Raw genomic sequence first — 72,089 nt, 5'->3', positions numbered from 1 at the left:
TTTGAGTCCTGAGCATATGTCCCAGATTTCTGGGACAGTCCCAATTGTGAATATTCAGACCTGTGGTCAGACCAAGAGAAAATATGAACCCTGCCAGGGAAATTAGCAGGTGGTTCATTATAGATAGCCTTGCATTTTACAGTTTGCTTGTATGTATAGAGTAGATCTTGGGCAGCCCTCCAAATCACCAGTATCTGACTTACCTGTTTAAAATTGTGAAATATGCCGAGTCATTCCATGTCAGGTCTGTTTCCAGTTTCTTGTCACTGGATTCAACCTGAGCCTAAACTTTATTTAATAAACCACCTTTGTCTACCTGGCCAGCCCTAAAGATGAACACCTGTGATTAATCCAGGAAAAATTCAATGCAACACGTCTTCACTGCCTGCTGGGAATGCCCCCAGTCCTGGGCACACAGATATGCCTAACACAGTCTCTGAAGTATGATGTTACAGTGAAAGACTTTCCCTTTCAAAACCAGAAAGGATAATAATAATCTTTTGCTAATGGTTCCTCCCACACACTGTGGACTTATATTTTGGAGGAAGATCAAAACGAGTTACCATATGAGAAGCACAGCCAGAGGGCACAGGTTCAAGATTTGGTTGTGAGAACAAAACTTTTAATTAGGACTTTTGATTTCTTCTCATGAGATATGCAGGATAGTCCAAGTTATCAACACTTGGGAAAACCCAGTGGTTGGTTTGTTGTTTTTTTTTTAATAACCCCATGTTCTTGGCTAACAGGAAACAGAAAAAGATTGATTTAAAAAAAATTGGAACTGGGTCTGCTGGGAATGAGAATGACACCACTGGTGCATTTCACATGGGCTACTAAATAGCTCTCAGATATAAATTACTTTCAGTGCTCTCCCCCCACCCGCCCTTGGCCTGAAGAGGAGCTTCTGCTACTTAAAACTGATTAAAGAAAAAAAAAGCCACTGTATTTACCAACATTGGTGATCCGGCCAATCCCTCTGGCCTCTGTGTTCTGAACTAGTGTGGGGTTTGCTTGAGTCTGAGGTAGGCTTAGAAGCAGAGGTTCAGACCACCCACTTTTAGGATCTAGAAGGTGGTGCTGGCGTGAGGCTGAACTGCGGCACTTAATGCAAGCTGGTGGGTTTGAGCAGAGGCAGTCTTGACTCCATCAGAAAGTATTTTCCAAGTGTCTTCCTGTGAGTGTCCTCCAGTGGATGGGGCTGAGCCTGGGGCCCCTGACTGCCCTCACCTGCACGTGGGAAGGGCCTTTTTTCAGTTTCCTGGCTTATCAGCAGACACAAAATGTATTTAGGCATTTTCATTAAAAAAAAAAAAAATGAGGGCTTCCCTGGTGGTGCAGTGGTTGAGAGTCCACCTGCCGATGCAGGGGACGCGGGTTCGTGCCCCGGTCTGGGAGGAACCCACATGCCGCGGTGCGGCTGGGCCCGTGAGCCATGGCCGCTGAGCCTGCACGTCCGGAGCCTGTGCTCCGCAACAGGAGAGGCCACAACAGTGAGAGGCCCGCGTACCGCACAAAAAAAAAAAAAAAATGAGATCAGGATGCCCATCATTCTCCCATTAATTGCCTATTTTATCGCTCTACTAGGAAAACTGTTAAATCAGCGATGCTCAACATTTTCTGGTGAGGAACTAGTTTTGAGTTTGCAAAGTCATAGAATCCTAGATTATTCAACCTGGATCCTGGTTTGAATTCTTTCATTTTATTGGTAGGGCAGCCACGGTCCGGAGAGGTGGGAGAACTTGTCTAAAGTAACAGGGCTTCCGTTCACTTTATTTACTCATTTATTCATGTATCAAGTAATTTTTGCGCATCTGCTCTGTGTTGGATATTGTGCTGAGCACTGCGTACACCATTGTGAATAAGACAGAAAGACCTCGTCCTTAAGAAGGTTGTAGTCTGGACAGGAAGATGACTGACAGGAAAATAAACCTTACAAATGGTGATGTGTTTCATGAATTAAATGAACAGGTGAGGAGTGTGGAGATCCTCTTGGCATAGAATCTTCGAGGAAGTTGAAGGGAGGTGATGTTTCAGGCACTGGGGAGAGGAGCTGGGGGGTGTTACAGGTGCATCACTGATAGAGGGAAGTTATGGTAAAGAACTGAAGACAACTGCAGCACATTCCTGGTTATCGGGTGGGAATTTTCTTCAGATCCCATGTGGGTATCAGCGGCGTATCAATGTTGTACTGGCGGATCTTTAACGACCAGTGGGATTTATTATTAGATATTATTCTAAACTATTTCAGAGGTCCTTGACCTCTCTTTCTTCATCTGTTGTAGTGGGTGAAAGACTAAAGCAGGTGAGATTTTATGTAAAACACATATTCCACTGCATCCCGATATGGAGAAGGGATGGGTTAGGGACAGCAACAGGCTCGCTGAGTTATAATGGCAGAGTTTATCCACTGTCACCCCTGAGTATAACATACATACAAGGATAACTCAAAGCAGTCCAACACCTGATTTCTCCTCCTCAGCTAGAAATAACCTTCCCTTCCACCGAGCTCCGGATCTCTGTGATGGCACTTAGGACTTGAGTTGTATGTGCACGACTGTCCCCTGAAAAGTCTTGTAAGTTCCTTGAGGCTAAGATGGTGTGGAATTCATCATTCTCCAGCAAAACCAACACCCAGCCTATTGTCATGCTCATAAGAACTGCTTAATGAATATTTGTTGAATGAATCATATAGAAGGACTTAAAAATAACCTTTAGGGAGAAGAGCTGTTAGAAAGGCAGTGCTGTTTTTTTTTCTTTTTGGTTTTTGCCCAGTGGTCGGTATAGGGAACCCGTAATTATTACTATTACTACCAGTCACAAAAAATGACTATCCTAGGATCATTGCTTAATTCCTCTGATGAAGCCATTGGCTTGGTGACAAGAATATCACTGAGGACAGAGAACCACATTCTGAGCTGTTTAACAGAACCCACAGCAGGGCATCACTGCATCACCTGGCTGGGATGTGAAGTCGTGTCTGAGCGTTCGCTTCCCAGCGCTTGGCCGGCTCAGTCTCTGTCCCAGTTCAGACAATGACATAGACCCTACCAACATCCTGTCTCCTGACCCTTGCTCTCCAGGCTCCAGGCCAGACCCACTGGAGGCAACTGGATGGCCAGGACCATCAGGAAGTACACACAGTCCCAGGAGGTTCTCACAAGTATGGGTCAACACTGCACCTGCTCTGGAAAGTCTGGGGCAAGGACCATCCCCACGAGCACAAGCCTTTCCTCTCACTCTGCTCCCACCCTTCTCACAAGCAAAGGACAAGAACGGCACAAGGAAATTCCAAACTCTGTTGTTCTAGGGCCATGTACCCACCTGAAAACCAATACGAATCACAGGGCAGATTCCTGCTCCTGCCAAAGCAAGGAACTTCCGCTGAAATGATGGCAGCGGGGGGCGGTACAAAAGATAAGGGGGCTGGGAGTAGAGCCCGAGGCAGTGTGTCCCTGCCTGGTGGGGACCCGGGTAGGTCCTTCCTGCTGTATGACCACTCCACCGTCATACTCCTTGCACTCCTTTGAGAAACATTCATTTTTAGTGGCAAGGGAAGGGTTCAAAAACTCCAGGATCTGAAGTTACAGTGTGAAGTTGTTGCAGGTCAGAGGTGGGAGATGAAAATACAGATAATGAAAAGGGTCAGTGTCAGCAATTTGCTGATTGACTCTCTGCCTCAGGTCAGCACGCAGCCAACAACCAGGGAAACCAGGCCACAGTTAACTGGGCATTTGGGCCAGAGGCACTGAGAGGTGTCTGTTATTTAATGGAGGCCTCCTGTGCTCTTGCTGAAGACTTCAGGAATGGCAAGCTTCCCTCCTGATTGGTTCTTCCTGAAGACATTGTACGGCCTGCTTTACTCGGCATGACACCCTGTAATTACCGTCAGATGAAGAGAGAAAGACCCATTACGTTTCTTACTACTTTCTTTCTCCTTTCTCCTTCCCTAAAACATTAGCTGAAAAGAAGAAAAAGAAAAAAGAAATCCAGGTAAGAAGGGCCCAGCACTGTGGACTAGTGGTGAGGGCCAAACCTCTGTGGTTGAAAAGAAACGCTACAGGTTATCGCGCCGCGGAGCATTGGAATCACCAGGGAACCAATTAACTCCTTGTTTGGAGGATTAGCCATCATGGTATTTGCAGATAGTTTCTTAAACAGTGGCATTTGGAGTCCACACTAGTAGTAACTGAAGTGTTGATAAAAGGGCTTCCAGAACAAATCAAGAACCCTAATGTAAATGCAGGAGGCGGTGTGTGGTGCTCCAGTCTTTGGATGAACAACTTGGCACTACATTCATGGCTGGAGGAATCTAAGACTCACAAAAGACAGCTTCTAAAGGAAAACTCTTTCCTTAGAAGCACTCGTGAACAGTCTGTTTGTTCTCCGAAGGTTGTTTTGTTAGGGCCCCTGTTGCCACCAACCATACAGTTCTCCCAGGGGCCTGCATCTCCCATGATTTGTAGCTTGTGTGTGCCAGTTGGCTTTGGGCTGCATCTGAGACATTGTAGCTTGGGAATCAAATCTTTTCTCTCGTTCTTGGTTGCCGCCCGCTTTTATTTTAAATTGCCTTGTGCAATTGCCAAGGTTATTTCCAATGAGAGGAGCTCTACTGAATTTTCTTTACCCACCCTTTGCTGTATTAGTTTGGTAAGTTGCTTCTTAGGGAATAAGTTTTGCAACTGGGAGGGTGGAGATCTGATTCTGAGGAGCAATTTGGTGTAGCTTCCTGAATGTGCTCACAGCCCTAATGCTAATGACACAGTCCCCAAACAGAAACTCTCCTGGGTGTTTTGCTATGCTGCACATTCCCATGGTCATCTAGGGAAACAGAGGGCGGCGGGGGGCGGGGGGAGGCTCTTCTATCAAAGAATGTATAAAAATGTAATTAGTTATAGGCCACACTCCCATCACTTGAACTCATAGAGCCAAACAACAGTCAAGTTGGCAGGGATTAATCCTATCTTATTTTATAGATGAGAAATTAGGTCCAGAGAAGAAAAGTCATCTCCATCCCCCCAGTGCTGGTCTCAAAACTAGTCAACAATCAAAGAGCTTGGTGTTATCAAAATTAAAAACAGATTTATCAAAAAAAAAAAAAAAAAGCTAGTTACCAGCAGGCTGGGATAGAAACCAGGTCTTTTGATTTCTAGACTAGTATTTAACTCATTAATTAGAATTGTTGCAGTTCCAACCTAGATCTCTCCAAGAATGGTGGCTCAATTTTTATGTTTGGTGTTGATTCCCTCAGGGATGTCTAGCTAATTTAATTTTACTCAACCAATGTTTTAGAAATTATGGTCTTTCTACCACCTGTATCAGAATTATCTGTTAAAAATGCAGACCCCCCCCAGACTTTCCCAAGCTTCAGAATCAGAATCTCTGAGAGCTGTATCCAGCATCTGGATCTTAATAAGCTTCCCTAAAAGAGTCCTATGCACTTGAGAACCACTTTACCTGGTCCAAAGTCAACTTAATGTATTGTATTGATTTAAAATGCTCGCTTAGGGATTCCCTGGTGGCACAGTGGTTAAGAATCTGCCTGCCAATGCAGGGGACAGGGGTTCGAGCCCTGGTCTGGGAAGATCCCACATGCCGCTAAGCCCGTGGGCCACAACTACTGAGCCTGCGCTCTAGAGCCCATGAGCCACAACTACTGAAGCCTGCGTGCCTAGAGCCCATGCTCTGCAACAAGAGAAGACACCGCAATGAGAAGCCCGCGCACCACAATGAAGAGTAGCCCCCGCTCGCCGCAAGTAGAGAAAGCCCACGCGCAGCAATGAAGGCACGGTGCTGCCAAAAATAAACAAATAAAAATAAATAAATAAATTTGTATTTAAAAAAATGCTTGCTTGAACAACAAAAGAAAAAAATCATGGGACTACATCAAACTTAGAAGCTTATGTACAGAAAAAAAAATCAACAAAATGAAAAGGCAAACTACAGAATAGGAGAAAAATTTTGCAAACCATGTATTGGATAAGGGGTTAATGTTCAAAATATATAAAAAACTCATATAATTCAATAACAAAAACACAAATTAAGAAATGCACAGAGGGGCTAAAGACATTTTTCCAAAGACATCCAAATGGCCAACAGGTACATGAAAATGTGATTAACATCACTAATCATCAGGGAAATGCAAATCAAAACCATGATGTGATATTATCTCACACCTGTAAGAAAGGCCATAATTAAGAAGAGATAACAAGTGTTGGCAAAGATGTGGAGTAAAGGGAACCCTTGCGCACTGTTGGTTGGATTGTAAAATGGTTCAGCCACTATGGAGAACAGTATGGATTTCCTTCAAAAAGTTAAAATAGAATTGCCTTATGATCCAGCAATCTCACTTCTGGGTATATATCCAAAGGAAATGAGAACAGATTATCAAAGAGATACATGCACTCCTATGTTTATTGCAGGACTCACAAAGAAAAGATATGGAAACAGCCTAAGTGTCCATCAATGAATGAATGGATAAAGAAGATGTGGTGTGTGTATATATATATATATATATATATACTATTCAGCCATGAGAAAAAAGGAAATTCTGCTATTTGCAACAATATGGCTGAAACTTGAGGATATTATGCTAAGTGAGATAAGTCAGATGGAGAAAGGTAAATAATGTATGATATCTCTTATATGTCAAATCTAAAAAGAAAACAAACTCATAAAAGCAGAGAGTAAAATGGTGGTTATCAGTGGCTGGAAGGTAGGGGGATGGGAGAGATGTTGTTTAAGGGTATATACTTGCAACTAGCAGATAAATAAGTCCTAGAGGTCTAACACACAGTACAGTGATTATAGACAACAAAACTGTATTATAAACATTAATCTTGCTAAGAGAATAGATCTTAATTGTTCCCAACACTAGAAGAAATGAAAATTATGTGATGTTAGCTAATGCTACAATGGCAATCAAATTGCAATATAAATGTATCAATACATGTGTACACCTTAAACTTACACAGTGTTCTATGTCAAATACATCTCAATAAAAATAAATAAACGAATAAAAATGCTTACTTCGAGTTTTTCAGATGCTAAAAACTACCACCAAAATGGAAGAAATTAACTCCTTGATGATCATGAACACGTAGCCCACAGACCTTCTGTGATAATGTTAACCGCCCCGTTACTTCACCATCGACCAGTCAGAGAATTTTGCATTAGCTGATCACATACCCTGCGACTCCCGTACCTCAACTGGCTTGTAAAAATGTTTTGCTGAAACCCTTCGGGGAGTTTGGGGGGTTTTTTGGGCACAAGCCACCCATCCTCATTGCTCGGCCCTGTAATAAACCTTTCTCTGCTCCGAACTCCGACGTTTTGGTTTGTTTGGCCTCAGTGTGTGTGGGGCCCAGGAGCTTGCGCTGGGTAAATGTTTAAGCAAAGAGCCTGGATCCAAGCTCCAACCATCTAAGGCACCTTTGCTGCCCTGTACCGTGGAGGAGTTGTCTTGCCTGTTTCGGCGCCTCTAGAGCCCACCAGACTCACAGCTTTAGTAACTTACTGTAGTTTTCTGTTCAATTTCTAGTGCACAGATTTTTTTTTTCTTTATGTGTGTGTATATAGGCTCATGCTTTACTTTCCCCCTTACTATCTTTTAAATTTAGTCTTTTAAAATATGTTACCTATAATTTCTAAGCGTTTAGAGGAAATGACTTCAAAACATAAGCTTAAAATGCCATCTTGAGACCAGTCCTCGGCCTCTGGGGATGAGAACAGCAACAGTTCTCCTGATGCTATCTTTGGAACATGTACCATTCCTGCTACTGCTAGATTGATGTTGTCCTTTGTTTCCCATATAACCTGAGTTACTCTCCTAATATGGCTCAGTGCCTGACAAAGTCCACTCAATATGGATGAATTCTCTCTTACATGACTTTATTAAGCCCATCAGTGATTCACTTAGCGAGCACTTTTGTAATAACTTTGCAATATCCTCTAAAGAAATGGATCTGGAGGAGAGCCAGGCTAATTTAGGAGGAACATGGTTTAAAAATGAGTGAATCATTCTCAAAAGCACACAAGATGGCTATAGAAATATATTAGTATGTTTCTACAGATTAAACTGAGATCCTTTGCAGATAATGAAACAAACAGAAAATTCCTGCAGATTAAGACTCCCAGCCAAGCTTTCAGTGAGTTTATTTGCTTTAGCTTGGAGAGAAGAGTCATGATAGGGTGCTGAATTATATCAGTGGGGAACCAGAGGTGAGACTGGACTTGGTTCTAGAATCCCCTTAGCAGTGCAGTATGCAAATAATGGGACAGCATCGAGACACATGAATTTTGCAAGAATGTCTTAGGGATTCCCAGAGAAACCTCCATTTCCTTCATTAAACATGGCTTAATAAAGCAGTCCAAAAAATCATATTTGGCAGGTCACTTTTTTTTTTTTTTTTTTTCTTTTTTGCAGTACGCGGGCCTCTCACTGTCGTGGCCTCTCCCGTTGCGGAGCACAGGCTCCGGACACGCAGGCTCAGTGGCCATGGCTCACGGGCCCAGCTGCTCCGCGGCATGTGGGATCTTCCCGGACTGGGGCACGAGCCCGCGTCCCCTGCATCGGCAGGCGGACTCTCAACCACTGCGCCACCAGGGAAGCCCACAGGTCACTAATTTTAAGTTTGAAACTCATCCACATTTTTTTTTTTTGCAGCACTGCGCTGGGTGGTTTGGATCCCTTGTCAGTTCACAAGGAGCCATTTAGCCCATAATTGTGGAAGAGGACTAAGAAACGATTTCAGTTTGGTATAAGAACTGTGATAATGATATGCAGATAAGGGGCCCCTAACATTGACTCTGAGGGTCAAAGACTTCCTGGAGGAGATAATGGCAGGGCTAAGCCTACAAAGAAAAGTAAGAATCCATCAGGCAGAATGGGGGTGGTAGAAGTGGGTGGGTAGTGTGAGACAGTGTTTCAAGTGTGAAGAAAAACAGGGTTAGGAGGTATATACGCGTTACTTTTCAGTGACCAGCATCTGCACCCTTTCCCTTATATCACACTGATTTCCTTTGGAAACTTACCTCTCCCCATACCTCTTCCCCCCTGTGGTGCTATTGGCAGGAGGAATACACAGGTCCCTTCTTCCTACTAGAGAGCTGAATGAGCCGCATCCTCCCTTATCCGACCTCAGTACAGCCATGGCACTGAGCGAAGCTTGTGCCATTCAGATGCTTTCTTCTAGAACTTTGCCCTTGCTCCAGGGCTGGACAGAAGTCTTGGAGGTAATTCATTGCAGTCGTGGCATGCCTACTAGATTGTTCCCATTAGAACACTCTTGCTGTGCTTTCTGTTTCCTTCTGAGTCTTCATGGTTCCTACCACTTCCCAAGCCTCAACCCCCATATCCTTTCAGTAAATTCTCTTTTGTTTTAACTGAGTAAACAAATCCATTTTGGGAGGTAGCAAGGAGTTTATCATGGGTAAGGCACAGTGTATGCTGGGTAGTAGTTGACAAGCTAGATCAGAAAGTGTCATAGATGATATACAGAGTTATTTCAACTTTGTTCCCTAGGCACTGGGAATTCTCTGAATGATTTTCTTTTTTAAATAAATTTATTTATTTATCTATGGCTGTATTGTGTGTTCATTGCTGCATGCGGGCTCTCTCTAGTTGTGGAGAGCGGGGGCTACTCTCCGTTGTGATGCACAGGCTTCTCATTGCGGTGGCTTTTCTTGTTGTGGAGCATGAGCTCTAGGCACACGGGCTTCAGTAGTTGTGGCACGCAGGCTCAGTAGTTGTGGCTCATGGGCTGTAGAGTGCAGGCTCAATAGTTGTGGTGCACAGGCTTAGTTGCTCTGCGGCATGTGGCATCTTCCTGGACCAGGGCTCGAACCCGTGTACCCTGCATTGGCAGGCAGATTCTTAACCACTGCGCCACCAGAGAAGTCCCTCTCTGAATGATTTTAAGTATGAGCAGCTTCACATTATTTTTGTGGCTGCTCTGTGGTGAATTATTTGGAAAAGGGTGGGTGGAGGGACAAGACTGGAAGCAGAGAGAGAACACTTAGGATGATTGTGGTAATCTAGGCAAGAAGTGATGATGGCTTGAGTCTCTAGGACTTGGACAATTCAGATGAGGGAGGTAAGGGAGAGATTTGAGGTCTTACTATCAGGTGTGGGGGCTTGGAGGGTGGTGGAGTGTATACGTCAGGGCTCTCCAGAGGAAAAAAATCAGTAGGAGGAATTGGCTCAGATAATTATGGAGACTGAGAAGTCCCATAATCTGTAGACCTAGGGCAGTTGGGGATATAATCTGGTCAGATTCCAAAGTGCTAAGAACCAGAGGAGTCAATGGTATAAACCCCAGTCTGAGGGCTGGAGAAGATGAGATGTCCCAGCTCAATCAGTGAGGCAGAAAAATAAAGGAAACAAATCCCTCCTTCCTCTGTCCTTTGTTCTATTTAGTCCCCCAGAAGATTGGTTGATGTCCAATGTCGTGGTCCATTTGGGATGCTATACCATAGACTGGGTGACTTACAACAACAGAAGCTCATTTCTCACAGTTTTGGAGGCTGGAAGTTGAAGATCAGGGTGCCAGTATGGTCTGGTTCTGGTGAGAGCCCTCTTTTGGGGTTTAGACCGCCAGCTTCTAGCTGTGTCCTCGCGTGGTGGAAAGGTGCTAAGGAGCTCTGTGGGGCCTCTTCTATAAGGGCACTAATCCCATTCATGAGGATTCCACCCTCATGACCTTATCATCTCCCCCAAACCCCACCTCCTAATATCACCTTGGGGGTTAGGATATGAATTTTGGGGGATACAAATATTCAGACCATAGCACCCACCGACATTGGGGAGGGCAATCGCCTTTATAGAGTCCGCTGATTTGAGTACTAATCTCATCTGGAAATACCCATACAGACACACCCAGAAATAGCATTTAATCTGGGCATCCTCTGGTCAGTCAAGTTGACACAAAATTTACCATCACAGTGGAGCCATCCTAAAGATAAGGAGTACAGGAAGGAGAGAGAGAGAGAGAGAGAGAGAGAGGGAGAGGGAGGGGGAGGGGGAGGGGGAGGGGGAGGGGGAGGGGGAGGGGGAGGGATAATTGAGAGAGAGAGAGAGAGATAATTGGAGAGCTCAGTTGTGGTCCTCAGTGCTAACTTTGAGTTAGAAACTCTTCTCCTACTGCAGCAGCAGTGAGGAAACATCCATCTACCAGCTGTGGTGTCCACAAACCTGGCCCAGGTTGAGGATTCCAGATGGGCAGGCCTGGTGCAGGTCTGAAAGGTGGGCATGGAGCCCAGGAGAGAGAAGTGAGTGTGGTGGTATGTGGGTTGGTGGGAATTCCAGGAAGTTGAGGTGTGAAAAGCTGTGCCTTCTGCCCATAACAATGGAGTTTTCTGGGATCCCTTTCCTTTCCCCTCTGGGGGACCCCAGGGTTGGCCTGTCTTGTTCCCTTTCCTTACCCACACCTGTTGTCACCCAAGGTTTCAGTCTCTCCGTGACTCGCTGAGAGGTTCCTGTGATGGTGGGGAGAACAGTTTTGGTTTAGAATTGGACTGGGGCCCATGCAAGAAGGCTGTAGCTTCCTTGGTGAGAGAAGTAGGGCCAGGAAGGAGAGCTTGGAAGTAACATCCTGTGTGCCCGTAGTTTTCCGACCTTTATGGCACTCACACCCTGAGATTTCCTTACTCTCTGGGAAAGTAGTTTCTGTGTCACAAATTTCTAAGTTTTGCAGAACAAGGTATTCTGGAAGCAAAAGGAAAGATTACAGTGCAAGGGCTCAATCCATGGGAAAAAAACAACTCTCTTTTTCTTCTTCCTTGCAAGTGGGAAGAAATTACTTTCCCTATAACCAAAATGCTCAGGGGGGCTCATCTCTGGACTTTACCATGAAATGCTTTGATCCCAGGAAATTTTGTCAGGTCAACTTTGGCTTATGGGTCTAAGAGGAGCATGGGATGGTTGTAGTCAGGAAAAGGCAGATCCAAGAGATAGCTGTGTTTTTAAAAAATTTATTTATTTATTTATTTATGGCTGAGTTGGGTCTTCATTGCTGTGCACGGTCTTTTTCTAGTTGCGGCGAGCGGGGGCTACTCTTTGTTGTGGTGTGCGGGCTTCTCATTGAGGTGGCTTCTCTCATTGCGGAGCACGGGCTCTAGGCACATGGGCTTCAGTAGTTGTGGCACGTGGGCTCAGCAGTTGTGGCTCGCAGGCTCTAGAGCACAGGCTCAGTAGTTGTGGCGCACGGGCTTAGTTGCTCCGTGGCATGTGGGATCTTCCTGGACCAGAGCTCGAACCCGTGTCCCCTGCATTGGCAGGTGGATTCTTAACCACTGTGCCACCAGGGAAGCCCCCCAGAGATAGTTTTATAAAAAGTAGGGTAGAATGATCTTCAGTGTGGGATGCATTTCCTCCAATCTTAACTCCTCTTCTGACTCCCTGTTACACAATTAATAACATATTTATCACTGGGAATGATATTTGTTTATTGCTTATATCTTTCCTTAGATTAAGAACTTCTTGAAGACATGACCTCGATCTTACTCATTTTCCTACTTTCTAGAGCCTAGTCCGGAGACTGGCAGTCAATAAGGGCTCAGTCAGTGTTTGTGGATTGAATGTGAATGATTTTCAGAAACTCTCCTATTTTTCACGCTTCCTTCTCCTTTTAGGAACGCCCTCATGCATTCAGACAATGACAGAGGAAGGGAAGGAGAGCGTATCCAGAGCTCTAATAGACCTGATATCTTTGTATTACTTAATCACCTCTGATCCCTCCCCCAGAAAAAGAATCTGTTATTCAGAAAAGCCTCTGAAACTCATGAACATTACATTCTTAATAACTGATAACGGTGCACTTGCTTATTAAAAGAAATTCTTTTGTTGATACTTTAGGGCTCTAATGTGATTTTTCTTTACCTTTTCTGGTTCTCCCCAAATTCTCTTTCTTTCTAATCTCCTCTGCATGTCTTCCCAGTCATCTAGTCATCGAGAGATTGGATAATTCCCAGCCCCTTTTGATTCTTAGTAAACTCTCCTTTGGGAATTATGTTAAGAAAGAAGCAATGGTCTGTATGTATATGAACAAATCCAAGCAGATGGCAAATTCTCTAAATGAATTCTACTTCTAAATAAAAGAAAACAGTGAATCTTCCAAGGGACAAAGGAGAGGAGCTGGGAAGGAAGGGATCTGGGCCCACACACCTGCAAGCTTGCGCAGCCAGTGAGACTGTACTGTCGTCGTAACTGTGCTTTTGATGTTCACCTTTTTTTTTTTTTGTATATGCTCTATTTCCCTTTCAATTTCTCCTTAGCTTCCTAGTAAAATTCTTTTGAAAAGCCCAGCATGTGTTGGCTAAACCAAAAGAGGAAGAAGAAAGGGAGTTTTGTGTACATTTAGATTTGAAAACGAGACTCAGAATAAGAGTTTGCTATACCCCAGGGCAGTGATTCCTAATTTTGGGGAGGTGCCAGACTCCTTTGAGAATCTTATAAACACTATGGACTCCTTTTTTAGGAGACTGTACATATGCAAATATTTTTCTTTCAGCTTCAGGGAGTCTGAAGGTGCTGTAGACTGCAGGTTGAGAATCCTGCTTTAGTGGGTGGGGGACAAACTAAGGGAGAAAGCTTCTACTGGTGGGTGTTCTCATCTGGCCAACCTGAAATCACTTCCTTTGTAAGCTCATTTTTCTTTTTTTGGTCCCTTGAATTATTTTGTTTCATCAAGATCATTATGATTAATAGCTTACATTTATTAAATATTTCTTAGCACACGATCTCACTTAATCCTGCCAACAACCTTAGGAGGCAACTATATTATTTTCATTTTGTAGATGAGGAACCTGAGATTTAGAAAGGTTTAGCAAATTGCCCTAAGCAATTTGCCCAAAGCCAGTGATCCGAATCCAGCCCATGCTCTTAATCCCTCTGCTAAGTACCTCTACATGTTTTGTGTTCTTTGGTCTTTGAAGATGAGAGTTATTTACACATCTCACTTATCTGGAATGCTAAGGTGGCCCGGTTTACCTGGTGATTGCAATCGTGTACAGCTGTATCCATTTCTGTAAGCCTCATGTTCTTTGGGGGCAAGTTTCTTTCTGAACTTCCAACTGTCATTCTTTTGTATGTTCTGGGCAAACCTGTCTCAGCAGGGAATATTTTCCCGATAATAAACGTGAAAAGTTAAGATGCAAAGAATATACTCTTGTTCTCTTTAAAGGACAACTGATCTCCTTCATTTCAGCCACCATTAATTGAGTACCTCCTGTATACCAGGCACTGTGCTGCTGTCTCAGCAGATCTGTGGGCTTATTGCTCATGTCCTGGTGAGGAAACACATGCTCTTTCAAGGCAATTGTTGACTAAAAGTCCTGGAATTTTTGAGTTTTTAGAGACTTGGAGTTTTCCTCCTAAATAATGTTAATGGAGTGATCAAAACTTGAAGTGGGGAAGTTTATCTCTGTATTGGGATGTAATCCTCATTAAGGGACAGGGAAAAGTGATTCACCATTTTATCTGGGAAAAGCATTCAACAGCCATGGTGTGGCTGTAGAGGACAGGTGCACATTCATTTTATGATGAGAGCCATTAATAACTGTGGGTCATGTCATTTCATTGATACGTACAGTGTATAACAGAACTTCTAAAAGTCAGGGAGCAAAATGGTAATACTAAGAATGAGTTATTATTTGAGAACTCCATTCATTTTTTTCCCCCCAAATCATTACCATTTACAAGTTTACAAGAAGATAGCAGTTGCAGAAGTTTCAATATGTCACTCTGTGAAGCATTACTTTTCAGTTAGATCAAATAGCTGTTCTAGATCAATTCCACCTCTTTCTGATTTTGTGTTTTCTTGCATACATAGAAAAACTGTCAATGTTTTGGCTGTATTAGCTGAGAACCTCAGACAGATTGGAATGATGCAATGTTTTGAAAAGGAAGTAGTTCCTTTGAATAATTATTTTTTTCCTGCTGTGGTATAGGCTAGAGAACAGAAAAATCCCCGGGGTGCAAGTGGGAGAAAAAAAAGAGGGTAGGAAGGCACAGAGATAAACTAGATTAGTATTCCAAGCTATACCTGTCCACACTGAGAAGACTCATTAGTTTTTCCGTCTCACTATTTCGTCCCGTTATCCTACCATCTCATCAACATCTAAATCCTCTCTGTAACCTCTCTATTTCAACAGTCATCACTATCACTTTTACAACTTTTGTGTGTGCTCTTACAACATCATCCTAAATAGTCACAGACTGTAAATAAAAAGACAGAATGGCAAATAAACATGAACACACTTCCATGCTTAGAGCTGTGCCTGACCTATAATACTTGCCGAATTAATATTTGATGAATGAATAAAAGGGAAAGACAGAATATTGGGGGAAATTAAAGTTAAGAAGGATGTACACACATGAAAGGATGCTCAACATCACTAATCATTAGAGAAATGCAAATCAAAACTACAATGAGATATCACCTCACACCAGTCAGAATGGCCATCATCAAAACATCTACAAACAATAAATGCTGGAGAGGGTGTGGAGAAAAGGGAACCCTCCTGCACTGTTGGTGGGAATGTAAATTGATACAGCCACTATGGAGAACAGTATGGAGGTTCCTCAAAAAACTAAAAATAGAACTACCATACAACCCAGCAATCCCACTACTGGGCAAATAGCCTGAGAAAACCATAATTTGAAAAGAGTCATGTACCACAATGTTCATTGCAGCTCTATTTACAATAGCCAGGACATGGAAGCAACCTAAGTGTCCATCGACAGATGAATGGATGAAGAAGATGTGGCACATATATACGATGGAATATTACTCTGCCATAAAAGGAAATGAAATTGAGTTATTTGCAGTGAGGTGGATGGACCTAGAGACCGTCATACAGAGTGAAGTAAGTCAGAGGAGAAAAACAAATACTGTATGCTAACACATATATATGGAGTCTAAAAAAAAAAAAGGTTCTGAAGAATCTAGGGGCAGGACAGTAATAAAGACGCAGACACAGAGAATGGACTTGAGGACACTGGGAGAGGGAAGGGTAAGCTGGGATGAAGTGAGAGAGTGGCATGGACATATATGCACTACCAGATGTAAAGTAGATAGCTAGTGGGAAGCAGCCGCATAGCACAGGGAGATCAGCTTGGTGCTTTGTGGCCACCTAGAGGGGTGGGATAGGGAGTGTGGGAGGGAGACGCGAGAGGCAGGTGATATGGGGATATATGTATATGTATGGCTGATTCACTTTGTTATAAAGTAGAAACTAACACACCATTGTAGAGCAATTATATTCCAATAAAGATGTTAAAAAAAAAAGAAGGATGTACAATAAAGATAAGCACCTTAGAAAGCGCAGTAATAGAATCATTAACTTTAGAGCTGACAGAGATTATAATTCATGGGAGGAAAAAATTGATTTACAGAAATTTGGTGTACATGCAACACTTTAGGATCACAGTAATTACAAACAATGGTTTGCATAAAACCGTTCGAAATCGGGAACCCATTTCTGTATTGCAGAATCTGAAATATTCCTCATTTAAAGGGTTGTTTCCTACTGCGTTCATTCTCACATATACATATAGAGGGTTCACACAGATGTCATTCGGTTGCTCATTCTGTCTCAGTCTATTGAGAATTCTTCTGCTAAACCTGGGGAAGATGTTCTCCTGACTTAACTCCTAAAGCTTTTCTTTAAAAATTTTTAAAAATTGTCTTTATTTTTTTTAGAGCAGTTTTAGGTTCACAGCAAAATTGAGAGGCATGTACAGAGATTTCCCATATACTACCTGCCCTACACATGCATAGCCTCCTCCATTATCAACATCCCCACCAGAGTGGTACATTTGTTACAGTTGATGAACCTACACTGACACATCACCATCACCCCAGGTCCATAGTTTTCATAAGGGTTCACTTTGGTGTTGTACACTCTGTGGGTTTAGACAAACATATAATGACATGTATCCATCATTATAGTATCAAACAGAGTATTTTCACTGACTTAAAAATCTTCTGTGGTATGCCTGTTCATCCCTCCCCCCTCCAACCCCAGGCAACCACTGATTTTCTTTTTTTTACTGTCTTTATAGTTTTGCCTTTTTCTACAATGTCATATGTTCGGAATCATCCAGTATCCAGCCTTTTGAGAGTGGCTTCTTTCATTTAGTAACATGCATGTATGTTTCCTCCATGTCTTTCCATGGCTTGATGGCTCATTTCTTTTTAGCATTGACTAGTATTTCATTATCTGGATGTAACACAGCTTATTTATTCACCTACTGAAGGACATCTTGGTTGCTTCCAAGTTGTGGCAGTTATGAATAAAGCTGCTATAAACATCCCGGTGTAGGTTATTGTGTGGACATAAGTTTTCAGCTCCTTTGGGTAAATACCAAGGAGCACAATTGCTGGATCATAGGAAAAGAGTATGTTGTTTTGCAGGAAGCTGCCAAACTGTCTTCCAAAGTGGCTGTACCTGTTGGCATTCCTACCAGTGAATGAGAGTTCCTGTTGCTCCACATCCTCACCAGCATTTGGTGTTGTCAGTGTTCAGGATTTTGGCCATTCTAATGGGACTGTGGTGGTGTCACACTGTCATCTTAATTTGCATTTCCCTGATGACATATGATGTGTTCATTTACTTTTTTAGGCTAGGAAGGTGCTCACCAAGTGGGATCCCTTCCCCCCTGCTCCATACCGCCGCCCCACCCTGTCCTTTCCTAAACCAGAAGTGTGATTAGGAATCCTGTACAGCATGTTCTCTATCCTTTTAGAACATACTGCACATCCCTTGCATGGTGGAGAACAAGCATGCCCACATTATTCTTTTAAAACAAGCAATCTGACAGCACTTTGTCATGTAAAATATAAACATGAGGATTGTCCCAGTGTGTTGAGCCCACAAAGCATATCTGAAGAAGCGGCTGCGATAAATTGTTTTAGTTCGACAGGTTAATCCCTATTTCCCAGGGAGAACAGAGCTATTCTAAACAGGACATATCCTTCTTCTTTTCATTTGTACACAGTCCCAAAACTCAGCAAAATTCTCTGTTTGGGTGGTGTTCGTGCTGTGACACAAATGCACAAGAGGCAGGAAATTCACCATCAATGTGGATGATGCCTTCTGTCTTCTCAGTTGACATGTGTTTTTCCAGTGGTGAGAATCCAGGACGGTGCCCATGTTACCTCTGAACATCCTTCCCCAGGCAGCCGGGCTCGGGAGACTGTGCTATTTAAATTTAAATACATGTCCTGCGCACTGAGTGTTGATGCTGGCGGTGCCTTTGGGTACAGCCATTTCCCCACCAGCCTGTCAAAAACCAGGGCAAAGCCTTTGAAAAGGGCCGAGTGGAGCTTTTGGAAATGCAAATGTGTGTATGGGCTTGGGACCAAGGATGGCTTATAATTAACGATCTTTTGTGTATTGCTCATTATGAGGGTCCACTCAATAAAAAACACATTGCCTCTTCTTTGTCAGTGACAGATACTCTTATCAGAAACAAGGCTCTTGTTGTGCTAGTTTCCCTCTGATGGAAGGTCAAAGGGATTGCTGTGTGTGGCACCGGTGGGGATGAGGGAGAGGGAGCCGGAGCTGAGGAGGGCTTCGTCTTAAACACGGTCTAAAAACTAGCATATTTGCTGGAATAATGCTTGAGAAACAGTTTCACTTAATACTGCAATTTGAGGTCCAGTGTAAGCGTGGATACCTCTCTGAGGTCTGGAGTTTTTAAGGGGTGAACTTGTCAACCTTTAGAAGAGACTAAGTACCCATCACCTGCTTTGTCGATGGTAGGTTTTTTAGAAAGAGCAGAAGAAATACATTTCTTTCCATGGGCTTTCTGGACTTATCCTCTTTTATCTTAAATTTAGTATCCTCCGTCAACATTCAAGAAACAATTGAGAAAACACTAAGGAGGAATTCCTGGGCTCAAAGAGACCTTGTCTCTTCTAAAATAATGGCTGAAGAAGATTCTTCCCTGTTGGGCATCTGTGGTGGGAGTGGGTCATGTTTTGCAGGTGCCTTATGAGCAGTGGCAACTGGGAGATGCTAGTTTTTCCTGGTGGCTAAGTTGTAGGGGAGTTGGACAAGTAAAGGTCTCTGAACAGGTTGCAAAAGTGCCATGAATGTTTTACTCTTCTGGATTAAAAATAATTCTGGAAGCTTCCTTTTACTGAACATTGACGCTCTCTGAAATGGTTTAGTTATAAGGGCCCTTTAGTGTGCTGAGCAGTCCACCGAATTTTCATTTATAATCAAACCTACCTACCTGGATGACACGGTCTAGCTACTTTTTATTTCCTTGTGCGTCAGTGTCCAGATCTGTAAAATGGACATACGACTAGTGTCTACTTCATGGAGTTGTGAGGATTAGATGAGTTAATGGCTACAAAATGTGTGGCATCTGTAGGGTCCAAAGTGGACATTGTGTGTTAGCCTTCCTCCTGCTCTTCCTCATTTATCTGCCCCACCCTTTCCCACCTCTCGGCAATTCTTGTCACCAGACCCTTGGGGACACGAGTGATCTGCCAGCCTCAAATATTCTCATAATTTTCCAAAGGAGAAAAAAAATTCCCTTGAAAATTGGATAACCAAAAGAAGACTGAGAAAGCACCTAACATGGAACCTTTCTCTCTGGGCTTGCCGCGTGCTTCTCTTCAAGCCCTCCGCACAATCTCTGAGCCTAGCGCTAGGTTTCCCTGCTTCTGCCTGAGGACAGCCTGGCCCAGGGAGGCAGGGGAGGGAGGTAGGACACCGGGTGGGGCCCTGGGCCTGACTCAGCTTCACTCTGGCCGAGCTCTGCAGAGCTGGGCTGGTCGGTTCACCTCCGGGACTCCGTGCCCTTCGCTGCCAAGGAGGGGTTTGCATCCGCTGATGATGGGAAACTTCCTCTGGGCTCAGGGTGGGCAGGGCAGCGCCCGCCCAGTGTCAGAGATCTGGGCTAGAGGTGTATTTCGGCAGCATCGATGCCTGTGTTTAGGATGGGAGCTTCGTCTGCCCCAGGGTTGTAGCCCTCATCAGCGGCGGGGACCTGGGGGACTGTGGGCTGCTGCCCCACTCTGTCCCTTCCCCACCCCGACTCCTTGGAACTTTCTGCACGTGAACAGAGTCAGAAGTGTCCGATAGAGGAGCTGTCCCGCAGTGAGCAAGGCTGCAAGGCCCTGAGGGATTGTGACGGGGTCCCCTCTGCTTGGGGAGCAGGCTTGGTTGTGGAGGGCACTGCTGAAGGAGGTGGTTCGTTAGCTCCCCTTTTACCAGGTTAATGATTTTATCGTCCCAGGGCCGGGTGATGGCAGGGAGGCCTCCCGGAGTCCCCACTTGTCAACCCTTCTGACGGGCTCCAGGAGCTGCAAACAGAAAGAGAGCTCGTGACGGGCTCCCTGCATCAGAACATACTAGGAGATGACTGCACAGTCCACGAAGATGTCTGGCCCTAAATGAATATATCCCCTTAAAGCGTCATTCTCCTCGTTTGTAAAATGGGCGTAATTACAGCACCTACCTTATAGGGATATTGTTTTGTTTTAGGAAGTCAATAATACATGTAGAGTGCTTATCACAGTGTCTGGCGCAATTAGTTCAATAGATGTCAACCTCAGTCCTGAATACAATGCAATACATTGCACAGAAGCATTAGGACTCTTTTGTAAAATGTTCAACTATGTACTAAAACCTTGAAACTCCCCCTGGTCCTATTGTTCACCTAAATTTAAAATAGAAACAAAACAAAACATTTTGATACCCTTAAAATATCCATCTGCCACTGGAGAATAAGAGTTCTGGTAGAAATTGAAGAGGTAAAACCAAATCAGATCTAAACCAGATGCAGCTGTTAACATTTCTCCAGGCTTCAGTGATGCCTCTGGGACTGGGTTGTCTGCTCACCTCTTGTCATTTGGAACCTGGGATGGACACAGGGGTTCCTACACTCACCCCAGATTCTGTGGCCAGGAGTAGCCAGGAAACCCTGGTGTGAGAATTCCCACTGGCCCTTTCACCGTAGGGCACTGGGGTGGTGCGTACAAATCCCTCAGCTGGATAGCTGGGTTTAGGGCTGGGTGGTTGTGCTTTAAAGAGCCAGGTCATTCGGAAGGAATGTGAGAAGTGCATCTTCGGGGACAGAGATTAAAGAGTGGGAAAGTAGATAAGTGATCTGCTATCTCTCAGCTAATGGCTAGAAGTTAACATTTCACTAACTCCAGCAGAGAGACTGATGACCAGGCTATACACAGTTCTACTTAGGAGAAAAGACAGTGGCAGCTGGGGGAAGAGAATTTCTCATCACTGCAAACAGAGCCCCTCAGTACACACCAGCTGTTTTTATAAACAACTCCTAGTCTGTCATTCTTACAACAGACACTGTGATATTACAGGGTCAATGCAACATCCTCTACGTGAGAATGAGCTCTAAACGTCAATGTAATGACATTTTTCAGTGTCATTCAATCTACTGAGGGCCCGTTGTATGATGGAAACTGTACTAAAGCCTGCAGGAGATGGAAAGAAGAACCAGGAGTGAACCCCTGTCCCCAAGGGATTTACCATATACTAAAACCTGTATAGGAGTGTTTCTCAAAGAGCCATCCTCAGCATCACAGGCCTCTTACAAAAGAAGATTCCCAGATCCAAAGCAGATGGGACGCAGGAATCTGCATTTAAAGCAAGTCCATTCCTAGATAATTCTGATATACACTTTGAGTAGCATTGGTCTGGAGTGAAAGTTGGCTCTAAGCTGGGGTATAAAGCCTTCGTTTCTGTGTCTATATAGCGACTTGGAGGGAAGTGTCGAGGTATTGAAAGAAGTGTGCAGCCTAGAGGCCTCAAGATGGGAAATGCGTGGCAGTTGTGTCTAAAAAGTAGAGGAATGAGTATTGAGTGGCAATGGGGTAGCGTGATCTTTGCGGCAACCAGAGGAATCAATGAATATAATCCCAACGTTTACGGAAGGCCTCGTTGAGTTACTGATGTATCCATCATCAGGGCTTAGTCCTCATGCTTTTTAGCGTGCTGGCAGGTCAGGGGGGAAATCCACAGCTTTGCTGCTCCACAAATTTTATCGATGGATGTTTTGGGAATTAAAGCATACCAGGAAATAGACTTAATAGGCTTAATTTGCACGTGTCCATCTTTTTGTGGATGGGTTGGCTAGATTGGATATCTATTGCATAGAGTAGGTACTGACTCCTGGCTGATTTGGGGTGCCCCTGGTTGTGACATTGAAGTCTTACCCCTGGGGGAGGAAGCTGAAAAAGCCTGAAAGTTGGAAAGGAGAATTTGTAGAGGGAGGGCCAGCGAGTAGGAAAGAGAGACAAGTGTGTTGGGAGGAGGGAGTTCAGGGAAGCCCAGCAGTTGCTCTAGTCACCTGCAGTGCCCCTGGGGGAGTTTGTGATGGAGCCAACCTGGGCTCAAGAGGCCAAGCAGGAGCTGCAGGGGTGTAAAACCGAGAAGAAAGGGCCTTGCTCTCTGTGGGCAGGAAGCGCAGAGAACGGCTCAGCTTAGGCCTGGCGCTGAAGTAGAACTTGCCACCCCAGGTGGTCCCCTGGGTGGAGGTGCATAGGCAAGACGCGGAAGGAAACTGGTTAACGCTGGAAACCTGAATCCAGGTAACTGAATTGTGGGGGACAGCGTCTTTTGGCTTAGCTAATGACCTTGACCCCGAGGCACTTTCCCACTGCACAAAAAATGTCATATGCGTTTTACATGACCAGTGATGGGATGGAGGAGAAATAGAGTCCCAGAATGGGGGGAGGGGTAGACAGAGGTAGAAGTCTTTGAACAAACTCTTTCTGGATTCTCTAGGTAGTAATGGGCCAGGGGCTGAGGAATCAACACAAGCACGTGGTAGGGGGGCACTTTGGTTCAGGACCTGCCTTTGGGATTCCTTTATCCTGAGATGATGCACAGACATGTGCAGAGGAGTGATTTATCCTATGAGCTGACCCTGCTTACCCAGTCCTTGGGACAGTTGTAAATTAAGTGCTACAATGGCTAGAAAACAATTTTGCCACTTTGCTGAGTGCTGACTGGACACTTTGGCTCAAGCTGGAACAAACGAATCTTTTTCCTGGAACAGGCTTTCCTTTTTTTGTGTGTGGTACGCGGGCCTCTCACTGTTGTGGTCTCTCGCGTTGCAGAGCACAGGCTCCGGATGCGCAGGCTCAGCGGCCATGGTTCACGGGCCCAGCCGCTCCGCGGCATGTGGGATCTTCCTGGACCGGGGCACGAACCCGTGTCCCCTGCATCGGCAGGCAGACTCTCAACCACTGCGCCACCAGGGAAGCCCCAGGCTTTCCTTTTTTATTGCTGTGATAACTAATTGAAGATTGAGAAGCTTAGCTCTAACCTGCATGGTAACTATTGATCCACCTGCCACTGGGCACTGGGTAACCTCATCACCTCGTTGGTCTTGGGTTTCTTTTTGGTGCCCAGCATATGGTGAGGGGTTGCAGGCTCCATCGTGCTAGGGGCTCAACTTTATAGAGTGAGTAAACAGGCAGAGAGAAGGACTTAAAGAGCCCCTTTGCAGAGAACATCCCATGAAGCTCTTTTTTTTTTTTTAATTAATTAATTAATTTGGGGGCTGTGTTGGGTCTTCGTTGCTGTGTGCGGTTTTTCTCTAGTTGCGGCGAGCTGGGGCAACTCTTCCTTGTGGTGTGCGGGCTTCTCACTGCCATGGCTCCCCTTGTTGTGGAGCGTGGGCTCTAGGCGGGCGGGCTTCAGTAGTTGTGGCACGTGGGCTCAGTAGTCGTGGCTTGCGGGCTCTAGAGTGCAGCCTCAGTAGTTGTGGTGCACAAGCTTAGTTGCTCCGCGGCATGTGGAATCTTCCCGGACCATGGCTCGAACCCATGTCCCCTGCATTGGCAGGCGGATTCTTAACCACTGCGCCAGCAGGGAAGTCCCTCATGAAGCTCTTTTCAAGCAGGCCTAGGACCTCAGAAAGCTGTATCTTAGCTCCAAAGAGGCAGGATCTCCCGCAGGAAGCCCTCTCTGGTCCCTGTAACACCTCAGTTCAGCCGTCCTGTGAGCCGGCACTCTGCCTGAGATTCCGCTTTGCTGGGATAGCACCCTTATTCTCAGCGTGGAGATAAGGGACCTCATTTATTTTTCAATAGCACAACACTCCAGGACATAGTCATCCAAGTAAACGAGTACTAGCCTTTTCAAAGTAGCTTCAAAGCATACTAAAAGTCCTCTTGCCTCTCTGGCGATTTCTCTGGATATACTCAGTTGTGGCAGATCTCTCTACTTGGATGGTAAATTGATTCTCATAAATCATCCAAAGTCCTTAGGAGTCAGGTTCAGTGAATAAAGTAGGTGACCAAGCCAGACTCAACTATATCTTGCTGTTCTGTTCTTTGTGTAAAATGGTCCTAAAAGAAATTACAACAGGAATTTCAATATGGTAGCAAGCAATGGCAGACCAGTTAGAATCATCCTCCAAGGTGGATACCTCCATGACAATTCTGTACTCAGTGTAGAAGATCCATTGGTTTGAAAAATAGATAAGTCTCATCACTATTAATCTCACATATGAAATTCACGTCTACTATCATTTACCCACTAATACTAAATTTAGAGTTCCCATGAGAATTGCTTGTTTGTCTAAAACAAATCTCTTTTCCTCTTTCAAAAAAAATAAAGATTGGCTTTGAACAAACAAAACTGTGCTTTGATTTTACCATCATTAATGATTTTGTCAGCACAAGTCTGATGGACTAACAGCCCTTCCTCACCATACACAGATATAGTGAGAAGATGTAAAGCAAACAGTCTACCTCAGTTGGGACACTAATTGTATTAGTGACAATTCTGGGAGAGAGGCTCTATTCGAACGAGCCCTAACGTAACCTGAAAAATTATTTCTGTGTTTAATGGAACTTTTAGTTGCCCAAGAATTGAGTGCTTTAAAGAGACAGAACTTCTTCATGTCAAGAATGTTCTAAATTGTTTCCTTGGCATTTGAAAATTTCAAGCTTAGGCTGTCTGTCCTTGCTCAAGTTACACAGTCTTCAAGTTGGGCAGTCCAGCAAAATCCAAAAGATAAGATTTGAACGGGTCTCTCTGTTTATGTTGTCGCACAGGGAAGCTAAATTGCTGGGCTATTTGGTGAAAGGAGAGCTCCGTTCTCACTAAACTGCAAATGGGCATGGCAAATGCTTAGCTGGAAACCACCGAGGGCCTCTCATCTCTGAATACTACATCTTGAACACCGATTGTTTTTTCAATTTACAATGCAGATATGTTTTCTAAAATTCAAAATGTTTGGAATTTCTAAGCCCCGCTTTATATCTCTGTCTCTTTGGAGAGACTGATTCATAGTATAAATATGAATATAAGAGATTAAACTGGATCATAATAACAGACGGCTATTGGCATTCAGGAAAATTGCTCAGTAGGTAAAAAACAGAGAGAGACAGACAGACAGTCAGACAAAGTATTAGGTTTTGCTTTACTTAATCACGTAAAGGGGAAAATTCTACGCAAAAACACACAAGTAACTTCAATTTTCTTTATGTTACCATTTCAAATGGAATTTTATAAATAGCAGAGACAAGCGTTACTAGTCTGATGATACTCAGTAGGTGTTTTTTTTTTTTTTTTTTTTTTTTTGCGGTACGCGGGCCTCTCACTGTTCTGGCCTCTCCCGTTGCGGAGCACAGGCTCCAGACGCGCAGGCTCAGCGGCCATGGCTCACGGGCCCAGCCGCTCCGCGGCACGTGGGATCTTCCCGGACCGGGGCACGAACCCGTGTCCCCTGCATCGGCAGGCGGACTCTCAGCCACTGCGCCACCAGGGAAGCCCCTCAGTAGTTATTTTTAAATAAAAGCAGGGCTAAATGTATTGCCTGAAAGTTGTGCTATAAAGTCTGTCAAGAACCTGTATGGTTAAAGCCTTTTTTTTTTTTTTTCAGGGAAATAAATCGTTTAGGATCCATATATTTCTCTAAGAGTTCAGTTTACTTCATTAAATTCCTTAAACTTAAGACAGGTTTTGCTATTTTGCTGAATTCCTGGTCAGAAAGGAGTATGTTATAGCATATGTGAATGTCAGCCTACTTAAAAAGAATATGGTATTGAAAATATTATACAAATAATATTAAAGTTTTGAAACAGAAGTTACTCATGATATCTCTATCCCAGCAATTTTTTTTCCATTTTTCTGTATTATCTTCCAATTGTTATTCACGTACATGCTTATTCTTACCTACTTAAAATTGTTTTATATATACCATTTTGTAATTTACCATTTCATTTAGGATGTCTGTAATGGATGTGGGCTAAATTATTTGAGAAATTTCAAATCATGTAAGAAAAACAAATGGGATTTTTTTTTTTTTTTTTGCGGTACGTGGGCCTCTCACTGTTGTGGGCTCTCCCGTTGCGGAGCACGGGCTCCGGACACGCAGGCTCAGCAGCTATGGCTCACGGGCCCAGCAGCTCTGTGGCATGTGGGATCTTCCTGGACCGGGGCACGAACCCGTGTCCCCTGAATCGGCAGGCGGACTCTCAACCACTGCGCCACCAGGGAAGCCCAAATGGGATTTTTGAAGCTTAGTTGTTAAGCATACATTACCACCTAAGTAAGCTCATAGCTTATGAGACACGGGCAAAAATCAGTGGATGTGTTAGGCATGCAGTCATGAAGAAGCAAGGGGCTTGTGAGGCATAGGCAGAATTCAGAAGGTATGTTAAGTATAAGTAGTAAGTAAATAGTGACCTGGAAGACATGTTAAAAATTAGAATATAATGGAACAAACAAGAGTGTTACCTTTAGATAAGGAAGGAATAGAAAGATGAAGCCGTAAGTTTTCATCACTTCTGGGCTGACAGCTATGTCACCCTGAAATGGGCACCCGCAGTGGGCCCACATGTGTTCAGCCCAAGAACCAAAGTAAAATCCACAGTTGTTCAGAGGCTATTTGGCAAGTTCCAGCTCTTGGCCAGATATACTTGCCTCTGTCCCTGATAGAGCAAGGGCATGTCTTTGGCCCACATCAGCTTGGGTCCTTCTAACCACAGCAGTAGCAGAGAAGGCTCATAGAAGAGACAGAGAGAGAATATAAGAGAGAATAGGAACATTGTGTAACCAGGATTCAGGTAGTGGGATCCCTCTGCCGCTCTTATATGTTACTCTAAGTATGTTGACCTAACTCATCTGGTTCCCTTGTTATGTGTTTAAATAAATGTAATAAACTGTGCAGGATGAGCATGTTCATTGGTCTGGGAGGCTTGCTGTTCCATGACTCTGGGAGATCCTGCTGGGTAGTGCGCTTGGAGGTGACCATGTGACAGGGTCATAAGGATTTTATGTTATTTCATCTTCAAAAGAAAAGGCCTATGACGCCACTCTGTCCGACCAGCGATGAGAGAATCTGTGTGGGCCAGAATACAGAAGCTGATTGTGTGGCACAAGGGTCTTAAAGAAGCATAGTATCTACAGGGGTTGAAATAAATAGTTGTTGAATGAATAAATGTGTCCACGAGTTGGGGCTGACAAAGGAGCTAGGTAACTTGAAGGGAGGAGAAAGGGCGAGAGTTATTAGGGTTTTAAACTGGGTTTAAAGGGAGTAAGTTAAATGACTTCGGACATCTTTAGGCCATTTGGGCCAAAGACCTAAGGCTCTACAAGCCAAGAAGAGCCTACCGAATGTTTGCTTGCAACAGAGGGAACACAGAGAAGCGAAAGAGAAGAGAGCTGTGTGTCCCAGAAGCTGGATCTTCAAAAAACAAATGCCTCCTTGAAAGTGTTGTCATTTACTTTAACATACTACAGAGCAGACAGTTTGAACCATGTGTGTGACTTGTTGGTTTTAATCAAATCGTAGGGTAGCTTAGACATTTGAACTCTGTCCCAGTCTGGGATTCATATTCCAGGGTTAGTAAGTTCGCATTTAAAAGGTCCTAATTGAGAATTCACACCCCAAGTCCATTACCACAAGCTCAGTTCAACTAGGTCCATCTAGACCTGCTGAGGATGATTTTTCACTTCTTATAAAGAATGTTGGAAATAACTTTTTATTGGAGAGATGATTGCCATTTAATTTATGTGCATTGGGTAGAAATATACATTTGTATGAACAGAATAGAAGACTGGGGGCCCAGAAACCAGTTCCTTTTGGAGTGGTATTCTTGGCGTAGATCTGCGATCCAGTCCTGTGTCTGGTTACTTGATGGGGGGGTTGGGGGGATTCTTTCACTTGATCCAAATAGAATATTAGCTGAATCTTGCCACTGGAACATTGCTGCGTCAACCTCAGGTAAGCCAGGGACTTGGGGACATGCCTGAGGGTTAGAGAGGCAGAACTTCACCTCACTAGAAGAACGGATTATGTGACTCTTTTGGGCCTGCTTGCGAATAAATGTTTGCATGCGTGCTAAAATGTGGCCCGATATTTGCTGTCATTATAACATAGTGTCAAGAACTGTGAAGGGCCTGAGACATGACCCTACTTGCCAGCTAACCTGTTAGCCTGCCACAGTTTCATGGATGCTGGTAGAAGACACGAGACTCTTGCATCAGAGCTGAAGGGCAGTTTGTCACTCCCAGCAATAGCAGTAGCCACAGTATCAGCATTTTTGCACCCGTTCCTTGAGCTTCAACGCCCACAGGGTGATAAGAGGGCCAGATACTAACTAAGCGTGGAGTGGATCTTGGCACAGGAGGTGACACCTGAGTTTAGGGAAACCAAGTCTTTATAACGGAAGTAAGTTCTGGGGAGAGACACTATCTCTGTCTCCCAGGAGTATTCACTCTACAAACATCCTTGAAAAGGTAGTCCAGAACAAAGGGCACTCAATGGCTTGCTAACAAGACATGTAGAGTGGAGACAGCCATGTCTCCCAGCACATCTACCCTAGGAATAAGTGCAGGGGATGAGTCCTCTTGCCTTCACCATCTCAAATTATGGGAGGCAACCAATAGTCACCAAAAAGAACATGACAATTGTGGACAGCCAAAACTGTCCCAGCACCTCTGTGCTCCCCAAGCAAAGCCAATGGAAGTCATGGAATTCTCCCAGTAGAAGTGGTGGGGCTACCTGGCTGGGAGCTCTTGGTTCCCACCCCCATCCCCCCACCCAGTTGGAGAACCCCTCCATCCAATGTCCAGGATAGCCAGTGGTCGTGAGGATGCTTGAGTCAGTCAGCTCCCCCTCCATCCGAGGAAGATGCAGGGCCAAAGCTGCCTGATGTCCTGTGGGCTCTGTGACTGGGCTCTTAAGAAGGCTAGCCACTAGGGAGTAGACTTCTACCTCCGTGTACCGAATTTTCTGGATTCTGTTTCGTAGACTCAGATGAAAACGAATGATCATGTTACTGGCACTGAAACCGTGTTTTACTGAAGGGGACAAAATGTATAAAAGGGGTCTTAGTAACTGTAGGGCACAGAGTGAACAGAAGTGTAAAGAGATGGGTGGGGGAAGGAGGTTGTGGAGAAACTAACAAGCAAACCGAAACCTTTTCTTGTCTAATTCTGTGAATTCTCATGTCCTTAGCAAAGGTGCAGACAGAGCTATCAATATTGCAAAAGAGAGCAATCATTTTGGTAAAGGGGAGGGTGTTACATGTTCTTATCATTTTAAGCTGGTTTTAGATATCTACCTTCTTAAGGACTGGATCCTTGGAGAACACAAGCTGGGCACTGGCTGAAGCTATCAGTTTCTGGATATTCAATTCCTGGCCTTGATAGAAGAATGTGGGAGAGGAACATTCCAACAGAGCAAGACTGAGATTAAGACACAGAGACCTGATAGCATAACAGATCAGTGTTAACACGCCCAGTCAAGGGGAAACAAAAGGCTTCTCCACCTGCCCCATTAACCATGAGTCCTTGGGTAGCCCAGGGGCAAATGAGTGGGGGAGGCTGCCTAGAACACCATTAAGCAGCTACAAATTGAACCATTAGTCTCCCACAGTCTTGGAGGAAAACCAGTTCTCCAGCTGCTGGAAATGCTGATGGACTCCATGCTGGGAAAGTTCTTTGGCTGGAAGGGTGGCCCTCCCGTGGGGAAGCTGCAGGGATTGGTTTGGGGGAATGGCAAGTCCCCTGGCAGCACCCAAGCATTTTATTATAATCATAAAAGGGGAATGATGGTGCCCTCTTTGCGACACTCCCCAGGAATTTGCCAATGGTTTCAGCCTCAGTGATTTGATAGTTTTTTCTCAGAAGCACCACTTCCGCCGTGGGTGGGCCTTAACGTTGAGCCCCAGGGAAGGGACTGGGCATCCTGTCACGGGAATGTGGCACATCACCCTGTCTGCAGGCTGCAGCTCACGGATCACGGTCTGCCTGGATCGTGCAAGCAGAGGGTCTCCCCTCTCGGAGCTCAGACCACTGAGCGCTCTGTGTGAGGGGCTGCTGAGTGTCGGGCTACTGTTGGGAGCTCCATGGCTTCCCACAGACAGCTCTGTCTCTTTGGAGTTGAGAGAACTTTCTGATGTCCCAGGTCTGCTTCAGAATGTGCTTGGTACACACTAACATCTAACAATGATCACTCACTCTCTGTGTCCTAGGAACTGTTCCGAGGGCTTTGGATGTATTCATTCTGATCTTCCAAACCCCTCGGTTTGGTATTGGACAGTGAGGCAGAGCGTTTAGGTAACTTGTTCAAGGTCCCCCAGCTGGTAAAGAGTAGAACCCGGCTTTGGGCCAGGCAGTGAGCTCTCCACTTTTGGGATGGCTACCGACTGACAGGTGGCTGATGGCAGGGACCCTCTTCTCTGCACAGATGGCCCCACTGCAGCGACCTGGCCGAGGGTGGATTTCTTCCAGTGCTGCTCTTGGCCTCCTCCTGGCTGGACACCCTAGTGCTGTGTCCAGCTACTTTACTGGAGCGTGCTGACTGTCACAGCCTCCAGTCCTGTTCTGTTTTCAGGCTGGACTCCTCCCAGTGGGGAGGGAGGACAAGCTGTGACCTCCTGAGCTCCACAGTTGGCCCTCCCCGGACAGTTAGCTGGGTCTTCAGCTCAGCTAGGGACCCTGCCTGTGGCTCACAGAGTGTCAGAACTGCACTGTCGTGGAGAGGAAAGAAGAAGGCTTTGGGACTGCTGATGTGGGTTTGAACCCCCTGGCCACTGCAGATCAGCTTGTGACCTTGAGAGAGTCACTCACCTTTAACTGGGGCTTACCTTGGGAAGAAAAGATGGGTCAACGGCTGTGAAAGCACTGAACATAGAAATTAGCACACAGTAGGCTATCAACTAATCTCTGTTCCTTTCCCCTGCCTTTCCCTGAAATATAGCTACTCAGAATAAAAGAGCGCCTCTTTTAGCCACAGGGCCTAGGAATTTCATGTGTTTGCTTAGTCCCCCAGAGGAGGAACTGTGGGTGTATGTGGGGTAGATGTGTGAGCGGGTAGGCCCGTGCGGCCCATACACCAGACCGTTTATAATGATGTGGCTCGTATGTCTGAAGGCCCAGGATGTGTTCATACAAGGCCTCAGTATGTTTTTACAGCTCCACAAACCATTCATCCACCTCGGCAGGACTCTTTTAGTGCCAGTTTTAGAATCTTGATGTTTTCTCTTTTCTCCTAAAAAAGTGATTTACATTGCAAAGCAGTGTCTGGCTTTGGCAGGCTTTACAGTTGGTGCCTGGACATTTTTCTTTAACTGTTTATTAAGGATGGAGGATCCAGCTTGGAGGGATCCTGAATTCTATGAATTTTGTTAAAAAATTTGGCTCCAACCACTTTTTGAGCATAAAAATAAAATAATTGGTTTAAAAATATGTACATAAATTTATTTGTTGGGATCTCTGCCAAGACCTGGGGGGAACTTTGGGAATATGGGAAGCTGGTGAATCCCAGAAAAGCTGGAATGAGGAGTTTCTGGGGGCTTTCGAGGGAGGGCTGGTCCAGGTGGGAGCTTGGGCCTGGGTTGGCTCAGGGGTTTCCAGAAATGAAGGCTCTTAATGCTGTCTTTGGCTGCCCAGAAAAAGGTAAATTTCATTCATTTCACAAGTGTCTTCTATCTGAACATGATGAGTACACTGTGGGAGAAAATTATGGCTTGATGGGTTTTTTTGCAGAGTGATTTGAATTCCATCCAGTTCTGCCATAATGAAAACTGCTCTCCATGGTTGGATCGAGGGTATATTTAACATGCTCATCACTTGGCAGGATCAGGAACTGCCAAGTTCGAGTCATATCACCGTGATGCTTGTCATTAATAATGCCCCATTTTTCCAGATGACAAAATAGAAAACTATCTGAACAATGCCTTGAGCTGTCTGCAAATTCAAGGCTGACCTGGGAGCTTTTCCCTTCTTGATGGCTTGTTTGTGAGTTTATTTATTTATTTCACTGCTTTCCTCTCTCTGGCCCATTTGACAACTGCTTATTTGGACATGGAAGCCAATGACTTGCCCACCGACAGCCAGCAGGACCAGCTTCCTGGGTGTTTATGTGTCACACAGGGCGCTGTGCGTAGAAGGGTCCCACACTTAGTTTCTGCTCTGGGTGACTGTCTTGAAATTCTTAATACTTTTAAAAGGTAAAGTACAAAATGTTTTCATTTTGTACCAAGTTTTGCAAATTGTGTCGCCAGTCCTGGTGGCCAGATTTAACCCTATTTATTTGCCCGGGCAGATAATAGGCCCTTTCTTCCTTCCCTCCCTCCCTCCTTCTCCATCAGGTCACTTTGGTAGCTCGGTCGGATGATGCAGGTGGCTGTTTCACCTCACAGCCTCCGTCAGTTACCTGGGAGGTTTTGCCAACATGGGAAGCGCCGAGGGCTGTGAGTGTACCCTCCAGATTTGACCAGGCAGCAGAATGTTCTCAAACTCAGGCTCCCAGAACACATGGAACCCCGAGGGGGGCCCGTGGCCTGTTAGAGTGAACGGTAAATTGCCCACGGGGATCTGTGTGACCACTTAGGAAGGTGTGAGCGCTGTCCTAGGGCTGGGGTGGTTAGGGGCCTTGTTTTGTTTTGTTTTTTTTGATGTTGGGGGTAGGAGTTTATTAATTAATTAATTTATTTTTGCTGTGTTGGGTCTTCGTTTCTGTGCGAGGGCTTTCTCTAGTTGTGGCAAACCGGGGCCACTCTTCATCGCGGTGCGCGGGCCTCTCACTATCGCGGCCTCTCTTGATGCGGAGCACAGGCTCCAGACGCGCAGGCTCAGTAGTTGTGGCTCACGGGCCCAGTTGCTCCGTGGCATGTGGGATCCTCCCAGACCAGGGCTCGAACCCGTGTCCCCTGCATTAGCAGGCAGATTCTCAACCACTGCGCCACCAGGGAAGCCCAGGGGCCCTGTTTTGAAAGTCAGAAGAAGTTGGTCCGGATGTTGAGGTTGATGAAGACCCAACGCCGTGGTGAGTAAAGATCTGTCTTTAAGTTGCACGTGCAGAAAGGGGACTTGAAAGCAGGCATTCTCTTCTTCTTACTTGTCCATGTCGGCATACCCTTTATTTAGTGAAGCCCTTTCTGGTATTCCTTCACGCTGAAAGGTAAGTAAAACTGCTGTTTCTTGACATAAACTGTCTGGGGTGCCTTTTTTTTTTTTTTTTAAGATATAATTCATTTTTTATTGAATTATAAAAATTATACAATTGACATCTAACATTAGGTGTACAACATAACAATGATTTGATATCTGTATACAGTGGAAATGATCATCACAATAGGTCTAGTTAACATCTGTCACTATGAAACCGGCTGGGACCTGGGACCTGGGACCCTTTACCGCAGTGCTTGCACCTGGACAAACATCTCCTCATCTCCTCCAGCAACTGAATACAAAGAAACTATAAGGGACTAAAAATAACCACATGCATGAGCAGTTGGGGCAAGTTATAAACAAGATACAAAAAGGCCAAAACACAACTGCCACTTCTGAGGTTCCCGGAGCAAAAGCAGGGTAGAGCCCAAGGACCCTGATCGGTAACAACTACACATAGTTCCAAAGAACTTCTTTTTCTTGTAATGAGAACTTTTAACATCTACCCTCTTAGCAAATTTCAAATAATCAATACCATATTATTAACTAGTTGCCATGCTGTACATTACATCCCGTATCTTACTTATTTTACAACTGGAAGTTTGTATCTTTTGACCACCTTCATAGGCACCCATCTTCATGCTGTACTGTAATTATTTGTTACTTGTCTGAGTCCCTCACTAAATTGTAACTTTCTAGAAAACAGAGACTGCCTTGTTCATCTTCATATCTCCTAACACCTTGAACAGTGGCTGGCACATACTTGGTATTTAATATTTGTCTGTGGAAGGGAGAAGGCTTGGAAGGAAGAGCAGAACAGGGGAGACACACACACACAACCAAATGAGAGGAGCAGTTGTGTAACGCAAATGGCGCTGGAGATCTGGGACCTAATTATGACTCTCCTGTGAGAATGAAAGTGGGCAGGACACCTGAACTTCCTGGGCCTCTGTATTGTCATCTAGAAGACAAGGAATTTATAGCTTTAGGATTGTATGAGCTTTCAAGGAGGAAAATGCGTACTTTAGGAGTTGGGATTTTGTTTTTTTTTTAATGTTTCTATGCAAAAAATAAAGCTCAAACTGGAGCAAAGATTAGATTATGTCAAAGGGTGGAAAGAGGGGAAAAAGGAAGGAAGGAAGCAAGGCAGGAGGGAGGGAAGGAGGGAAGGAAGGAAGGAAGGAAGGAAGGAAGGAGGTGGGGGGGGAAGGAGGGAGGGGAAAGATAGGGAGGAAGGAGGGAGAGAGGTTCATTACACAGTATTACCCAAACTTTCCAGTTAATTGAAACTTGGTTAAAAAGAATGTATGGTGTGAGGTGATTTTTTCTTGAGGTCATTAACTCTAGCTTAATTTTGAACGTGTAAATGAAAAATAATATAGCTAACTTTATAAAACACTAAGCATAACAAAATAGAAAATTTGAGGACCCAGAGATGATATTCATGAGAATGCATAAGTAACTATACATCAAAGAAAGAATAAAGTCCATACTACATGGATTCCAAAACATTAACAGAAATGCGGGTAGGGGGATTCTGAATTATTATTGTTTTTTCCTTTTTTTTCATCTTGATCTTTTGTTAGCCCTTTTATGAATTCATCAGTTTTCCATTAGAGTTCTGAAAATGCTTATTCATTCAGTTCAGCAGTTATAGTCAGTTACCAGAAACCTGTACTTGTCAGAGTCTTTTCCATGAATTCCTTGAAGATGAAACTTTTTTTTTTTTTGCGGTACGTGGGCCTCTCACTGTTGTGGCCTCTCCCGTTGCGGAGCACAGGCTCCGGACGCGCAGGCTCAGCAGCCATGGCTCACGGGCCCAGCCGCTCTGCGGCATGTGGGATCCTCCCAGACCAGGGCACGAACCCGCGTCCCCTGCATCGGCAGGCGGACTTTCAACCACTGCGCCACCAGGGAAGCCCTGAAACCCTTTTATAGGAACATTTTTGCAAAAGCATCAGAGTACACCCAGAACTGTCTGTAAATGACAAAAGACTTAAAAATGACCATGGTTAAAGATTTGATGAAAGTTCATAATAATGCAATTGACAAGGAAATTTAGTTATTTCTGAGATATACATATTAAAGTAATAACTAGAATTATGACTTATAACATTATACCAGAACATATAAGATTTTTAGAAATTTCATGTAATGTCTGAAACATTTATATTAACATATTTCCATACAAATAACCCAAAGAAAGTTTAGTATGTTGTTTTGTTTGTTTGTTTGTTTATACTGCAGGTTCTTATTAGTCATCAATTTTATACACATCAGTGTATACATGTCAATCCCAATCGCCCAATTCAGCACACCACCATCCCCACCCCACCGCAGTTTTCCCCCCTTGGTGTCCATACGTCTGTTCTCTACATCAGTGTCTCAATTTCTGCCCTGCAAACCGGTTTATCTGTACCATTTTTCTAGGTTCCACATACATGCGTTAATATACGATATTTGTTTTTCTCTTTCTGACTTACTTCACTCTCTATGACAGTCTCTAGATCCATCCACGTCTAAACAAATGACTCAATTTCGTTCCTTTTTATGGCTGAGTATTATTCCATTGTACGTATGTACTACATCTTCTTTATCCATTCGTCTGTCAATGGGCATTTAGGTTGCTTCCATGAGCTGGCTATTGTAAATGGTGCTGCAATGATCATTGGGGTACATGTGTCTTTTTGATTTATGGTTTTCTCTGGGTATATGCCCAGTAGTGGGATTGCTGGATCATATGGTAATTCTATTTTTAGTTTTCTAAGGAACCTCCATACTGTTCTCCATAGTGGCTGTATCAATTTTCATTCCCACCAACAGGGCAAGAGGGTTCCCCTTTCTCCACACCCTCTCTAGCATTTGTTGTTGTAGATTTTCTGATGATGCCCATTCAAACTGGTGTGAGGTGATACCTCATTGTAGTTTTTTTTTTTTTTTACATCTTTATTGGAATATAATTGCTTTACAATGGTGTGTTAGTTTCTGCTTTATATCAAAGTGAATCAGTTATACATAAACATATGTTCCCATATCTCTTCCCTCTTGTGTCTCCCTCCCTCCCACCCTCCCTATCCCAACCCTCTAGGCGGTCACAAAGCACCGAGCTGATCTCCCTGTGCTAGGCGGCTACTTCCCACTAGCTATCTACCTTACGTTTGGTAGTGTATATATGTACACGCCTCTCTCGCGCTTTGTCACAGCTTACCCTGCCCCCTCCACATATCCTCTAGTCCATTCTCTAGTAGGTCTGTGTCTTTATTCCTGTCTTACCCCTAGGTTCTTCATGACATTTTTTTTCTTAAATTCCGTATATATGTGTTAGCATACGGTATTTGTCTTTCTCTTTCTGACTTACTTCACTCTGTATGACAGACTCTGGGTCTATCCACCTCATTACAAATAGCTCAATTTTGTTTCTTTTTATGGCTGAGTAATATTCCATTGTATATATGTGCCACATCTTCTTTATCCATTCGCGATGATGGACACTTAGGTTGTTTCCATCTCCAGGCTATTGTAAATAGTGCTGCAATGAACATTTTGGTACATGACTCTTTTTGAATTTTGGTTTTTCTCAGGGTATATGCCCAGTAGTGGGATTGCTGGGTCATATGGTAGTTCTATTTGTAGTTTTTTTGTTTGTTTTGTTTTTTAGGCTCCGGACATGCAGGCTCAGTGGCCATGGCTCATGGCCCCAGCCGCTTCGCGGCATGTGGGATCTTCCTGGACCGGGGCACAAACCTGTGTCCCCTGCATCAGCAGGCAGACTCTCAACCACTGTGCCACCAGGGAAGCCCCTATTTGGAGTTTTTTAAGGAACCTCCATACTGTTCTCCACAGTGGCTGTATAAATTTACATTGCCACCAACAGTGCAAGAGAGTTCCCTTTTCTCCACACCCTCTCCAGCATTGTTTCTAGATCTTTTGATGATGGCCATTCTGATATCTCATTGCAGTTTTGATTTGCATTTCTCTAATGATTAATGATGTTGAGCATTCTTTCATGTGCTTGTTGGCAGTCTGTATATCTTCTTTGGAGAAATGTCTATTTAGGTCTTCTGCCCATTTTTGGATTGGGTTGTTTGTTTTTTTGTTATTGAGTTGCATGAGCTGCTTATAAATTTTGAAGATTAATCCTTTGTCAGTTGCTTCATTTGCAAATATTTTCTCCCATTCTGAGGGTTGTCTTTTGGTCTTGTTTATGGTTTCATTTGCTGTGCAAAAGCTTTGAAGTTTCATTAGGTCTCATTTGTTTATTTTTGTTTTTATTTCCATTTCTCTAGGAGGAGGGTCAAAAAGGATCTTGCTGTGATTTATGTCATAGAGTGTTCTGCCTATGTTTTCCTCTAAGAGTTTGATAGTTTCTGGCCTTACATTTAGGTCTTTAATCCATTTTGAGCTTATTTTTGTGTATGGTGTTAGGGAGTGATCTAATCTCATACTTTTAAATGTACCTGTCCAGTTTTCCCAGCACCACTTGTTGAAGAGGCTATCCTTTCTCCACTGTACATTCCTGCCTCCTTTATCAAAGATAAGGTGACCATATGTGCGTGCGTTTTCCTCTGGGCTTTCTATCCTGTTCCATTGATCTATCTTTCTGTTTTTGTGCGAGTACCATACTGTCTTGATTACTGTAGCTTTGTAGTATAGTCTGAAGTCAGGGATCCTGATTCCTCCAGCTCTGTTTTTCGTTCTCAAGATTGCTTTGGCTATTCGGGGTCTTTTGTGTTTCCATGCAACTTGTGAAATTTTTTGTTCTAGTTCTGTGAAAAATGTCAGTGGTAGTTTGATAGGGATTGCATTGAATCTGTAGATTGCTTTGGGTAGTAGAGTCATTTTCACAATGTTGATTCTTGCAATCCAAGAACATGGTATATCTCTCCAACTATTTGTATCACCTTTAATTTCTTTCATCAGTGTCTTATAATTTTCTCTATACAGGTCTTTTGTCTCCTTAGGTAGGTTTATTCCTAGATATTTTATTCTTTTTGTTTCAGTGGTAAATGGGAGTGTTTTCTTGATTTCACGTTTAGATTTTTCATCATTAGTGTATAGTAATGCCAGAGATTTCTGTGCATTAATTTTGTATCCTGCTACTTTACGAAAGTCATTGATTAGCTCTAGTAGTTTTCTGGTAGCATCTTTAGGATTCTCTATGTATAGTATCATGTCATCTACAAACAGTGACAGCTTTACTTCTTCTCTTCCGATTTGGATTCCTTTTATTTCCTTTTCTTCTCTGATTGCTGTGGCTAAAACTTCCAAAACTATGTTGAATAATAGTGGTTAGAGTGGGCAACCTTGTCTTGTTCCTGATCTTAGTGGAAATGCTTTCAGTTTTTCACCATTGAGGACGATGTTGGCTGTGGGTTTGTCACATATGGCCTTTATTATGTTGAGGAAAGTTCCCTCTATGCCTACTTTCTGCAGGGTTTTTATCATAAATGGGTGTTGAATTTTGTCAAAAGCTTTCTCTGCATCTATTGAGATCATCATATGTTTTTTCACCTTCAATTTGTTAATATGGTGTATCACGTTGATTGATTTGCATATATTGAAGAATCCTTGCATTCCCAGAATAAACCCCACTTGATCATGGTGTATGATCCTTTTAATGTGCTGTTGGATTCTGTTTGCTAGTATTTTGTTGAGGATTTTTGCATCTATGTTCATCAGTGATATTGGCCTGTAGTTTTCTTTCTTTGTGACATCCTTGTCTGGTTTTGGTATCAGGGTGATGGTGGCCTCGTAGAATGAGTTTGGGAGTGTTCCTCCCTCTGCTGTATTTTGGAAGAATTTGAGAAGGATAGGTGTTAGCTCTTCTCTAAATGTTTGATAGAATTAGCCTGTGAAACCATCTGGTCCTGGGCTTTTGTTTGTTGGAAGATTTTTAATCACAGTTTCAATTTCAGTGCTTGTGATTGGTCTGTTTATATTTTCTATTTCTTCCTGATTCAGTCTTGGCAGGTTGTGCATTTCTAAGAATTTGTCCATTTCTTCCAGGTTGTCCATTTTATTGGCATACAGTTGCTTGTAGTAATCTCTCATGATCTTTTGTATTTCTGCAGTGTCAGTTGTTACTTCTCCTTTTTCATTTCTAATTCTATTGATTTGAGTCTTCTCCCTTTTTTTCTTGATGAGTCTGGCTAATGGCTTATCAATTTTGTTTATCTTCTCAAAGAACCAGCTTTTAGTTTTATTGATCTTTGCTATCGTTTCCTTCATTTCTTTTTCATTTATTTCTGATCTGATTTTTATGATTTCTTTCCTTCTGCTAATGTTGGGGTTTTTTTGTTCTTCTTTCTCTAATTGCTTTAGGTGCAAGGTTAGGTTGTTTATTCGAGATGTTTCCTGTTTCTTAAGGTAGGATTGTATTGCTATAAATTTCCCTCTTAGAACTGCTTTTGCTGCATCCCATAGATTTTGGGTCGTTGTGTTTCCATTGTCATTTGTTTCTAGGTATTTTTTGATTTCCTCTTTGATTTCTTCAGTGATCACTTCGTTATTAAGTAGTGTATTGTTTAGCCTCCATGTATTTGTACTTTTTACAGATCTTTTCCTGTAATTGATATCTAGTCTCATAGCGTTGTGGTCGGAAAAGATACTTGATACAACTTGATACAAAGCTTGTTTCATCTTTAGTTCTTCTAGGTCCTTGTTAAATGTTTCTTGTATTTCGTGCATTCTATTCCCACGATTTTGGATCATCTTTACTATCATTATTCTGAATTCTTTTTTAGGTAGACTGCCTACTTCCTCTTCATTTGTTAGGTCTGGTGGGTTTTTATCTTGCTCCTTCATCTGCTGTGTGTTTTTCTGTCTTCTCATTTTGCTTCTCTTACTGTGGGTGGATGAGGCTGGATCTTGTCTTTCTGGTGGGCAGGTCCACGTCTGGTGGTGTGTTTCGGGGTGTCTGTGGACTTATCATGATTTTAGGCAGCCTCTCTGCTAATGGCTGGGGTTGTGTTCCAGTCTTGCTAGTTGTTTGGCATAGGATGTCCAGCACTGAAGCTTGCTGGTCGTTGAGTGAAGCTGGGTGTTGGTGTTGAGATGGAGATCTCTGGGAGATTTTCGCCATTTGATATTATGTGGAGCTGGGAGGTCTCTTGTGGACCAGTGTTCTGAAGTTGGCTCTCCCATCTCAGAGGCACAGCACTGACTCCTGGCTGGAGCACCAAGAGCCTTTCATCCACACGGCGCAGAATAAAAGGGAGAAAAAGTAGAAAGAAAGAATTAGTAGAAGTAGAAAGAAAGAAAGAAAGGAGGGAGGGAGGGAGGAAGGAGGGAAGGAAGAAAAAAAGAAAAGATAAAGTAAAATAAAGTAAGATAAAATATAATAGTTATTAAAATAAAAAAATAATTATTAAGAGAAAAAAATTTAAAAAAAACAACAACAAAAAACGGATGGATGGAACCCTAGGACAAATGGTGGAAGCAAAGCTATCCAGACAAAATCTCACACAGAAGCATACACATACACACTCACAAAAAGAGGAAAAGGGGAGAAAATCATAAGTCTTGCTCTCAAAGTCCACCTCCTCAATTTGGGATGATTTGTTGTCTATTCAGGTATTCCACAGATGCAGAGTACATCAAGTTGATTGTGGAGCTTTAATCCGCTGCACCTGAGGCTGCTGGAAGAGAGTTCCCTTTCTCTTCTTTGTTCTCACAGCTCCCAGGGGCTCAGCTTTGGATTTGGCCCCGCCTCTGCGTGTAGGTTGCTGGAGGGCGTCTGTTCTTCGCTCAGAGAGGACGGGGTTAAAGGAGCAGCTTCTTCGGGGGCTCTGGCTCACTCAGGCCGCGGGGGAGGGGGGAGAGGGGGGGAGGGGGAGGGGGGAGGGAGGGGCACGGAGTGCGGGGCGGGCCTGCGGCGGCAGAGGCCGGCGTGACGTTGCAGCAGCCTGAGGCGCGCCGTGCGTTCTCCCGGGTAAGTTGTCCCTGGATCCCGGGACCCTGGCAGTGGCGGGCTGCACAGGCTCCCCGGAATGGGGGTGTGGGTAGTGACCTGTGCTCGCACACAGGCTTCTTGGTGGCGGCAGCAGCGGCCTTAGCGTCTCATGCCCGTCTCTGAGGTCCGCGCTGTTAGCTCGCGCCCGTCTCTGGAGCTCCTTTAAGCAGCGCTCTTAATCCCCTCTCCTTGTGCACCAGGAAACAAAGAGGGAAGAAAAAGTCTCTTGCCTCTTCGGCAGGTCCAGACATTTCTCCGGACTCCCTCCCGGCTAGCTGTGGTGCACTAGCCCCCTTCAGGCTGTGTTCATGCCGCCAACCCCAGTCCTCTCCCTGGCGTCCGACCGAAGCCCGAGCCTCGGCTCCCAGCCCCGCCCGCCCCGGCGGGTGAGCAGACAAGCCTCTCGGGCTAGTGAGTTCCGGTCAGCACCGATCCTCTGTGTGGGAATCTCTTCACTTTGCCTTCCGCACCCCTGTTGCTTTGCTCTCCTCCGCGCCTCCGAAGTTTTCCCCCTCCGCCACCCGCAGTCTCCGCCCGTGAAGGGGCTTCCTAGTGTGTGGAGACCTTTCCTCCTTCACGGCTCCCTCCCACTGGTGCAGGTCCCGTCCCTACCCTTTTGTCTCTGTTTATTCTTTTTTCTTTTGCCCTACCCAGGTACATGGGGAGTTTCTTGCCTTTTGGGAGGTCTGAGGTCTTCTGCCAGCGTTCAGTAGGTGTTCTGTAGGAGTTGTTCCACATGTAGATGTATTTCTGGTGTATCTGTGAGGAGGAAGGTGATCTCTGCGTCTTACTCTTCCGCCATCTTCCCGGAAGCGCACCGGGGTGCCTTCTTTAGACGGGAGTTTCGAGTAGAACGTCAAGGCCAGTTTAGATGCCACAGCGCTAGGCCTCAAATTCCTGGTCAGCGTGTGAAGGTTGAGGAGCCTGGTCACACAGTCACACACAGGTGCAAATGAACACGTAAGCAGAACTTGACGTCATAGAAGTCTGGGCCGCAGAGAGATGGAGCAAACAGCACTGAGTGTGTGCATAGCTGGTGGTGCTTGTTGGAAGGGGTGAGTGGGGCAGAATCCTGCCGGTCCCCACGGGCCGGACCTGGCCTTTTTCTAAAGCACACAAAGGCAAGGGTTGGGCTGGCTCACAGTTCTCAGACTGATTCTTCACCTTAGAGTCTACCCTAGGATTTCTTTAATCAAAAAAAATAATAAATTTTTTTCCCTGATTTTTAAAGGTAAGAATTGGTCTTTGTGTAAAACCTTGGAAAATAGGAAAAAGAATGAGAAAAATTATTCATAATCCCATAACTCAGTGACAATCACGGTCGTCTTTTTTTTTTTTAACATCTTTATTGGGGTATAATTGCTTACGGTCGTCTTTTTTCCAAAGGTGTTTTTTTTCGGGGGGGGCGGTAAATGAGTAAGTCCTTTGTTGTATTTAAAGGATGATTTTATGCACAAATTTCATATATTCATTAGTCTACTGTGTATGCGAACAGTCCTTAAGAAGGAATGTCTTTCTCAGGGGTTCCTTGTAAAAACTATTTTTTGTCTTCCAACTGGATTCCTTTTTTCTTTCCTTTATTATGATGGAAAAAGCTGTTTACGTGTTAGGTTTGGTCTAACTGAAACTGACTTAGCTAAAAATCCACCATCCTCTTTTCAGGAGGGAAATTATTATTCAAGTGTTCAAATAAAGATTTAACTGCACAACCAGAACCTCTTAAGCTCATAACCTTCCTGTGTTTGTCAAACTTAAAGGTGTCTGGACTGTTGAGAGTTTCCTGCGTTACTCTCACGACTAGATAAAGATCTCACAGGCCAATCTTTGAGTGGCCAGAGGATTGGAGTTAGAAGAAGTGATTTTCATATGGCATGTTTTTTCTTTTTTAGTTAAAAATCATTAAAACCCTGTGTGTTTGTATGACTTGAAAGACAAGGGGACCTATAGTTAACTTGAGAGTTAAATTATAACTTAGTACCATCTATGTGAAGACTTCTTTTAAAAAAAAGAAAAATCAATGCCCAAACTGAGTGGGGGAGATCCTTTTTCATACATCTGCTCTTTCTACTTTCATGTGATACTCCTTCAACTTTGAAAGAAAATGATTTGCTGTGTGAACCTGGGTGAAAATGACTATTTGTTTTGTTTTGTTTTGTTTTTTTTGCTGTACACGGCCTCTCACTGCTGTGGCCTCTCCCGTTGTGGAGCACAGGCTCCAGACTCACAGGCTTAGCAGCCATGGCTCATGGGCCCAGCCGCTCCGCGGCATGTGGGATCTTCTTGGACCGGGGCACAAACCCGTGTCCTCTGCATCGGCAGGCAGACTCTCAACCACTGCACCACCAGGGAAGCCCGACTATTTGTTTTTTTGTTTTGTTTTGGAGCTTTCAAAAGTTGAACTGAATTTATTCAATTGAATTCAACCAGCATTTCAGCGTTAGAGGCACCTACCTGGTAAGGTTGAGGAGAGGAGAGGAAGGGTAAAAACCAAAGCAGAAGGCACTGGTATGTACCCTAAATGGAATCTTATTCCTAGACATAAATATACATTCATTATACCTGATTCCTTCTAATCACAAAACAGCTTTTGCCTTTCCATGACAGGGATGATAATATAATAAGGCATCTGACTTCACTAGGAGTTTTCTCCAAAGGCTGAAGCTGAACCAGAGACCCCTGATCAGTAGATTGGGTGTATTGTGGCATCCCTTCAGGTTCATTGGGGCAGCACCCTGAGGTCCTCTTTGTCATTTTCGGGTTCTGGAAGCCATCCCAAGGGCCTTGGTCACAATGGGCCCCAGGAACATCTTGGTTGGTTTTCTCCATCCCCCACTTCCCCTGGAATTCCCCTAGAACTATCAGAATACTTGCAGGCCTGTGGGTATGGTTGACCCCTCTGGGATTATACCAGTCTCTAGTTCTAGACTTTGGATGCAGATAGAGAGCACAGTGGACTGGCAGAGGCCAAATCTGCTGCTGCTCATTGATGGGCCAGGAGGCCCTGGCCAATGCTCTAGGGTTCTGGTAGTTTTGAGCCGTTTGATTTCTTTGTCTGCTGAATGAATGACCATGAAATTGTCATGGTGCAGCAGGTAGACCTCATTTGGAAGTGCTGTGTTGTGTTGCTTTGCATCCCTTTGTGTGATCATTTTCAATTCTAGGGAGAAGTGAAACAGATTAGAGAATTTACCCCTATTTAGATAATGTGTAAAGTTCATATGGATTAGATACTGAGGCCTTTCCAACTAGAGACCTGCATCCTTAGACCCTGGATCTTATAGTAGCTTTCTCAGCTCATAGGTCTTCCTTAACAAAATCAATGTACTTCCAAAATATTGCATGGGAGAACTGATTTTTGTCCAAAGCTGTTCTATTTTTATAGGCAATAGAGGTGCTTTTCTTTTCCTTTTTTTAAAAATTTTTTTAATTGAAGCCTAGTTGATTTACAATGTTGTGTTAGTTTCTGGTATACAGCAAAATGATTCAGTTATACACATATATATATGTATATATGTATTCTTTTTCATTATAGGTTATTACAAGATATTGAATATAGTTCCTGTGCTAAACAGACTCTGTGAGTCTGTTTCTGTTTTGTAAATAAGTTCATTTGTATCCTTTTTTAGATTCCACAGATAAGTGATATCATAGGATATTTGTCTTTCTCTTTCTGACTTACTGCAGTTGGTATGATAATCTCTAGGTCCATCCATGTTGCTGCAAATGGCATTATCTCATTCCTTTTTTATGGCTGAGTAGTATTCCATTGTACACGTACATATATCACATCTTCTTTATCCATCCATCTGTCCATGGACACTTAGGTTGCTCCCATGTCTTGGCTATTGTAAATAGTGCTGCTATGAACATTGGGGTGCATATATCTTTTTGAGTTAGAGTTTTCTCCAGATATATGCCCAGGAGTGGGATTGCTGGATCATATGGTAACTCTATATTTAGTTTTTAAGGAACCTCCATATTTTCCATAGTGGTTGCACCAATTTACATTCCCAAGAGGTGCTTTTTTTTTTAAAAAAAGAATCAAGTTGTACATTATTTTCTAAAGAAAGCATGAGTCTCCGTTCATTTTATCTTCCAGATTAAATCTTTTAAAGTAGAGAACTTGTATATTCATTAAAATTTAGGCAGCAATTATCCATGAAAATCCTAACTGTGTATCTGCTAATTATGTGTCTTTCTAAAACCAAACCCGAAGAGTTCTTATAAATGCCACATTTGCATCCTGAAGAGAGGATATTATCCATATCTTTTTGTTGTTGTTGTTTTGGTTCTCTGCTCTTTGGGCAGACTATTTTGCTGTGATTGATAGCATTTTCCTCTCATGGTCCATTTTCAAATGTTAATCTTTACTCATTCCTCATGACCTTTCCCAGAATATAGTTCTTAAGGGTTGCCACTCCAACAATGGTGGGGAGGGGCTCTGGGGGTTATCAGTGACCTGGGGTCATGTCCTGGGTCGAAAAAAGATGAAAGGTTAGTCTAGTGGTCAGCCTCCAGGTCCTGGGAAAGGTAGGCCTCTCCAGACTGTGGAAACTGAGAAGGAAGAATGTCCCCATGCAGCCCTGGCTGTGCTCAGCCAGACAAGCCTTGCAGGTTCCCAGGAACCCCTTTGATTTGTTGCCCATTCCACATGATGTTTAGTAATAAACAGAGTTCAATGGCCAGTCTAGACAAACAAATCATGGCTTCTGGCAAACCCTGGGTTCTGATGACATGTTATGTCTTTGCTATGCGAGGAGGGAGGAGCTGGCTTTGAAACTTGAACGCAGTGCCTTTGTGAGCTAACAGCAAACAGAGAGGCTGAGATGGGGACTTAGACAAACAGACCCTGCTCCGGTCAAATGAGAAGGTATTCCCTGCTTTGTGGCCTGCTCTGTCTTCCTCCAGACGTTAGGAAGCTGCCCTGAACTTGAGTGAAATTCGAGACATTTACATATTAATATTTCTGCAGCCCTCGGGGTAGTTGCAACCACCTGCTTCCCCCATAGCAGCTGTCCTAAACAGTTTTCAGTAGAGAGACACCATTTTTCTCTTTAAACAAAATATTTCATTAAAGTTGGATTTTAATTGAGCCAGGAAGCCTTCCAAGATATTTCACGTTCACTGGCTAGCTTTATCTGTCATTTGGAGGTGAAGAGAAATCTCACAACTTCCTCAATTACATTGCTCTTTCCTCCTCCATCCCGTCAAACCTTGGCAAGTTGTGTGTTATCAACACGCAGGACACACAGTAAAATCCCATTTCTGATGGGACTAAAGCAGGAAAAATGCTAAGAAAGGGCTGGCTCACTGAATTCCCCGTAAAAGAATCCCCAAGTGAAAACAGCAGCGCTTTTTTTTTTTTTTGAACATGTGCTTCTTATAAATACAGCCCAGGATGATAAACTGTGTATACGGCAAAGAATGCTTAGAAAATGTGGTTGGTAGTCTTCTTCTGTGAATGCATTTGGGCTGTTTTCATGTCAAAATAATTCGTTTTCAGCATTTATCGAGGAAGGTTCTTTTACAATTATTTAAATACATTTTTCTTTGACAGCATTGAATTGAATTGTTTACTCAATGTTAATGGTTCCTCGCAAATATTTACTGAATCTCTCTGTAAACTGTCTTCTAAATTAGACCAGAAGTTTCAGAACTCTGACGAACTCCCCTTTGGTATCCAACCTTTTAAGGTAATCTCTCTGCTGCTATCTGTGCAATTAACTGAGAGCATTTTAATAACAGGGAATAATAATTGCTGTTTGCTTATCATTGAGAAGAACTTCCCCCCATGCGTTTATTTTTAAGGAGACTAGATTGTTAGGTAGCACAGGGTGATGCTGATAAAAGACTTTTAATGACTGTGTGAGAGATTTTGGTGGAGGAGAAACAAGAATTTGCCGTATTTTGTGGAGAATTGAGAATCTTAAATTCCTACAGTTGCTGAAAATGTGAAGACTGCTGGAGTAGCAGCCGTTTATGTAGATAGCCAGAAACTTATAGAAATGTTTATGTGCAAAACAAGATGAACAAACGATCAGAGGGTAAACACTGAAGACCTAAGCTTTACTACTTACTCTTCCCAGGGAAAAGGTTTTGTCATGGACATAAAGTAATTCCTCCACAGACCAATCTGGGAAAAAGAAAGTGTGTTCATTTGCACTATCCTGTTTTAGTAGAATGTAATTTCCATATGTATTTTTTCTTAAGGAACAAAACGTGACCAGTTCTATGTATTAATTTTAATTGCAACTTGGAAGAATTATACCTGTTCCTACTCTAACATTTACCCCAGTTCTTAGTTCAGACTTTAAAGTATTTAATAACTTAATGCCTGTGTTAATTAGATTTCAGGATCAAGAACTGGATGAAATAAGGTCAATTAACATATTGTGTGTATAAATATACTTGTCATACTAGAACTGCAATTGATAGGATGGAAACATATTAAGCTATTTCTCAGTACTTAAAAGAGTCATCAGTTTAAACTCTTTGAAATTCATGGGGTTCTTAGCATCCTTTGTCTGGGAAATGTGATGCAGGATTTCAAAGCCAGAAGGAGACTTGGAGTTCTCCAGTCTCATCACACTGATTCATTCATTTTTTCATTCATTCAACGAATGAGGGCCTACTATATGCCGGTCTCCTTGCTGGGTGCTGGGATGACAATGGTGGGCAAAAGCAGATTAGCTCCCACCCTCATGGGGGGGACGTTGGGGAGAACTGCCCCGATTAGATTTGCATTTTGAAATGCTCAACCTCATTTATTTTGAAGTTTTAATGAAAATTATAATATTTGATTAAACTTCTGAAATAGAACCCCTTAATACGAGGAAAATTAAAAAGGTGACATGTATTCAGTGACGGGACTATGCCTTAAATTTCCAAGAAGCTTTCTAATACCACAATAGTTTATATATTATTTTGTGTTGTAGAAGTTAAAAAAGAACGATTCCACTGATATTTCCCCCCGCCTCCCACCTTCTTCTGGATTTATTTATTGCTCTGGTGAAGGCTAAAATTTTTGCTGGTTTAATTAAGTTACATAATGGATATGAATTCACAAGCAGTTGAACTTAATCTCTACCTTGACATCCTAACTCTCCTTGGGAACTGAACATTGAATCTTGCCGCTTCAAGGAAAACAGTCCAGTTACCCAGTTAGCGATAACCCAGTTGTTTCCTGCCTCCATCCAGTCATTTGTAGGGTCTGCCCCTCCCTTCGTCCCGGGTGGTGGCATCTAAGTTCACAGGAAAGGGAAGGGGCTGGAAGCACTCGCAGAATGAAGTGGGGGAATCCTCTGGCCCCTGGCCCCGGGGGCTGGCACTCTATGAGATGTCCTTGGCCCTCTAATCCTTAAGGGCTGTTGGCTCCAATCCCTCCTGGATTCTGCTGCTGTGTCCACGTGGCCTCTCCCTACCAGCCCTTCACCCTCACCACCGCGCCACACTCTGCATCCTCCACGTTCCAACCAGGAGACCCCTTCATGTCTGTGACTTTTCTCTGCCCTTCCACGTCCCAGCTGTGGGAGTGGGTCTCTCCGCAGACACCTCTTTCAGCTTTCTCCCTGAGAGCACTGGCAGGTGAATGGCCTCTGGGAAAAATCGGCTGCACTGGGATGTCCTCGCGGAATTTAACTTGGGCAGGGGCCTGGAGGCGGGGCGGAATAGCCCAGTAGGGAACACTATTGCTCTCCCCTCTGGTTTCTCCACACTTCGCTCCGGCCAGGAATATTTTCAATCTCCTCTCCTCCTGGTGGAGAGAAAATGCCATCTCCCCTACCCCCGCCACCCATTATTTGTGGATAAGCTTTATAAAGAGATTATTTAGGGCTATGGCTGTTGATATTAAAAACCAAGTTTTTGGATCTCAGGAAACCTTTATCTGTTAAAAATGCTGGCTTTTGCATATCAGAGGGGTCTTGGTTTTCAAGGCTATTGTCTCTACTTTGAGTTTTAAAAATTCTTTAGAAAAGCGGTGGCGTTATTTGTCCTCACTATGTTTTGCCTTCCCCTGAGACCGTAAACCTCAGCCTCGAATTTAGTTTTCATAGAGGAAAAATGGGGGGCAGGTAGGGTAGGTGGTAAGGGAAGGAAAGGGAAAGGGGTAGTGATTTGCTCTTAGAAAATTTACTAAGAGCAAAAACCCCTCAGAAGTGTTTCAGAAATGCTATTCCTGCCATACTTAGGATTCCAGCTTCCTAACAGAAGCTCAGGTTTTCTTTATTCGGGGCATAGCATACGATTCAAAGCTCTGGGATGTGCCACTTTCCTTTGTTTACAACTTTCTCAGCAAGGTCTTTATTGAGGTCGGTTCTATATCAGACCAACATTTATGACCTAATTTGCCCTGAAAACTATTTTTGTTTCTGCTTTCTATGCCTCCACAGTGGTGTTTAAATTTGCCAAGTGTGAAAACTCCCCACGAAGCTCTTTCTTGAAAGTGATTCTGAACGTGAAGGAGTGGATGATTTCAGCCACTCTTACAAAGTCATGACACAGAATGTAGTATGAAGTGAAACCTGAACTGCAGGTTAGGAAGAGGAGAATGCAACGCCAGGATGTGTTTGTAAAAATGAGATTTTGTCCATTCAAACCATATTACCCTTGTCCAGTTTCCCCCGGGGGTCAAATAACCTGTTCTCTACCACTGTATTTGAAGCCCCTGGAGGCTCCACTCGGCTCTCTAATAACTTCATTGTAGAGAAAAACTCAACAGCGACACTGATCTGCAACATGCCTGGTACATAGAGGGTGTTCAGAAGTCTGTATCGACTCTCTGGCTTCTCCCAGGCTAGTCAGCTGAGCCTGTGAGACAAACAGAGCCTCTGGATCATCCAACCACCTCATTTTTCTGGGAAGAAGCCGGAGGCACATTGACTCTTCAGTGTAAGGAAGGAGGTCGGGCATTGGTTCTTGTTCTGTGACACTGGGTGTTGGTTGAACCCTGGTACCTCGAGGCTTTCTTGGTTGGCTGTTAGGAAGTCTTACTCACCCCATCACGTGGGACAGAGTTTTTTCTGAAATCTCAAAGGTTACTGTGGGGTCCTTTAGCATGTCCGTCAGGCTCAGAGGGAGAATGGCAGAGTACAAAATCAGCTAAGCGGGGGCCTGCCACAGTTGCTGCCCCTGTCATGGAGAAACTGTAGCGGTATGAAGAGCAGCCCCAAGTTCAAATGCTACCTCTGCTGTTTCCTAGCTGTTTGATCCTGGAGAAGTAACTTATCTCTTTGAATTTTAGTAGCCATACCAGTGAAATCGTAGGGTTGTTGTGGACATAAGAAAAGACGAATATATCAAGTACCCACGAATCAAAGCTATAATTTGTGTTTTAAATAATCATCATTCTTTTTCACTTTCCAAAGGTAAACGATTGTATGATCACACTGAATATGTTTTTTCAAACTATAAGCCCTGCTACCCCCTCCCCCCTGACATTTGTGAGTTGTCCCCTCCCACTGAGAGTCACAGGATTAGACTTTTTAAGTTGACCTTTGTGCTCTTCTGGAGTGAGAACGTATACTGCAGAATATAGCAACATAATCAATCTGAATTCATTACCATTCATCACCCTTAAAAGCATTTAGGAGACAGCTACATGCTTGGGGCACTGTTGTGATCGATCCACAGCCTTTGATTTCTGGCACCTCCCGAGCTAGGATGGTTCTGCAATAGTCAGGAATGAAGGCGTAAAAGGTAAAAAACTGGCCAGCTTGGGTGGCAGTTAAGGCATTTTTCAAGGCACACAACAAAGGGAAGGAATACTTGGGATTATATGAAACATAGTGAATAATGCAGAGGAAGGAGAATTGGGTGTAGAGATGGGTAGAAGTTAGTTAGTCTGGAAAAATCTCAGAAGTGGAGAGTGGATTCTAGGAATTGCTTCAGAGAAGAAGAGGACCCAGAGAGGATAGGTTCACCTAGTTAGGGATGAATCTGGATTGGGGTGGAATGATCAGAGATCATGCGATTTCAAAAATTAGAGGAGCCGTGGAGATCTTCTGATCCTACCCCTGAATGAAATATTCTGCAGCTAATGTATCCTGGCCCAGGGCTAGGCAGAGAAATAAAGCACTTTCTGCTCTCCAGGAGAGCTACCGCTCCAGGATCTGGTGTGTCGGGGGAGTGCAGTACAATGTGTTGTGAATATTTGGGAGGAAGTGACTAGCTGGGTGGGGGAGGGCAGGTGCTTGGGGGAAGCTTCACTGAGGAAGTGGCATTCTACAGATGAGGACACTGAAGTCCAGGGAGGTGAAATCAATTGTCCAAGAACACACAACAGAGGAGTAATAGGGCTGAGAATACAACTCAAGCCCTCTGGCCCGAAGCTATGACTCCTTCCAGGCCATTTTGCTGGTACCTGTTTGTCTGCCTTAGGGAAAGGAGGAATCACGGTGGGATGAGGGAGCCATGGAACAGGAGGGGAGCTGATCTGGAGTTTCCTGATGAAAAACCTGGAGACTGTGGCTTGGCTGATTATGCAAAAGACCTGTATCCTGGGGAACCCTAAGGTGAAGCTGAGAATGAAGCTCACGCAGTGGAGAGATGAGAGATGCAACGCTGAGGGCATCGTTTGACTCCCGAAGCCAGTTCTACCCGTGGACTTATGCCACCCAGGCATCTTCACCCATGCAGTTAAGCACAGATAGTTGCTTTGACAGTTACTCTGGCAGGTCTTTTTCATGGGCTTACTGAAAGGACATTGTGGGGAGTTAGCAGGACTCCTTTAAGACTGTAGATGCAGAGATGGGAAAGGATGGTTGACAACATGCTGAGAAGTACAAGAAAGCAGGAGGATTCGATGAAAAACTGGTTGGATAGATTGAAGGATCCATCTCCTGTCACTGTAAGGTTCTCAGTTATAGAGTTGCTGGTGAGGTGATACTGTCCAGTGTGAGGGGGATGTGAGGAAGCTAGTGTTCTGGGGGGGCTAGAGAAGGCCCATAATTTCCTGTCTCAGTTTTCTCTTTTCAACCATGTCTAATGTGAGTGGCTCTATCTGGAGCCGCGGAGTGATGAAAATCTTGGAATGCTCAGAGTAGGGGGATAACAGCAGTCATTTGGATGTGGTTTTTGAAGACTTTCTGACTACCCGGGGTAGCCTGAAGGCAGTCTTCTGGCAGAATCCACTTTAGGGAAACTTGAAAAAAGTATGCCACCAGAGCAGTGGAAAATACCCACCCTGTGGTTTCAGGGTTTGATGTTCAAATTGTATGATAGCAAAAGATTCAGAGAGCAAATTAGCCAGAGTTAGACTGCCCATAAATGCTATTCCTGTAATTAGATGATGAGAAGAAAATTCTAAAAGCTTCCAATTCAATTTCCTTCGTTTAGGATAGTCTCATTTAATTAACCATGACCCTAAGGGAGCAGCCTGAGACCGTGTTGACAATAGGGGAGGACAAAAAGAAACAAGAAAATCGGAGATGGGTCGTAGTTAGCCTAATACATGTACTTTGGGATGCTAATCAAAGAGATTCACAGCTCACTGGGTCCCCTCAAGTTTCCTTGGTACACTCACATAATCTGATTTCCTAGTTTCAGAATGGGAGGTGCAGTGAAATTCCAGAAAATTCTTTTCTATGTTTAGAAAAGCTGGAATGTGGCTGAGTGTAAGCGGGCTGCCCAGCTGACAGCTGGAAGGATGAACCCATGTGACTCCTGAACCACAGATTTGGAAGGAAATAGTTGGAAGAGCCCTGTGAAGAGCGCTGTTTCGGAAGGCGGCCTCACTGGGTGTCATGGAGGAAAGAGTTTGCTCTGCTGGTTCTCTCTGAAAGACCCACAATGCTTTATTTGTTTAGTGTAACAGATGCTCTTAATTAATTTCAGCAGTTTTATTATCTCATTTCCTGGGTGTGAGTAAGCAGCACAGGATCCCGTTTCTGAGAAGAGCATTATTCATGTTGTCGGGGAGGTGAGCTTTAGGTAAAGGAACGCCTGGAACCACTTTCTTGAGACCATAATCCTGATCAGTTGGAGAAAAAGTCATCAGGTCTGTAAGTCAGGGACTCCTCTTGCTTAGTCTGAGAGAAATTTAATTTCCAGTTTTGCCAGTGAGTTAATGACATGAGAGGGGAAAGCATCAGTAATTCCAGCACCAGTGAGTTTCTTCTTTGGATCTGAGTCGAAAATTCCACTCTATTGACTAGCTTTGGAGCAAGAGACTCCTGGATAATTATTAACTGGATAGTCTCCTCCTCTTCTATTCTGTTGAGGTATATGGAAGTGAAGATAGTCAACCTTCTTTTTTTTTTTTAAACTACAGAAATGGCAGTTTCATGTGGTTCAACCTAATATTTCAGCGAAAGCCAGTCATCACGTGAGGTTCACGGGTGCTTGATTCTCTGTGAGACTGTACATTGCATGTTAATTTCACTACCTGTTGCACTCTCTGAAATAAGCCAGTGGAGACGCTAAATATGCGTGTTCCCTCTTGATTTCACTCGTGCAGCATTGCCAGGCTTCAGTGACTGCCCTGGCCCAGGTCAGCCTCACTTGATGTTCTGCTGCCTTGCCTGGGTAGCCAACCTCAGGTTCAGAGATGGTGGTTGTATACATGGAGAACTGTCCAGCCATTAGCTCCTGTTTTTTGAAGTGATCACTGTTTTAATCTCTTTTTTGGGGGAGAAATTTCTTTTACAAAGTGTTTACTCATATTTTATCCCAGCACCATCAAAAAAATTACATTTAAACAACTAATGTGCCTGAGGCTTTTGCTTTCCAACAGATAATTTCTGGCATTGCTCACATACCTCTTGGATACCTATACACAGCGACCTGCTATTTACTACTTGTTCTTAGCTCATTAACTTTGTTTCTACATCCTTGCCTCTAGGATAAACTTGAGGTAGAGTTTTTTTCTTTCTCCTTAAAGAAATCCTACGTATGTATTGAACTTTGAATGTAACAGAGGCGGCATTACAAACCAACACAGACAAACGTCTAATCATATTGACACACACACACACAAAGATGTATACTTTCATCAGTATAAAGATAAACTCCAAGTGGATTAAAGAGCCGAATATGAAAAATAAAAACTTAGAAACTTTTAGGGGGAAAATGGGGGGAATTAAAAATGTAAAATAGTGGAATAGGAGGGGATTTCTTAAATAAAACATATAAAGAACATATTGTAAAGAAAAAGATTTATACATTTAACTACACTGGAATTAGTAAATATCTGTGAGACAAAGCATTGTAGAGATTAAAAAAACTCAAACTGGGTTTTTTTTCTTTCTAAAATTCAACAAACAATAAGTATCCAAAATATATAAAAATGACTTCACATCAGTAATTTTAAAAAAAATGGTTAGAGTATGAAGAGGCAGTTCAGAGGAGAGGAAAAGGCAAATGGTCAACAACTGAAAAGATGCTCAACCTCAGGAATGATCAGGAAATGCAAAGTAAAACAGCAGTGAGGTACCATTTCACATCCGTCAGATGGGGAAACAACAAAGGGCTAGGCTCTAACAAAACAGAACCTCATATTCATTGGTTGAGGGCAGATTTTGCTTTGTAGAGCAAAATTGGTAATTCCCAGTACAATTGGAGATGTAGGTCCTTATAACTGAGTTATTTCACTTCCAAGTATTTAAGACTGTCTCACAAATGCTCAAGGAGCACTGTTTGCAATAGTAAAAAAGGGGAAATGACCCAACTCCATTGACTAGAGTAGGGGTTTGGCCAATTACAGCCTGCTGGGACAAATCCAGCTCACTGTTTCTATATAGCCTGCAAATTGTGTTTACCCTTTTTTAATGCTTAAAGATATCAAAGACAATATGTTATATCATGTAAAAATTATATGAAATTCAAATATTAGTGCCCATAGTAAAGTTTTTTTTTAAATTGAGGTATAGTTAATTTACAACATAGTAAAGTTTTATTGGAACATGGCCATGCTCATTCATTTAAATGTTGTGCTTGGGCGGGCTCCCCAGGTGATTCTGATGCACACTAAGTTTGACGAACAGAGGAATGAATAGATTGGTGGATTCATACCATGGAATAGTATACAGTAGTTAAAATCGATTAATTAGATCTACATATATTGATATGGCAAGACCTTCCTTAAAGTAAAAAATATTACAAAAGGATATGTATAGTTTGATACCACTCCATACAATTAAAAAATAGTTTATGTGGTTTATCGACACATATACAAGCAGCATGAGTTCTAAAACATGCATATGAATAATAATACTAATTACAGAATAGTGGTTACTTCTAAAAAAGGGAGGGTGGTGCTGAATTTTAACTGTAAGTTTTATTCCTTAAAAATACAGAAATCTGAATTAAATATGACAAAGTGCTAATATCTATTAAATATGAGTAGTATGTTGAGTGTGATAGTTTTTATATGCTTGAAAAGCTCATAATTAAAAGTAAGAAAATTTAAAGCCATACTTTCTCCTTAAAAAAATTTAGGGGGCTTCCCTGGTGGCGCAGTGGTTGAGAGTCCGCCTGCCGATGCAGGGGACACGGGTTCGTGCCCCGGTCTGGGAAGATCCCACATGCCGCGGAGCGGCTGCGTGTGAGCCATGGCTGCTGAGCCTGCGCGTCCGGAGCCTGTTGACTTCGCAACGGGAGAGGCCACAACGGTGAGAGGCCTGCGTACCGCTAAAAAAAAAAAAAAAAAAAATTTAGGAACATAAATATTTAATAATTACATATTTAAATATTAAAAGTGATCTATAATCCCACCACCTGAATATAATTACTTAATATTTTGGTATTTATCCTTCTAGTCTTTTTTTGCCTACATCTAGTAAAATAAAGTTTTAGTTGTAAGTTTTAGTTGTGAAAGAAACTTTGTATTCCTTTCCTTTTTATTTAATACTGGTTCTTAGCAATTTTCCATATAGTTACTCTAATTTTTATAAAACCACATTTACTCCATATATGCATAACACTTTTTCTGGTGTTTAACATACTATATGTTTGCTGTACAAATTTGGAAAATAAACTCTGAAGAAAATAAAGACCATCTGTCACTGCTGCACTTTGATGCTATAATTTTTATGTATTTTTCTCTAGTCCTGATTATTTTGCATCTTTAATTTTTTACTTAATGATGGGTCATGAGAATTTCCCCATGATATTCATGTTCTAAAACATGATTTTAAATGGCTCCCTATTATTCTACCATACACAAATGCTCATGTAATCTATCTTCCTCTTTTACCCTCTGACAACATTTGGAAGCGTGAGTTAGAAAACTCTGAATAATCTGTTGCTGGTCTCCGCGGGGGCCAGGGAGGGAGGAGCAAGTGCTGGGGGATGTTGAAGGGAAGATCTCTGAGCTCCGAGGAGTGGGTGGGGAGAGGGTGCTCTTGATTCTCACCCAGAATGGGCTGTACAGGAGTTGAAAGAAGCTATTCATCTTCCTCCATCTCTGCTTGCTTCTGGACTGCAGGTGTGTGACGGGCTGACTTGCTGGGCAAACTTTTTTTTGGGGGATAATGTACTGCATGATTTTCACCTCACATTAAGGAGACAAGCAGTAACTGTCGTGTGACGAATATAAAGTCAAATCACAAAGCCTTATATACAAAACGTACTTTAGAGGTCATTTTACTCTGACCTGTTTTAAGTAATGGAGTAACCCAAGGTCACATGTCTAACTTTTCTTCAGCTGATATGGTAAACTCTTTCAATAATAATTCTGAAATGTACAGTTGTTCATATTTTAATATCCTTGAAACTGGGATGCGTCTCACAATCCCTGGTGTCTTATTCTCACTTTTAACTATTGTTCCCATTTTAATGTTTCTGAAATCAGGATGTGACTTAACAATCAATGACTTCCTAAGTTCACTAAGATACAGTCCTTTCAAGCTGTGGTTTTAAATCCGGGCTATACATGAGAATCATCTGGAGCACTTTAAAAAAATATATAAGATGCCTGGTCATCACCTCAGAGATTCTGTTAAATTGGTTGGGGTAGGGGGTTATGCATTTGTATTAAAAACTAAGAGTTGGAACCACTGTCACAGCCTTTAGTGGAAAGAAAAATAATGTGTCATCATAGCAATCAAAAACCAAGTAAGGGTGACTCTTAATAAAGTTACTGGAAGACCTGGCTTCCAACTTAGAGAAGTTCCATCAGGGAATTACAAAAGGATATGTATAGTTTGATACCACTCCATACAATTAAAAAATTGCCCTAGGGCAAGAAGAAGGAGCGCTTGGCTTGGAATCAACAGATCTGTCCGGGCTCTAACTTCTAATGTTACGGCCCTTGGCAGGTGATTTAGCCTCTCCCAGCCTTGGTTTCTTCATTTGTAAAATAGCAACAGGGTTACTTCACAGGGTTGTCGTGAACATTAAACAAGGTATGTAATAAAATGCCTGCTGCGTTTTAGGACACATTATAGGTACCTTTAAGTGGAGGTTTTCTTGCAAATACTATTAATTTACATTTCAGATTTCTTGAGCCAGGGAGAAAAAAATGGAGCTAAATGTGGTTTATTGAAACCTTTTGAATGAATTCCTAGTGTTAGGGTCTCCAAGTCATTTCATATGGTAAAAATACATGGCAACAAAAGTGTAAGGGTTAGTGTCAGCTTATTTTCTCACATTTTGTAAAATCAAAGGAATTGAGTGGAAAGGACTTACACTAACAAACTTAAGTTTACATTTCCAAAGCATTTCTAAATTCAGTCAGCTACTTGTAGAAAAAAGGACCAGTTTTTTTCACTATCGCTAGTCAACACAAATGATAATGTGAACTGTAGATAAACTTATGCCATAGTGCCAACATAGACTTTATTTCCTGTTTGGGATTTGGTGAACTCTTTGCTTCCCATTGCATTCAAATCAATTTCTATATGTATCATAATGGTTTCTCATGTTTGCTGAGTAGATATGTAACAGCATAGGCGTTTTCCACTGTAAGTAAAAAATATTTTCCAGCTGCATTGCATTTCTGGAAATGGAATCGACCGTAACCACTGGCACCAAATATTTAGCAGTCTGGATGCTGGTGGAGAGAAGGGAGGAGTTTGCACTACTCTCAGATCACCTTTGCCACAGGGCGGATTGTGCTCTGAATAGTTGAACTTGTGGGGAAAGCCCACACTGCCAGCGTTCAGTGTCAAACCACAAGCTGGAATTATTGTGCCCATCAGGACCTTCATCTTGGTTGGGTGGGGAAGCTCTTTTCCATATATAGCCAATGCTTGATTATCTGCTTGTGTGGAGAACCCACTTTGTGGATTATTCACAGGAATTTTTAGGTCAAGCCTGGATCCTTTTTCCCTGTCTTGCCACCCACGATGAGTCTGTAAACTGTCACCTCCATTCAGTTGGTATGTGCTGAGGAATTCAGTTGTGATGCCACCATGCTTGCATTTATTAAATGCCTATCTTATGCCAAACTTCTTATTAGCTCAAATCTTTATATATAACTTGGCGACATAAGTGGTATCATCTTATTTCCCAGAGGAGGAAACAAAGATTTAGAGTTCAAGATACTTGTCTAAGGTCATACCCCATTTTCAAATGTATAATGACTTCTAGGTTAACCGCTACTTCTGGTAACTTGAGCCATAGAAACTTCTCTATGAGTATGAGGACTCTGAAATCATTTTTATCAGTTTAGCATGGCAAACTTTAATCTCCTTTTATATAAGACAGACTAAAGGTTTTAACACTTGAGAGGGCAAGTAAATAAAATTCAAACTGTGTAACGTATACTCTATGACTATCACTCAGGTTTTAAAAATAAAATCAGTTGAACAAAGATGGTGAAAGTGTCTTTATTGCTAGATAATTATTCTTTTAGGACAGATTGTAAATGCAGGCATTCCCCCCCCCCCGAATATATTTTGCTTGATGGAGAGCAATTTCCCCGTTCTCTCCAGATGATTCCTTTGTTACTATTTCTATTTAAAGCCTTGTTACCTTTGCTCCTGGTCCTACTGTAAATCACTGTTTCCATAGCAACAAGACAGAATGAGGAGGAGGGTAGCAACTGGCTCTTGAGAGAATGGAAATGCAGTGGAAAGTTCCACCTGAAATAACAACATGCAAATCACTTTAGCATATGATAAACAACAATGAAAGTGAAGCTTTTTTTGGGAAGACAGCTTGTTTGGTTTTTGGAATGTGCTCATTTTTCTGACGGCTTCTCTTTCTTGTTATCTTTCTTTAAGACCAAAATAAAATCATTAAAAAACAAAAATTCAACCTGACATTGCATGTGACTCAGTGGCAGATGTAGTGGTTTGTGCTTCCAGAGATAGCTCTTGAGCAGAACACTTATAAAGGCTTTTAACTGGGAAATGAATTTGACTCTTGATTAAGCTACCTTTAGTTGCCAGGATATAGCCGAAGAGTGAGATATTCCTCTGAAGTGAGATTTCCCCAACCGTTTTGCTACCAAGGACCTCTTATTATTTTTCCTTTCATCTTTTCAAAAGATTTTTAACATACCCATATAATTGGAAGTTTCAATATTGGCCTATATTTCTTCTCTTATTCAGAGAAATGTAAATTTCCTTTTTGGAATATAAGAAATCTTTTTTTGGAATATTGAAAATAGCTTTCAAAATAGAGTTCCCCCGAAAGGAAATTGTTGCTGTTTTGAGATGGTCAGCAGAATAGAGTGGGCAACATAGATATTTTACATTAAAAAAAAATTGTAGGGCTGTTTTAAGTATCCCTTCCTTGTACAACACAAAGCACAATGTAAACACTGCTTATATCTTATGTGAGTAAAAAAAATACAGAAATGGTATTCCTGGAAATTTTGGGAAAATGCCTGTATCATTTCACACTGAAGCCAAATAAAGTCATTCTTCACTGCTCTTCATTGCTGTTATTTATGGGCGTTGCTCTGAGACATTTTTTCCCTAGGTTCAAATTTTCAAGCAATCAGAGAATACATTTTTGAAACCCTCGAACGGTAATGATTAAGCACCGTGACACCTCCTTTTATGCAACAGATAGTGCAACCATCACATGTCGGCTGAATTCTCTCAAATCATACCGTCTTCGGGTATCTTCACGCACACCTTCTCCTGGGATCACGCCTGCTTGTGGGAGTCCCATTCATAAAGCCCAGAGTCTTTGCTTCAAAGCCGCTCTATTTAATGAGATCAATGGCCAGGTCTCAAGATGAAGTCCTCTGGCCCCCTGCTTCAGAATAACCTGGAGTGCCCGTTAAAAATGCAGAGACCGGGGCTTCCCTGGTGGCGCAGTGGTTGAGAGTCCGCCTGCCAATGCAGGAGTCATGGGTTCGTGCCCCGGTCCGGGAAGATCTCACATGCTGCGGAGCGGCTGGGCCCGTGAGCCATGGCCGCTGAGCCTGCGCGTCCGGAGCCTGTGCTCCGCAACGTGAGAGGCCACAACGGTGAGAGGCCCGCGTACCGCAGGGGGAAAAAAAAATGCAGAGACCCAAATCCAGACCAACTGATCCGTTTCTGGGGGTGAGATGTATCAATATAATGTGAATTTTGGATAGGCTCCAAGTTCCTTTATTTCCTAGTGCTCAGTTAAGCTCTCAGCTAAGGAAGGTTGAGGGTGGAGGCTGTCCCTGGTGCTAAAAAGCCTTCAGGTCCTCATAGGCATCAGCAGCCCTAACACCTGTTCTTCTCTTCCCTCTATCACTGCACCAACCCCTCCCCAACCCCTGAACCAGACCCTGTCATCTGCCTCCTCACGAGACCTTAAATTCTTCCGGTTGCTCCTTGTAATTTTTGCTTAAAGTCTTTTGAGAAATTATCTCATTTGTAAAGCATGGATTAAGAGTGGGTGTATGTGGACTTCCCTGGCGGCACAGTGGTTAAGAATCCATCTGCCAATGCAGGGGACACGGGTTCGAGCCCTGGTGCCACGGAGCAACTAAGCCCGTGTGCCACAACTACTGAGCCTACGCTCTAGAGCCCGCAAGCCACAACTACGGAGCCCACGTACCACAACAACTGAGCCCATGTGCCTAGAGCCCGTGCTCCACAGCAAGAGAAGCCACCGCAATGAGAAGCCCGTGCACCGCAACAAAGAGTAGCCCCCGTTCACCGCAACTAGAGAAAGCCCGTGTGCAGCAACGAAGACCCAATGCAGCCAAAATTAAATAAATAAAATTAAAAAAAAAAAAGAGTGGGTGTATGTGAGGAGTGGGTGGGGCTGAGGTGAGGCAGTTGGAGAGTTTTGTACTTTTCTCAAGAGCTCTGCCCTCATAGCAGAAATTGAGACACAGATGTAGAGAACAAACGTATGGACACCAAAGGGGGAAAGCCGCGGGGGGTGGAGGTGGTGGTGTGATGAATTGGGAGATTGGGATGGACATGTATACAGTGATGTGTATAAAATTGATGACTAATAAGAACCTGCTGGCAAAAAAAAAAAAAACAAAAAAGAGCTCTGCTCTCATAGAATGACCTTGATTGCATTAGTTCCTCCTGGGGTTGGGGGGTAAGAGCAGGGGTGGGAAATATTCCATGCAGGGCCTCGTATAAAAACATTTCCATTGAGTGAGATGGACACCCATATTGATATGATTTGGGGGCTGTATGTTTCTCTCTCTAATAGTTTGGTTCAGGACCATAAGAATTCTAGCTTACATTTCCTGAGAATAAACCAAATTGTGGATGAAAGAAGCATTGATGGACGTACGGAGAAATCTATTTGGTTTTTTGTTTTTAATTGAAGTATACTTGATATACAATACTATGTAAGTTACAGGTGTATGATATAGTGATTCACAATTTTTAAAGGTTATATTCCATTTATAGTTATTATTGAATATTTGCTATATTCCCCTTATTGTACAATACGTCCTTGTAGCTTATTTTATACCTAATAGCTTACACTCTTAGTCCCCTACCTCTGTATTCCCCTCCCTACTTATCTGGGTTTTTTAAAATATATATTCATCAACAACAAATGGATGATTTTGAGCTTGCTTGAAAGAGGCTTTGATTCCAGTTTAACCAATGGATGTATCTGAGGTCATATGAGAGGAGTAAAGGGAATAACAATCCATTTGGCACTGGTAGGAAGTTCTAAACTGAGGCCTGCCTCTTAGAATCACAGGTGAGACATATTGTCTACAGAGTGGCCCATGGGGGTGTAGAGATGTCCCCTGAGTTTGGGATCTGGATGTACGGTAGCCATCTTTATATCCTCCAGGACGGGGCTGCCCCTGGCCTCCTAGGCCTGGTGCCTGGAGCGATACTGAGTAAATCACACGCCCTCTCCTAGGTTTGAAAATTTGTACCTTCCGCTCTGTGAGTTCCTAGTCATCCTGTGCCGATATTGAAATTGCTCTGTGAAATTCAGGGTCTCTAATAAGTGCTCGGCAGGGCAGCCCCAGCTCGGATAGCACAGGCAGTAGCAGCTTCTCAGCTTGACTACTTGACACCCAGCAGAGATCACACCTCGTGGGAAGGGGAAATCGACAGGGAAATATGACTGGGAGATTTCAGGGGCAGGAAAGGCCCAGGGTATAGGATTGATTACAGCTGGGTCTGGGTAGGAGCGGGGCAATCTGAGAGCCCTGGGCCTCTGTAAATGGGGAAGGGCACGTGGAAAATATGGGAAGTAAAAATGAGGGAATGAAAAGTTAGTAGTAGTCATCCTGTCATTTGCAAATGATTTATAGCTTTCATACCCGTGAGCTCTTTTGATTCTTCTGAGAATATTCAAGATGTAGGGGTGGGTGTTATCCCCAGTTTACACATGAAGATACTAAGCCACAGAGAGGCAGTGACCTGCTCAAGGCTAGCTGGGACCAGGACACAGGTCTTTTGTCTCTTGTTTGGCTCTCCTGTCTATTTCTTCTGTTCCACACTATTGACTAACAGTCAGAGAGTAACCCCATACTGACTCTGCCTACTTCATAATTCTGCCCAGGGTCAGCTGAGCAGGGAATAAGTGATCAGAGAAGGAGGCATATCTAGGAGACTGAACTTTTCCCCAAGGTTGACTTATACTAAATGGATGTCCATGACCAATGGTGTTTCGTTAGGCTGAGCTGCATAATGGGTCTTTAATGTGGGTAAGACAAGACCACCCAACTCACTTTTAACTGATGAAGCTGAAACCAGATCTGTAGAGGTGAAAGGCTTATGCATTAGCCCTGGGATAATAGATTTCCAGATGGCTGGAATCGGACCTCTGTCTCTGCCTTTGGCCAGTGATATTGACCAATAAACTGCTTTATGTCAATAGATCAGAGATATAGTGCCAGTGAATGTTACATGTAGATAATAGCCTTTATTCAGGGTCTTTTGTAACTATTTAATGTACAGTCTTAAGACTCTCAGAGGGGAAATGTTCTGAGAAACCTCTTTGAAAGTCTTCTACATGATGCATTTTGTAAGGGGTAACATATGCTAAAATTAAGCAAGGTGTACTTGTAAGAAAGAAAAAGGTAAGGGTACTTGTGAATGGTTTGAACAGTGCTTGTTACAAATAGCCTTGCCTTTCCGAGCGTCCTCTCCACGGATGTAATACTAAAGCAATGTTATGAGTGACACACAAAAAGGTTGAAGACTCCTTGATGTAGCTGTCATTTTTCTCATAGAGAGACACAATTATTTTCCAGTCTACTTGATAGAAATGTAAATGCGTGTCTCTGAGAAAGTTACTCTCCCCCGTGAATTAATGTGGTCCATCTGAAAAGGGGCGATGAATGGGCTGCGTGTAAATTATGACTTCCCAGGATGTTTTCTGACATTCAACTGAAAGAGATGGATCTGGTTGAGGTTGGTAATTGTGCCTCTTTCCCTGTGGGCTGTAAGCATATTTTCATGGGAGGGAAATGAATGCAAAGGTGCACGCACGGGAGAGTGCCCTTAGCACCGTAGGTGAGCAGGTGACCTCTTTTAGCGATGGTTTTTTAAAAGTTGGCTTTGAATGGTCTGAAGAGAAAATGATTTAAAGATTATTGGTGGAGTTTAGACACTGAATTTAACGTCCTCTTCACATTCTGAATATGACACACTATTGTGAGAAATAACCCCCAAGGTGAACAGGGTTGAAAGTGAAGGTAGGGCTCTGAGGAAGAAGCCAGCTGGGCTGAATGGTGATACAAAGAGCCTTCGGGGCAGAAAAATGCAAAGTGCGTCCCAGATATTTGTGTGTTTGCTAGTGAGGTTGGGGACATGTAAGAGATTTTGTGCCGGTTAAGTCTTCGGCAAGAATCAGAATTGAGGAGGAAACGTGAGAAATCAAACACAGCTCTTAATTTCCCAGGAAGATAGAGGGAGACAGAATTGCCTGTCTCTCCCGCCTCACAGTATTTGCCGTGCTGATCTGAAGAATGAAAACATTGATCTAAAATTAGGGTGAAACGAAAGACTTCAAGGCTTATATCCAAGAAAGTAGCTCCTGATTTCATAGTTTTTCCTCATGTACGGTTTGCAGCTAGAATCACACATGATGAAGAGTTTTCTGGTTATACGAAGAAGTGGCATTAAAATATTACAAATAACTTTGCCTACTTTCTTTTAGATTTTGTTCTCAGTATAATTTAGACAAAGATAAGGTTATGCAGTTAGGGATGCTCTCTTCTATTGGTTCATCTTTCTAATTAAAAAAGGACACGGCATCATTTATTCCTTCAACTCATCGAATACTCATTGAGTTGCTTACTGCGTGCCATGCTCCGTTCTGAGTGCTTGACAAGGTTTATCTCCCTGAATCCCCACAATTCTATGAGATAGAGCCTTGGGTCGGGTTCTCGAGGCGGAGAGGTATGTGTAGAAAGTTGATGGGGGAATGCTTTTGAGATCAACACCTGTGGGGTGAAGGCAGTGGCCTGGGAGGGGGCCGGGTAGGGAGGAGTCTCACTGCTGCAGAGGTGCAGCAGAGGATGAAGCTGAGCCCACTGGGGACCTGGAAGGTCCTTCAGCTTTGTTCCGTCTTGAGACAGGGGAACTAGGTTTTACAGCCCTCATTCATCTCCCGCTACCCCCACCCCCACCCCCGCCAATGATCAGTGGATGTCAGATGTCCCCAGGAAGGGGTATGATCCTGGGCAAGGCCATCTCTCAGCAGCTGAGAGCCATCAGCTGTCAATATTCCTAGCAGTTGGGGATGGATTGCACGAGTGCTGAAGTGGGGCTATCTGGGTACCCCACCATAGCCATTAATACAGGTACCATTACTCTTTTTACAGAAGAAAACAGCGGCTTCTAGAGTTAACAATTTGCCCAAGGTCACACAGCGGCATGGAGGGCCAGGATGAACGCTGTGCAGTCTGATCCAGAGCACACACTCAGAATCACCACTTGGCTTCTCCTACAAACCAGATAAGTAAACCATGCCGCTCCGTGGCATGTGGGATCTTCCCGGACTGGGGCACGAACCCGTGTCCCCTGCATCGTCAGGCGGACTCTCAACCACTGCGCCACCAGGGAAGCCCTGATGCAGATTTTTATAACCATCCCCAACCAGGTCAGTGAGATGGCCCCTTTCTTTGCTTCAGTGAGCTTGTTGATCGCAGCACACCTTCTGTTGTTTTAGCTATTTTGGTTGTTATCCATGCTCAGGTACCCTTTCACAGCTTCCCTGGAAAGCTGAGTGTGTATGGCATCTAAATGTTGATAAGTGGTATGTTATTGTATTTAGAAAGCTGTTCTCTGGCTCCCTGAAAAAACTGGTAATACTAAAATATTATGCTCTTGGATTGACATTGCTGTAATGTGATGGGCTCATTTGTATTCATGGCGAGCTTCAAAACAAGTATCCCAGACTGCTGATTTTTCTAATTAAATAGCTGGAAAAACCATCTACCATTATCTCATTTGAACTTTCTGTAATTGCTTATTTCCTCTTCTTCTTTTTAATGCGTAAATAAAACCCTCAGATTTTAATTTCCCTTTGGCTTTTCTTTACTCAGAAATACTACCTTTCTTGACATTTTTTTCATGAGTTCATTTAAAAGAAAAGTTTATTACCTTACCTTTCTGATGCAGTGTTAAAAGGCAGATTACTGTCATTTCCCATTATTAGGGAATTATTATCAATAAATATTGTGATAATTGGTACAAAACACTAAACCATATAATTTTCTTCTCTGTTAAGCTTTGTTATGTAACAAATGGGAAGCTTCATTGTTATTTGGCAGTTGTATTTGGGAACATTTTCTCAAAGGCAGAACAGTGTTGGGGAAATGTGGCCTCTGGAGTTTATAGAAGCCACTTATTAGCTGTTTGGCCCTAGAGGACCTCATTTTTTAAATCTGTAAAATGAGGCCTTTTTTTGCGGGGGGAGCAGAATTCATGTGGTCGTAAGGATCAAGGGATCTGGAAGAAAAGAATTTTTTCCTAAAAATATAATATCAATTGACCATCTATTGACTACTGACTGATTGATTAAAAAATCTTGAGCGCTCAGTATAACCCAAGCAGGCATGTGTGAGCACGTGCACACACACTCAGACATCCAGACCTCACTGCTATTCTGAACTTTATTTAACCATTCCTTTGTTTGGGATGTTTAAACTGTTTCCAGTTTTTCCAATTATAAGTAATGTTACAGTAACTTTTTTTGTACATAAATCCTCCTAAATCTGTGATTATTTCACTAGAGAAGATTCCTGGAAGTAAAATTATGGGTCAAAGTGTGTGGACTTAAATGAGTTATGCATATATTTCATAAATACTGCTTTCCTGAAAGATAACCCAATTTACCTTCCTAACTAGGAGTTTGTGAGAACAGCCATCTCTCCATACTCTTACCAGTACTTAATAGTATTATCTCATTGTTGTCTTTATTGCAGACCTGTGGTTATTAGTAATTAATAAGGCTAAACATGTTTTCTAATGTGTTTATTAACCAGTTCCAATTTCCTGAGAATCGTCTAATTGCATATGCCTATCTCGATGTTAGATGTTAACTGTTTGTCTTAATTTATAACAACACTTTACATATTAAAAATATTAAATCTTTATTGTATTGTTTGCAAGTACATTTCCTATCTATCATTTGATTTCAACTTTATTTATACCATTTTCTGGTGGACAGATGTTTACATCATTTTATGTGGACAAATACAAATATCTATTTATAAATATGGGTGGTGGATATGTGGGCATTTATTATATATTTTTCCCTATCTTAAGATGATTCTTAGATAAAACAACTTTAAAGTCATACCCGCTCATTAAAGATTTCTTTCCTTGTACTTATACTTTGAAAGCCCTTCCAGTTTTCCTAGCACTATTTCATGAAGAATTCATTTCTTCCCTCTTGGTTTGTTTCATATAGTGCTGTCACTGTTAACTTGTCTATTTTCCTACTAGACATGAACTAGAACCTTGTACTTCTGAGTCCATAATGTCTGGTAGGTCTCATTAAACATTTACTCAATAAAGGAGAGAACAGTCTCTGGGGGAGGAAGAACTATGCGAAAAATATGCAGTCCAAGAGGTAGCCGCAGTCTCATCCTGAGGCTGTGGGAATGATAGATCTTTGAAATAGGAAGCTCTGGGCAGAATTGACTTCACACAGATTTCCTGGTGTAGACGCACTGAATCAGTCGGTATATTTGAGACCCCGTCATGAATACATGTCAGCCTCCTTCCAAACATACCCCTCTCCGGGATGTTTAAACAGCATGTGTACCTTTGTCGATGATGCTGGACAGATCAAGAGTAAGGAAGAGACAAACCACACTGGACCCTCCCATCACCAACAGCATTTAAGGGCAGGAGCTGAACTGTAGAGCGTGACATAATATTTTGCATTAATAAAGGCTTTGGAGTTAATCTTGTCTTCTAAAAAGAAGGCAAGCTTCTTAAGGAACATGTTCATGTTATTTGCACCTTATTTCCTACAGTGCCCAGAAAATTGCTGACTGTCTATTAGATGCTCAGTGAGTACCAAGAGGGTCTAATTTCCTTTTCTTTTGCATATTGCTATTCTTAGCAATTTTATGTGCAACAGGAGGACATTTTTTTTTAGTCTTCCAGGATTTTCATTTTTAACTAAATTTTTTTTTTTTATATCCCGGGCTGAGAATAAATATTCTAAATGTAATGTTAAATCTCAATTGAATATACGAGCTATTTTTTCAAAGCTTCATTTTGGATTCTTATTTCAGCTCTCGGTTTCCGTGTTATCTTGTGTCACAGTCAGATAGGAGTTGTCCAGAAGAGTCTTCTCTTGTCTAAATGCAGCCCTGTTTCTCCCTTAAATCTGTGAAACAACTTGTTAGATGAGGAGGCATCTTGCTTTTTCTGCTCCAGGCTGGAGGCAGAGAGTAGAACATCCACAAAAGACTAGAAAAAAACTAGATGACCCACCATGAGTGGAGCAATTTGGGGAAGAGGAGTCAAACTGAAGTGAAGCTCTGGGGTCTGACAGTGTTGAGTTGCCAGAGGTCGGAGGTCGGAGTTTCATGTCAGAAGTTCTGGGCAGGGCTTCCCTGGTGGTGCAGTGGTTGAGAATCTGCCTGCCAATGCAGGGGACACGGGTTCGAGCCCTGGTCTGGGAAGATCCCACATGCCACGGAGCAACTGGGCCCGTGAGCCACAACTACTGAGCCTGCGCGTCTGGAGCCTGTGCTCCGCAACAAGAGAGGCCGTGATAGTGAGAGGCCTGCGCACCGCGGTGAAGAGTGGCCCCCCCCTCGCCGCAACTAGAGAAATCCCTCGCACAGAAACGAAGACCCAACACAGCCAAAAATAAATAAATTAATTAAAAAAAAAAAAGAAGTTCTGGGCAGCACAAAGTAGTTGTTTGAAAAGCAGCTTCTACTGGGAAATCAACCACTGACTGTGTTGGCTGCTTATATGATGAAAAAAAGAAAGGCAGAAAGTACCATGCTAGAAGGCGAGGTCCTCACGGAGACCTCTGATGTTACCTCTTCACATCCCATGCAGCCGTGTACTACTTCTAACCACTGTTGTTTTTTGACTTTTCTATTTGCAGCCACAGGTATCTCTTTTCATGATTTTGCCAGGATTTTTTTTCCCAATTAAAAAAAATAGTGTTAAAATACACGTAACATAAAACTTAACCATATTAACTATTTTAAAGTGTTCAGATCCGTGGTATTGCTGAATTTTCAACACCAAAGTTTTCAAGATTTCCTGCCTCAGGCCCATGAGGCCACTGGAGGGCAAACAGATTGGCACCTGACATTGTATGAATTAGTCTGAAATTTTAAACTTGTGTTCTAAAAATTCAGAGTAACTTCATTTGGATTGTGGTAGAGGTGGTTTAAATGTGAGACTGAAAAGAAAACTTGGCTTTGTTGTCAAATATGACATGAAGGGAATGTCACCGGTGTGGTAATTCAGATATAAAAGTCTTTGGAACCTCAGGAATGGAACATTCATCCTGCACCAGAGCTGGCTTTCTAAACTGGTGCTCATTCCTACGCTGGGTTCGCATTTCAACTCTTCCGAGGTGTCTCCTAAAGGCAGTGCGTGCAACCGCGTTGTCCTTTATGTCTTCCGTGGTGGTCCTAGGGACCAGCCGTGGGATTCCAGAGAAGTCACTTTTCTGTTCTGTGACGTGGTTCATCCTGCAGATAATGGCAACGTTTTGCACATCATGGGGGAGCTGAAGGATTACTGTGATCTGTATGAGTAGTACCACAGAATCGTGCTATCTTCAGTGGCACTGTCAGGTGGGCTCACCCTGCCTTGTTCTTACAAAGCATCTTGCGTACCAGGAGTTGTCAATACTTTCTGGATGGTGTGTGTGTGTGTGTGTGTGTGTGTGTGTGTGTGTGTGTGTGTGTGTGTGTGTGTGTGTGTGTGTGTGTGTGTGTGTGTGTGTGTGTGTGTGTGTGTGTGTGTGTGTGTGTAGGAGGGCATGGTGAATGTATGCTGTTGCTTTGATTAGCCATCTCCCCCCTATTTACTCAACAACTACAACAAACCTAGGTAGTAAAATAAATGACAGTTGCATTCTTCACTGCTCCCTTGGCAGGAATTCTGCTTTGCTCCACATCAGTGGTTATTTGCAAACGGAGGAATAAAAAGAAGAGTCAGGGGCTTCCCTGGTGGCACAGTGGTTGAGAGTCCGCCTGCCGATGCAGGGGACACGGGTTCGTGCCCCGGTCCGGGAAGATCCCACATGCCGCGGAGCGGCTGGGCCCGTGAGCCATGGCCGCTGAGCCTGTGCGTCTGGAGCCTGTGCTCCGCAACGGGAGAGGCCACAACGGTGAGAGGCCCGTGTACTGCAAAAAAAAAAAAAAAAAAAGAAGAGTCAGCTAAAGGCCTGGACAGAGTTGTAGGTTTCAACAAAATCATTTAGGAGGTGTAGATTTCTAGGTTTTTCTGCCCATTCCTGTTATGTTTCCCCTCCCTCTTTTCCTTCTTTCCTCCTTTCTTCCTCTGACGTAGAACATACAACCTAGCCAACGCTGTCTTCTTCGGTAAATATCAGTCTACTTTTTGATCACACCAGTCACTTGTAACTGTTTCTTTGCAGGCACATTTATTGATAAGATCTGGAGAGAGATACTCTGAAGTTGCTCTGTTTATTATATTTGATGTACTGTAGCTAGGAAATGGGGTTTTTGCTTTTTTTAAAATAGTGCAGCTTGTGCTTCCTAATATCCTGCACTTAAAGAACATGATTACTGCTAATTATCATTTAGAAAATTATTTTTTGCTTGATTAGAGATTTTAACTATGTGTACTCAAATCTAGTGGGTCTTCATTATGTTACTTTCCATTGCACACTCTTCAATATTAATATATGGAAATTTAGCTTCATTTGCCATACCTTTTGATGTCAGAAGCATAATCAGTGTAATTGGCTTAGATTGTTTTTCCTCCTGTTTGTATTTCATGTTATCTAATGTCATTAGTAAGCTGACTACTGAGTGGCTAATCTGCATTTCAGAACTGCTTCTCGAGCACATTAGTACCATTGATTTTCATTATTTTAATTCCCCTTCGGCCAAGGCAGGCGCTCGAGCTGTGCCATGTTATTCAAAGAACTGCTTTTTTCCATTCGGCGAGCAGCTCTTTTTTTAAGAAATTTATTTTATTCACATATAGTTGATTTACAGTGTTGTGTCTCTGCTGTACAGCAAGTGGTTTGGTTATACATATATGTACATTCTTTTTCATATTCTTTTTCATTATGGTTTCTGTTTCGGAAAAGCCATCAGCATTCTAATAAATGCTGATGTTTTGACTTGGTCTGTGGGCGGCTGCGGGGGGCAACTTGATTTTAGTCGTCGCATATGGGTGAGGGTGGGTAGCCCAAGACTTGTGTGCCTTTCTTCTGAATGGTGGTTAACATGAGAGCCTCTGGTGCCCAGAGGAAGCTGGCTGCCTGCTCTGATCTGTTTGCAGAGACTGAGCGGGGTAATTGATGAGTCCAGAGACTTCTCCAAGCCTGGAGCCAGGGCTCCCCACCCATAGGACTCTGGTGCAGTCTGTTGCTGGTACACTGCAGCCATACCTCTCTTTGCTCTCCCTGAGGCTGGCAAGTTTGTCTTTTGCCCTTGGAAAATGATTGCTGGACTGACTTAGGGATTGGAATCCAATTTCCTTTCGGTTTTTGAGTATATTCCAAAACTAACTGTAAAAAGAACCCCACATTAAAGTCTAAGTTTGGCTACGGTCAGCCACAGATTCTGCTAACCCTCTGGCTGGGATACTTGTGTTCTGTTTAGTTGGTGGTGGTTATTAAGTCATTTGTTGGTGTACAGAATCTTGAATGTTAAGGCTGCAAGGAAATGACCAGCGCCAGTATTCTGCTTCTGTCTTTTTATACACAAGGAAACAGAAGCATAGAGGGGTTGATGACTGGA

This window comes from Globicephala melas, chromosome 3, assembly GCF_963455315.2.
Source record: "Globicephala melas chromosome 3, mGloMel1.2, whole genome shotgun sequence".
NCBI lineage: Eukaryota > Metazoa > Chordata > Mammalia > Artiodactyla > Delphinidae > Globicephala > Globicephala melas.
The sequence above is the reverse complement of the archived record's forward strand: the minus strand, read 5'-3'. Positions refer to the sequence as shown.